We start from the raw sequence: 72,089 nt of genomic DNA, 5'->3' as shown, positions 1-72,089 counted from the left end.
AATCTACCTCTTTCTATAATTGGAAGAATTACCTTGCTAAAAATTATGGTACTTTTGTCATTCATCTTTATCTTTTCAAATTCTCATTAAAATACCATAAAACTATTTTCAAGAATTAGATTAAATGCTATGAAAGTTCATCTAGTCAGGGAAGAAACCATGCACTAAACTAAAAACACTACAGTTGAGTCCGGAAAAAGGTGGGCTAGGGCTCCCCCATATCCAAAAATATTTTCAAGCCGCCTTCTTTGGTTGGTGTGGATGAGCAGCTTCGCTATACGATTGTGAGTTTCATTTCTACCTTCAGAAAATATTACTAGAAAAAAACATACAGTTAAGATCCTTTATTAAAATCCTCAGGCTACCCATACGCTGCAGATATAAGACCCTGCACATAATTTTAGACAGATTTACTCAATTGAAGAAAGAACTCCAATTTACACCAATCCACCCTGAAACTAAATTAGGACACTGCAGAGATCTAGGATGGTTGGTGGATTTGCAAACACTAAAAATTTGGGAAAGGTTAGGAGTTTATCAAATAAAACATCTGGTAATACAGGGAGCGATGAAGTCATGGGAACAAGGCTATTATCCATGAATTATATGTTAAGGAAAGTTCGGAAATAGGGAATTGGTATTGCATTCTGTAGCGTAAAGTCTACGAGCAAATAGTTCAAAGTGCCCTTTTAAAAATACAGGAGTCTACGGGATGTCGGATAGATGCAGTGTTATGGAAGAACTACAATAGATGGTTGTTAGACCTGGCATCTTTGGCGTGGTTTCCCCTATCTTTTTGCCTCTACCTCCTGTATTTTTGATGCTGTGCTGGATTTCGTTTTTGCTGGTTTAGATGCTTTGGACACTCTGCCACTGCTGATCAGTGCCAGAGTGTAAGTGCTCCCTCTGTAAATTGTTATTCTGAATGAATATACATGTTTGGCATATTTGTATCACCATGAAGTCCCTAGTAAAGTGCACTGGCTGTGCCAGGGCTGGTGATGACAAATGCTACTAGTGGGCCTGCAGCACTGATTGTGCCACCCACAGGAGTAGCCCTAAAATGATGTCTCAGGCCTGACACTGCAGTGCCTGTGTGCAGTTTAGAACTGCCATGTCCTCCTGGTCAGTGTCCCCACTGACCAGGCCTAACACTTCCCTTTTCATGCACATCAGTCACCCCTATGGAAGGCCCAAGGTACCCCCCTGGGTAGGGTGCAGTGTATGTAAAAGGTAGAGCATGTACTAGTGCAGGTGACATGCTCTGGTAGTGAATGACAGCCATTTTAGTTTTTCACTACTGTAAGGCTATCTTGCTCCATAGGTTAACATGGGGGATGCTGGCTACAGTGGTTAACAGCATTTCTTCCCATAGGAACAAGATAGGACATAAGTATCTAGTATCCCTGAACTCAGAATTTATTAACACATCTTTTGGGAAAGGTTGTTTTTAAATCCTGTGTTTGAGAACAGCACTTTTAGAAAGTTGCTGTTCTCTTGTCTGACCCTTCTGTGTGCCTGGGCCTGTTTGTGTATTGACTGTCTGGTTTGAGAGTGACAGGGGCTGGGGGATTCCCCCGGAGGCTGGATGAGTCAGCACTAGGCTGAATGACTGCATTTGCAACTGGAGTGGTGGGAGGAGTTAGCACCTGGGCTGAATAGGGCTGTGCCTGCCTTCCACAATGCTGGCTCCACCCCCCTGCTGGGCGGCTGAGGACCCTGCCCCTCACTCTGAAAGGAAAGATGCAGCCAGCAAAACAAAGTGCTCAGGGTCCACCCGGAACTGGTTCAGACCGGGCTCAGGGCCCACATGCACCAAGAGAACAAAGACTTTAGGGGTATGAGTACAGGACCCCTGACAACAGAAAATTAGATCATCCTGGAAATCAAGAAGGCACCTCTGCCAAGGAGAAAGCTGAAACTGAAGAAGGAAGACTGTCCTGCTGTTGCTCTGCTGGACTGACCTGTTGCTTTGCTGCCAAGGAGAGGGGAATGACTTTGCTGTTGAGCTGTGTCCCCTGTCTTGAAGGAATCTCCAAGGGCCTGAGAAGAGCTGGCTTCCTGTTTTGAAGTCCCAGGAACAAAAGGACTTCACCCCCAGCTTCCCTGAACTCTTCTGAGAGAGTTCTGTCCTTCCTAGAGTGCTTGACCCAGTTGTGGGGCCTCTGGAAGTTGTACCTGAGCTGGGAAGCTTGAAACAAAGCTTGAGTGACTTTTGAAACTGAAAAGTGTCGCATCACTCGCTTGCGGAGCGCATCCCTGACAGTGCGAGAAGTTTCCCGCCGCTACGGAGGTCGAGATCGTCGCAGCGCCTGACGCCGCTGCCAGAGACGTCGCATCCTTCGTTGGTGGGACGCACCAGACCGGTGCGGGAGAATCGAACATCGCTGCAAGTATCGTCGCAGAGCCTGTCGTCGCTGGGTGAGATCGTCGCACCGCTTGCTTGCGGACCGCATCACGTCGCTGCGAGCATCGTCGCAGAACCATCGCATCGAGGAGCTGCGAGAGAGAGGGTCACCGCTGGACCGCGCATCGTCGCCCCGGAGATCGTCGCAGCCCCTACAAGATCGTCGCATCGTGCCTTTGCGAGAACAGACTTCCTACGGAACCTACGCACCGGAATCCATACAAGTGGCCTTCCTCCCCATACAGAGCGAATTCGTTGCAACATGCCCGCTGCTGCAGCGGGGCTGTCGCATCGCCTCCCCAGGGTCTCAGGAGCAATGCATCGCTTGTTTTCCACTGCACCAGCTTCTGCTTTTGGAACTTTGTTGCAACTAAAAGGTACTGTGAGTAAACGTGATGCAACTGTGAACTTTTCACGCAACATAGAGAATTCTATCGCAACCTAAGAATTTTAACGCAACCTTAAGAACTCTTTCGAAACCATATTCTTGAACTGTGTATGTTGGATTTTTGTCGTTTTGGTCTTGTGTAGTTTAGATTAAAATACCTTTATTTCTCTAAACTGTTGTGGAGTCAGTTTGTGGTGTTTTCACTGTGTTACTGTGAGTGTTGGTACAAATACTTTACGCATTGCCTCTGGTTAGCCTAGACTGCTCGTGCCAAGCTACCTAGAGGGTGAGCAGGGGTTATCTCAGAGGGTTATCTCCTTGCCCTGACTAGAAGCAAGGGTCCCTATTTGGACAGTGGTACCTACCTCTGCCAACTAGAGACCCCCAGATATAACATTGGTGGTCAGGCGGTGGGATTTGAACTTGTATTTGTACTTGACCCACAGTAATTGGTGTACATCACTAGTGAGTGCAGACCACTACGCCACCGCATACTACTGGTTTTTGATTTTTGATTCTATTTTTGAGTAACTCTTCAAAGCATCATGTCTGCGAAAGGAAAGGCACTCAGTGAGGGGGCAGAAGTAGAGATGGAGTTTGCCATTGGAGATTTGTATTCATACAAAGTTGAGCAACTTAGGAAATTCTGCCTTGAGTTTGAGTGCCCCATAAAGAGCGCCTATAGAAAGGAGGAGCTGCAGAAAATCTTGAAGGCCCATTGGGAGGCACAAGAGGGAGATGATGATGTGGATGTAGAAAACAGTTTTCAAGTCACAGATTTGCCAGTGGGCAAAGTAGGTGCAGGAGTTGGCAGCAACCATTCCAGCAGGGGCCTCTCCCCAGAAGAGTTACAAGAAAATCAGAGAGTAAGAGAATATGAGTTGGAAGTTCTGAAAATGAAAATGAAGCAATTGGAAATAGATAAAGAGAGAGAAAAGGCGGCGGAGGAGAGCAAATGTGCCCGCGCCTTGGAGGAAAAGAAATTGCTTTTGGCTCATGAGTTGAGCATGAGAGTACTGGATCTTAAAGCCAAGGAGGTGGATGCCAGTTCTAATGGTGGCAGCGCGCAGCCAGTGCATGGGGGAAAGTATATATTCCTAAAGACCTGGTACAGAATTACCATAGGAGTGAGGATATTTATGCCTGGTTCACTTCGTATGAAATTGCATTGAAGATGAATGGTGTGCCTGAGCAGCATTGGGGGGCGGGCCTGTGGAAACATTTTGAGGCTTCTGGGAGGAGTGCTCTAGAGCCGTTAGAATTAGCAGGTGCCATGACCTACCCCAATATGAAGGAGGCCTTGTGTCTCAGGTATGGCCTTACTCCAGAGCAGTACAGACTGCAGTTTAGGAACTCCAAGAAGAGAGAGTCTGAGACTTGGATGGAGTGTGTGAATTTGTACTCGCGTGCACTGGAAGGTTGGATGAAGGGCAGTAAAGTAACTGATTTTAAGGGGTTGTTGCATTTAATCAGTTGGGAGCACTTGAGTAGTCTTTGTGTTCCAGAGCTGCGCCAGCATCTTTTAGACAGCAAGCTGACAGACCCCATTGAGCTTGCGAAGGAGGCGGACCGCTGGACCAGTACCAGCGTCCACAGAGGAATTGTGGGTACCACAGCCAAAGGTGGGCAGGGTCCCCAGCAGAAGAGTGGGGGGGACAAGGGTAATCAAAAGGAGTTCTCAGAAGGGCCCCAAAATAGTTCCCAGGGAAAGGAATACCAACCCCCCAAAGCTAAACAGCCATGGCCCTCTAAGGGCAGGCGGGATAATAGAGATAGAAGGAATAACCAGGGTCCCCCTACCAGCTATCACTGCAATGAGGTGGGCCACATTGCTCCAAAATGTCCCAAGAAGAAGCAAGCACCCACTGGTGCCCCCACCCCAGCGTTAGCTAGTGTAGCTTTGGGAGGGGATTTGGTTTCTAGTGACTGAGGGGAGCTAGCAGTTATGACCCTTGTCTCTCTAGGAGACCAAGAGGTGGTCCAGGAAACCTTACTGCCCTCTAACACTAAGAAATATGGGCAGAAGGTGACCATCAATGGGAGGGAGATTGAGGCTCTGAGAGACACAGGAGCCAGCGTGACATCCGTGAGGTGTCAGTGGGTGTCTGAAGAGCAAATCATCCCTGGTGCACTCCGCCCTGTAGTGGGCGCTGACAGCTCAGTGCGCCTCTGCAAGCTGGCGCGTGTTCCCTTTGCATGGGGGGGAGTCACTGGTCTCTTGGATGTAGTTGTCAGTGATGCCTTGCCTGTAGACTGTCTGTTAGGTAACGACCTGGAGAGTTCTCCATGGAAGGATGTGGAGCACAGAACTCATTTGGAAATGTTGGGTCTGCCTGCGTGGATCTGCGTGACCACGCGCGCTATGGCAGCCAGTAAGAGTGATTCAGCAGAACTGGAGCCTGAAACAGTGGCCCAGAGACCTGCCAGGAGAGGAAGAGGCAGAGGGCGCGGGAAACCAGCCCCAGCCGTTCCCACGGTCCAGGAGGAAGCAGAACCTGAGAGGGATGCCCTGGAACCTACAGGGGAACAGGTGGCCGAACTGGGAGACCTACCTGAGCTGACCCATTGGCAGCAGGAAGGTGGTCCCTCCAGGGAGGAATTCTGCCAGGCGCAGAAAGAATGCCCTTCCCTCGATGGTCTGCGGCAACAGGCTGTAGATCAGGCAGCAGGTGGAGCAGCCAGAGATCACTTTATCTACTGGGAAGATGACCCACTCTATAGCGAGCCTACGTTTGCTGAGCCCGGTGCAGCCCATGTGCTGGTGGTACCCGAGCGCTTCAGAAACTTCCTAATGGGTCTGGCTCATGACGTGCCTCTTGCAGGACATCTGGGGCAAGACAAGACCCTGAACCGGCTTGTCACCCACTCTTGCTGGCCCCAGATGAGAAAGCACGTTGGTTCCTTTTGCAGATCTTGCCAAACCTGTCAAGCCAGTGGCAAGACTGGAATGAAGTTGAAGGCCCCCCTTCAACCCTTCCCAGTAGTGAGCACCCCTTTCGAGCGGGTTGGCATAGACATTGTAGGGCCCCTGGACCCCAAAACAGCCTTAGGCAACAGGTTCATCCTGGTCTTGGTGGACCATGCTACCCGGTACCCGGAAGCAGTCCCTCTCAGGACAATCACAGCACCCGTGGTGGGCTGTGCATTGATGGGGATCTTTTCCCCTGTGGGGTTCCCCAGAGAGGTGGTCTCTGACCGGGGTACCAACTTCATCTCTAAGTACATGAAGTCTCTGTGGGAGGAGTGTGGGGTAACTTATAAGTTCACCACTCGTTACCATCCTCAAGGAAATGGGTTGGTTGAAAGGTTCAACCGGACCCTGAAAGGTAGGATTATGGGCCTAGCGGAGCCCATGAGATGAAAGTGGGACGTCTTGTTACCATGCCTGTTGTTTGCCTACAGGGAGGTGCCTCAGAAGTCCTTAGGGTTCAGTCCCATTGAACTCCTGTATGGCCACCCTGTTAGAGGACCTCTCTCACTGGTGAAGGAGGGTTGGGAAAAGTCCGTGGGAAAACCCCCCAGGATGTGTTCAGCTATGTGCTGGCCATTCGCAACCAGACACAACGCTTCAGGAAGCTCGCTCAGGCGAACCTGGAAGCAAGCCAGGAAGAAATGAAAATATGGTACGACCAGAATACCACTCTGGTCGAATTTCAACCTGGGCAGAAAGTGTGGATGATGGATGACGCGGATGTATGACATTACAACGCATGCATTTACATCGCATGCCTTTACAACGCAAGTATTACAACGCAGTCCATTACAACGCATAGTGCTTTGGGGCGCTGGATAGTGAATAGTTTAATTTACTATTCCAACTCCAGTCCCCGTGGACACTAGGGAAGGTTATTGGATGGTAAATTAACCTATTCCCTATCCTAGAGCGCCCCCCCAGAGCAATGCGTTGTAATAGTTTGCATTGTAATGGTTGCGTTGTAAAGGCTCTGCGATGTAAACGTTTCGTTGTAAGTGTTGTTCACCGGATGACGCTCCAAGACAAGTGGACTGGGCCATATGAGGTGGTGGAAAGGAAGAGTGAGGTAACCTACCTGGTTAACCTGAGGACTCCCAGGCAGCCCCTGAGAGTCTTGCATGTGAACCGCCTCAAACCCCACTTTGAGAGGTCTGAAGTAACCATGCTCATGGCTACAGATGCAGGAATGGTAGAGGATAGTGATCCTCTCCCTGACCTCCTGGCAGTTAAGGAGCAAGATGGGTTAGTGGATGGTGTGGTCCTCTCGCCCACCCTGACCCCAGAACAGCAGAGTGACTGTCGCCAAGTGTTGGGTCAGTTCTCCTCCCTGTTCTCCCTGACCCCAGGAGTCACCAACTGGTGCGTCCATGATGTGGACACTGGAGACAGTCTGCCTGTGAAACAAAAAATTTACAGGTTAGCTGACAAGGTCAGGGCCAGCATCAAGGAAGAGGTTTCCAAGATGTTGGCGCTAGGGGTGATTGAGACCTCCAGCAGTCCCTGGGCTAGCCCAGTGGTCTTGGTGCCCAAGAAAGCTGCTATGCCCGGTGGCCCTCCAGAACTTCGGTTTTGCGTGGACTACCGTGGGCTCAATGCGGTCACGAAGACTGACGCATACCCCATTCCCAGAGCTGATGAGCTCGTGGATCGGTTGGGAGCTGCCCAGTACCTCAGTACATTTGATTTGACTTCTGGGTACTGGCAGATTGCCTTAACTGATGGGGCCAAAGAGAGGTCAGCATTTTCAACGACAGAGGGGCACTTCCAGTTCCGAGTCATGCCCTTTGGGTTGAAAAATGCCCCTGCCACATTCCAGAGACTGGTTAACCAGGTACTGACCGGGCTGGAGGAATTCAGCGCCGCATACCTGGATGACATTGCTGTGTTCAGCTCCACGTGGGAGGAACACTTGCAACACCTCTGTGAAGTGTTGAAGGCTCTGCAAAGGGCAGGCCTTACTATCAAGGCCAGCAAGTGCCAGATAGGGCAGGGTTCTGTGGTGTATTTGGGACACCAGATGGGGAGCGGCCAGGTGGCGCCCCTACAGGCAAAGATTGATACCATTCTGGCTTGGGAGCCCCCCAAGACCCAGACAGAGGTGAGGGCCTTTTTAGGACTCACCGGGTATTACCGACGGTTTGTCAAGGGATATGGCACCATTGTCGCCCCCTTGACAGAACTCACTTCCAAGAAGTTGTCCAAAAGAGTTGACTGGACTGACGCCTGCCAAACTGCTTTTGAAACACTGAAAACTGCCATGTGCACAGCACCGGTGCTCAAGGCACCTGACTTTTCCAGGGAGTTCATAGTGCAGACAGACGCTTCAGAGCATGGTGTGGGACCAGTACTCTCACAAATCACTGAGGAGGGAGGAGAGCAGCCGGTAGCCTTCATTAGCAGGAGACTACTCCCCAGGGAACAGAGGTGGAGTGCGATTGAGAGAGAGGCATTTGCTGTGGTCTGGGCTCTGAAGAAGTTGAGGCCCTACCTGTTTGGGACTCACTTCCGTGTTCAGACCGACCACAGGCCCCTCAGATGGTTAATGCAAATGAGGGGTGAGAACCCAAAACTGTTGAGGTGGTCCATCTCCCTACAGGGAATGGACTTCACGGTGGAACACCGCCCTGGCACAGAACACGCCAATGCTGATGGTCTGTCCAGGTTTTTCTGCCTTAGTGAAGAGAACTCCCAAGAGGGTGGGCAGTTCTCCCCACTTTCAGCTGGAGGGGACACGTGTTAGACCTAGCATCTTTGGCGTGGTTTCCCCTATCTTTTTGCCTCTAGCTCCTGTATTTTTGATGCTGTGCTGGATTTCGTTTTTGCTGGTTTAAATGCTCTGGACACTCTGCCACTGCTGATCAGTGCCAGAGTGTAAGTGCTCCCTGTGTAAATTGTTATTCTGATTGAATATACATGTTTGGCATATTTGTATCACCATGAAGGCCCTAGTAAAGTGCACTGGGTGTGCCAGGGCTGGTGATGACAAATGCTACTAGTGGGCCTGCAGCACTGATTGTGCCACCCACAGGAGTAGCCCTAAAATGATGTCTCAGGCCTGACACTGCAGTGCCTGTGTGCAGTTTAGAACTGCCATGTCCTCCTGGTCAGTGTCCCCACTGACCAGGCCTAACACTTCCCTTTTCATGCACATCAGTCACCCCTATGGAAGGCCCAAGGTACCCCCCTGGGCAGGGTGCAATGTATGTAAAAGGTAGAGCATGTACTAGTGCAGGTGACATGCTCTGGTAGTGAATGGCAGCCATTTTCGTTTTTCACTACTGTAAGGCTTTCTTGCTCCATAGGTTAACATGGGGGATGCTGGCTACAGTGGTTAACAGCATTTCTTCCCATAGGAACAAGATAGGACATAAGTATCTAGTATCCCTGAACTCACAATTTAATAACACATCTTTTGGGAAAGGTTGTTTTTAAATCCTGTGTTTGAGAACAGCACTTTTAGAAAGTTGCTGTTCTCTTGTCTGACCCTTCTGTGTGCCTGGGCCTGTTTGTGTATTGACTGTCTGGTTTGAGAGTGACAGGGGCTGGGGGATTCCCCCGGAGGCTGGATGAGTCAGCACTAGGCTGTATGACTGCATTTGCAACTGGAGTGGTGGGAGGAGTTAGCACCTGGGCTGAATAGGGCTGTGCCTGCCTTCCACAATGCTGGCTCTACCCCCCTGCTGGGTGGCTAAGGACCCTGCCCCTCACTCTGAAAGGAAAGATGCAGCCAGCAAAACAAAGTGCTCAGGATCCACCCAGAACTGGTTCAGACCGGGCTCAGGGCCCACATGCACTAAGAGAACAAAGACTTTAGGGGTATAAGTACAGGACCCCTGACAATAGAAAATTAGATCATCCTGGAAATCAAGAAGGAACCTCTGCCAAGGAGAAAGGAGAAACTGAAGAAGGAAGACTGTCCTGCTGTTGCTCTGCTGGACTGACCTGTTGCTTTGCTGCCAAGGAGAGGGGAAGGACTTTGCTGTTGAGCTGTGTCCCCTGTCTTGAAGGAATCTCCAAGGGCCTGAGAAGAGCTGGCTCCCTGTTTTGAAGTCCCAGGAACAAAAGGACTTCACCCCCAGCTTCCCTGTACTCTGCTGAGAGAGTTCTGTCCTTTCTAGAGTGCTTGATCCAGTTGTGGGGCCTCTGGAAGTTGTACCTGAGCTGGGAAGCTTGAAACTAAGCTTGAGTGACTTTTGAAACTGAAAAGTGTTGCATCGCTCGCTTGCGGAGCGCATCCCGGACAGTGCGAGAAGTATCCCGCCGCTACGGAGGTCAAGATCGTCGCAGCGCCTCACGCCGCTGCCAGAGACGTCGCATCCTTCGTTTGCGGGACGCACCAGACAGGTGCGGGAGAATCGAACATCGCTGCGAGTATCGTCGCAGAGCCTGTCGTCGCTGGGTGAGATCGCCGCACCGCTTGCTTGCGGACCGCATCACGTCGCTGCGAGCATCGTCGCAGAACCATCGAGGAGCTGCGAGAGAGAGGGTCACCGCTGGACCGCGCATCGTCGCCCCGGAGATCGTCGCAGCCCCTACGAGATCGTTGCATCGTGCCTTTGCGAGAACAGACTTCCTACGGAACCTACGCACCGGAATCCATACCAGTGGCCTTCCTCTCCATACAGACCGGATTCGTCGCAACACGCCCGCTGCTGCAGCGGGGCTGTCGCATCGCCTCCCCAGGGTCTCAGGAGCAACGCATTGCTTGTTTTCCACCGCACCAGCTTCTGCTTTTGGAACTTTGTTGCAACTAAAAGGTACTGTGAGTAAACGTGACGCAACTGTGAACTTTTCACGCAACATAGAGAATTCTATCGCAACCTAAGAATTTTAACGCAACCTTAAGAACTCTTTTGAAACCATATTCTTGAACTGTGTATATTGGATTTTTGTCGTTTTGGTCTTGTGTAGTTTAGATTAAAATACCTTTATTTTTCTAAACTGTTGTGGAGTCAGTTTGTGGTGTTTTCACTGTGTTACTGTGAGTGTTGGTACAAATACTTTACGCATTGCCTCTGGTTAGCCTAGACTGCTCGTGCCAAGCTACCTAGAGGGTGAGCAGGGGTTATCTCAGAGGGTTATCTCCTTGCCCTGACTAGAAGCAAGGGTCGCTATTTGGACAGTGGTACCTACCTCTGCCAACTAGAGACCCCCAGATCTAACAATGGTCTAATAAGGCCATTCGCGGGGCAAATTGTAAACGTATGGGATATCTCTCTAAAAGGCAGCTATACTATGCTTGTGATAAACTCCAAAAAATATTCCCAGAAATGTCATCAGGTTTTTTTTAGATGTAACCATCCAATTGGGTCCTGGCTTCATATCTGCTTTCCCTGTCCCAAATTGTCAGACTACTGGATTAGGATCTCCAGTGGATCAGCAGGCAACTCAATCTAAGCCTAGATCCTCATCCCTTGGCTATTTTATTTGGGATTGCCAATCTAAATCTAACTGTGTGACAAAAACAGTTAGTTTTTTATTGCTTCCTTAGAAGCCAAGTCTCTGATTTTAAAAAACTGGAGATTGTCAGATCCACCAAGATTTCAAAAATGGGTAGCAAAAATGCGGCAAACTAAAGAAAGGGAAGAACTCTATTCCGTTAGAAAATGGGGGCTATCCAAAAATGTACATAAATTTGGGGAAAAGACAAAGGGGAACATATATCAATCATTTTTGCCTTTGCAAACGGGCCGATTTGCAGAATCGGCCCATTTGCGAATGCAAAAAATGCTTTTGCGATGCAGCAAACCCCAATTTGCGATGTTACTAAACCGCAAAATGGGTTTGAGATTCGGTATTTGGAAGGGGCGTGTTCAGGGCGTCCCTTCCAAAAACCAAATCCTAATGGTATGCATGAATGTTTTGTGACCATGAATGTGGTTGGAAAACATTCGCTTATTACCACCTACTTCAAGTAGGTGGTAACCCATTCGCAAATGGGAAGGGGAACCCATACAATCTGTGAATGGTTATAAAAGAATTTTTAAGAGCAGGCACTGCTCGCTTGGATCACTGCTTGGTCTTTAAAAAATTAAAAGAAAACATTTCATTATACGTTTTGTAAAGCATCTCGTTTTCCTTTAAGGCTGCTTTACAAAAAAATATATTGCTTTATGTAAAAGCTATCATGGACATGGTTGGTCTGCTGACCTCAGCAGGTCCCCATCCCTGTGATTTTTGCAATTCCTAGGGGGTCGCAAATTGCGATCTACCTCCTTAATAATAATGAGGCAGAGCGATTTGTGACCCCCTAGGAATCGCACTCTGAAACTCTGAGTTTCATGCATTGTAAATTGCAATTACCTAATTGCGTTTCTCAGAAATTCACAATTTACAATTTTGATGCATGTAGCCCTAACTGCTTTAAAGACTGTAGTGAGGTAGGGGGAGAAATTGACCCATACACGTTATTTTTAGTAATAAAGAGCCTTATCATAGGTTATTATAGTTTGCTTGTTTTATGTATCTTGTTAAGATAAAGATGTATTTTTATAATATCTATGAATTATTACTCCACGTTACTATTTATTGCTTCAGAATTATTGATTATCGAAATGTTGCTTCTTTTGTATTAAGAGTGTGTGATTAATTGAATAAATAAAGCTTTATAAAAGAGTATCGTAATTGAATTAGGCAAGCGTAATTTAAATTTCACCCGGCCTAACTATAACTTGAAAATCCAAATGCATAAAACATGGTGAGCTGCAGGTAGTACTCGCAATAGAGTTAAGTAATGTTAGCGACTGTAAGAGTTTGAACTTCACACCGCACTGGTTACGATGTGATACTGCCAAATCTAGACGAGAGAATTTCTAGCTGCACGTTTCTGTCATGCGGCTGTATCTGAAGATCGCATCTATGCAAAACTAAATAATGCAATTTCCTTTCCATAAAGATGTCTGCCACGTATTTCATTAGAAGTTAAATAGAAAAATGCATTGTTCCATATGTTATGCTTGAAGACCTATGGGAAATGCATATCATTAAATAGGATTGGAACGTGTGATAAATATTGCTGGATGAAAAACGATCATTAGATTTCTACAAGTGCTTTCATGACTTACTGGTAATTCATACCTTAAACAGTGAAAAAAGAGTTTTAGACACAAAAGTTAATTACGTTAGGACTGGAAACAGACAACATAAGTAAAAATGATTTTTCACTTTCAGTCACAAAATTGCATATTTTAACATATTCGTGGCGCAAGAAATAACTAAACAAAGGATTCACATTGATAAGGAATAGCACGAGTGATGTAGGACTGGACGATAAAGGAAAATCCTCTAATTGATGGAGGGAGCGCAATATGTAGACAATAAATCCAACAGGAGAAATCAGAAACACTTTCCACCGTGAAACAACACACACTCATCCGGTAGTACAGAGGAGACAGAGCATCCTACAGACAGAACAGATAAGCCATAACAGTCAGCTACCAAGTTTATCCTGCTATCAAAATATATCATGTGCAAACATCCAGCAGAAAATATCAGCGAGAACATCTGACATAAACTAACACACCTTGATGCACCACTGCAGCAACCTCAGACCTATGATAACTCTAAAAAATAGGCAAAGACAAGTTTATAGCTGAACAAAGTGCTAAGCAACTGATTCAGATTCAGAATTCTTAATTCGGTTTTTAAGAGTACAAAAACCATAAAATTTGATTTAAAAAGACAGTTAAACAGACAAACATGATTTTAGTTACATTCTCTAAATATAATAAATTAGTTAAAACACCATTAATATTTTATCTATAACAATACAAGCCAGCCGAGATTATGAAAAATACAAACTCCGAACAAGAAAAAATGAGGGCGAATCATAAATGTATAGGAGAGTTACAAGAAATAAAAATTCATTGCACTATATTTGCTTCAACAGTCCTGTTCTAAATTTGGCCTATGCTTTATACAAAATTTTAAAAATCTAGCTATATTCATTGCGAAGCACTCTACTTCTAAATATTGAATCACAAGGAAAGCTGGGCGACATTGTCGCAGACCCAGAATTTTTAATAACGGTTTCACCCAATATTTCCTTGGTTGATGATAAAATTGGCAAAACAGAACTACGTGCATCGTACACTGAATGGAAATTTTGTCACAAGGACAAAGTGATAACAAGTGTGACCAATCGTTAACTTTAAGAAAGGTTATCAGGCGATGGAATGTGTTCATTCTAAATCGAGTGAGCACAAACCTATCGTAACCGCTCAAGTTAAAAGTCAGATAGGGCTGAATGGTCAGGCTAGTTTGTACTTGGAGGCTATGTTGGACTGAACTTTTGGATGACTCAGGGGTCAGTCGCATTTCCTCCAAGTGTGACAAACATGGTCTTTTTAAAATTTTCCTGGAGATCTCTTGAATCAGTAGGGGCTTGTGATAGTACCTTGCCAAGCCCAAGTCAAACAAAACAATTTTGACATAGAAGAGCCAGCCTATCTTATCTGAATTTTCAAGGGAAAGGCTGACATTCAGAAGCTCTCTGTTAAAAACCAGATTGGGGGAGGACCAAATTCGGTGCCACAAAAGGATCGGTTGAAGTTTCACCAATCAATAACGTATGTCAGACCTAATTCCAGATGGCAACTAAATTTAGAGGTACCACGCGGCACCCCAAGGAGAAACCTCAAAAAACTATTCTCTGCCTTTTGCAGTGCATCCACCTTTCCATAGCCCCACACCTCAGCTCCATACATCACCCCCCTAACACATTTGGCTTGGTATATTTGAATCATCTCTACAGGTGACCTTTTACCCAGCCGGTGTGCAAAATTAACTAACGCATTGGTGGTCCTCATAAACAGTAATTTCCTAGCCTCTATTGCCTGCCTCCAGGATCACTTGTCATCACTTAAAATTCCAAGATATGGGTACGTAGTAGTTTTTCCAGCTTGGATTTATCTATAAAAACGCTCCTCATTTTCTTGCTGCTTGACCAGATGACATAACAACGTTTTTTTAATATTAATCCTTAAATCTAAGTTAGCCATGTAGTCATGATACCTGCTAAGAGCATGTTGGAGTTCAAGGGGGGTTTGAGCTATAATCACGGCATCTTCCACATAGAGTAGAGTGGGAATTGGATGATTTTTCACGCAGGGTAGGTCCTGGCACCCTTCCATCATGGCCTGTTCTAGACCGTTGGTGTAAAGCGAAAAAAGGAAGGGCGCCAGGACACTGCCCTGTCTTACCCCTTTCTCCACTCTAAGGGAGGCCATGAGTTCCCCTCCTGTTCCAAAATGAACCCTTGCCGTGGCATTTGAATACAACTCTCGCAGAAAATTTAGCACAGGAAGCTCTATTCCCAGCTCACTTAAAATAATACATAATTTGGCATGGTTTACGCAGTCAAAGGCTGCTGTTAAATCTACGTAAGCTATGTACAGGATCCCCCCCTTCGCATTCTTGTATTTCCCCATCAGTAAGGTCAAGTTTAGCGCTTGTTCCGTGGTGCCCAGGCCCTCCCTGAACCCAAATTGGAGATCGGACAGTATGTTGTTGTCCTCTGACCATTGATGTAAACGATCAAGAATGATACATCCCGCTATCTTCCCTAGATAATCTAACAAGGATATGGGTTGGTAGCAGGATGGGCTCTGATGGTCTACTTTTTAAAAAATCGGGACCAGGATTGATTCAGACCATGAATCAATGAGGCCCACTGCACAAGAGGCTTCCAAAACCCTCTTCAGAATAGGAGTCCAAAGGTCCATGTTAAATTTAAGCAAATCTACTAGTACCCCATCAGGGCTAGGTGCCTTACACCCTTTGCTGGCACGCTCAACTTCCAGCAGAGAGATGTCTAGGACAATAGGGAAAGCTGCGGGGTTTATATGGGGACTTGCCCTCTCTCCTGAACTTAGGGGGCTTGCTTTCTTGGCACATATTCCGAATATCTGCAAGAAGTGTTCAACCCATAGCGATTCATATATGGCTATTTCTATTTTTGGTACATCCCTAGCTTCACATAAAAATGGGGATTTGACAGCTTTCCAAAAAGCTGCACTGTCCTTTTATTTGTTTATTTATTTATTAATATTTGTGTATTTTATAGAGCGCACAGCTACCCCAACGGGGTGTCCCGGCGCTAGTAGACAGACAGCAATTGGCACATGACCTAATCCTGGCGGCAGAATAGCAAGGTCTTTTTAGAGACCTACGAAACTCAAGTTCCGACTGGATCAGGCGGAGGTGGAGCGGAAGTTTGTTCCAACGTTGTGTGGCGCACACTTTGAACGATTAACCTCCTGATCTATTTTTTTAAATCTAGGGGTGACAAGTAGAAGTTTGGTGTTAGAGCGCAAAGTTCTAGAATGATTGTAGGGGCGGAGTCTCTTTCTAAGGTAAGCGGTCCTAGACCTTTGGCTGCCCGAAAGGCCAATGTCAGTGCTTTAACCTTGATTCTTTTGGTTATGGGGAGCCAGTGCAGCTTCCGCAGTTAGGGGGATATGTGTTGTCTAAGCGAGACGCCACAGAGCAGGCGGGCTGCAGCATTTTGGACCATCTGGAGTCTGTGGCGTAGGCCTTCTGACAGACCCAGTCTAGATGTGATGTACTAAGTGCATGGACCACAGTTTTACGAGTGTTGCTAGGCAGGTAGTCGATGAATTTTGTAATCATTTTAATTTTATTAAAGCAGGCGGCAGAGACAGTCTGAACCTGGGTGGCAAAGGACAGACAGTTGTCCCACCTGACGCCCAAGTTCGACCTAATCTTTGGGAAGAGGGGCAACGCTCAATTTTTCCGGCCACCAGAGGTTGGAGGCAAGGGCGGATGGTTGGTTAAAGAACAAGACCTCGGTCTTATCCGCGGTGAGTTTTAGAAAATTGCGGTCCATCCAGTCCGCAATATTCCTAAGACATTTTTTGAGATGATCAAAAGTGGCTGTGGATACAACATTATAGGTGAATAAGAGCTGTGTATCATCAGCGTAGGATGTTATTTTAATTCCTGATTTTTAGATCATTTCAGCCAAGGGGGTGAGATATACATTAAAAAGAAGCGGACTTAATGATGAGCCCTGTGGGACGCCCCATTTAAGGGGTCTCACAGTGGAAGTGTAGGGATGGGTTCGCACCTGTTGTTTGCGGTCTGAGAGAAAGGAGGATAACCAATCCAGTACTGTACCCTTGACTCCTATGGACTTCAGAAGGTTCAGGAGGATGGGATGGGAGACGGTGTTGAATGCTGCAGACAAGTCTAACAGCACTAACACCGCTTTGGAGCCTCCATCTAGAGTCCATCGTATTGAGTCAGCCATTTCAATAAGGGCTGACTCCGTGCTATAACCGGAGCGAAACCCAGATTGGGAATCATGGAGGAGACCTCTGGACTCAATAAAACTGGCCAGTTGTTGGTGGGCCAGCTTCTCCAAAATCTTGGCCAGCTCAGGAAGAAGGGAAATGGGCCTATAGTTACCAGGGGCCTCTGGGTCGTTGTTGGCTTTTTTTAGGATGGGAACTAGAAATGCGTGTTTCCACGCTGCTGAGTAGATACCCGACCTCAGCGATGCGTTCCAATTAGAATTTAGATGGGGATTGAGGAGTCCTGACAGGGACTTATATTGTTTGGTGGCTAGGGGTCGCTAGGTGTGTAGTGTAGTTCCTATAGTCCCAATAGGCTCTGCGCATTGGAATAATATCTTCAGTAGTGTAGACGTAGGACTGAGGTTAACTAGGTCTCTACTGACTATATTAGACTTAAGTTTTTTGCCAGCTAGCTCAGAGTTCACTAGAAACGTTCTCGAATAGGTGAGGAGGAGTTTTAATCTCCCTGGATAGACAAGAAGGGATTTAGTTTCTGACAACCATAAAACATGACAACTTTGCTCTCCCTGAATAAGAGTATATCTCTAGAGTCGTGTGAAAACAAAAGACAGCTATTTCACTCAGTCAATAAGTGCGTACTTAGTTTCACCAGATTGCAGAGAAAAAGAGAGACGGGCGTTTTCAATAAAAGGTGGTATTTATTGAGCAGTCTCTTTCCTCATACAAGAGAAATGAATTGCTACAATTGCAATACTTATAGTTAAGTAAAGTGCATACACTAAAAGCAGGATTATGAAATAATACTGTAAAAGCATTGATATGGTTTCTTAGCCATATGATACTTTAAAATGGATAAAATAGATACATACATATATACATTGACTAATCGTACTCAACTGGTGCTTCTAACTACGCCTACCCCGGTGTACCTGACCTAAGCCTAATACGTGGGAAGGAGTAAGTAAGTAGCAGTTTAAGTTAAGTTTGTTTTGCCAAGAATCTGACTCAAGAATTCTCTGTAAGGGTTTAGTCAGTTCAGTACCTGGGTATTAGAAGGCAGGAGGTCTGGTATCTCTCTCTCAGGACTCGGTATCCCAGTCACCCGCAAGGGTAAACTGGAAACGCCGGAGGTTGGATTTCTCGGCAAGAGAAAAGACAGCGTCTTTCTCAGCGCGTCAAAAGGGAGGGGCAGCGTCCGTGGGCTCTCGCATCAGCTGGGCTCTCGGGCAAGTAGTAGCTGCTCCAGATTCATCACCACCGTGCGTTTGCTTAAAGCAACATTGGTATATTTATACCTGAAAGGTGCCGGGTTTGACGTAAGGCTGGACATAAGACGTCAATAAAGATGTCACTAAGAACTGGTCGTTCTTACAGTGCTTTACAGGAGTTCTCGGACGAAATCAAAACAAAGCAGCGGGGATTTCCCAGGTCGCTGGAGGCTTGGATTTGTTTAAGAACTCGGTGTGCTTTCTAGGGGGCTGGAGGAGTAGGCTTGCTTAATGTGACAGCATGCGCTATGACTGAATTATGAGAAGGGTTTCTATGCCGTTGTAGGGATATTATTGATTTATAACCGGACAAGGGCAAAGAATAGGAATATCGATTCAGGTACCTAGATAAACACACTACAGGTGAGCCGGACTTGCATTTTAGTAATTCCCGAAGTGAGGTTTCTTCAGAAATTTCAGTGAATTCTGCGAATACTGATAGAAGGATTTGTTCCACTATAGGTTCTTCACAGGTATGGGGGTTGTTATACAACTTGGGAAAGGATGTGTAAATTAGTGCAATTTTATCTTTGAAGAATTCGGAGAGTTTGTTACATAGAGTCTGTGACGTGGGATGAGAGCGGGTCAGGGCCTGGGGATCGGTAAAGGATTTGACAATTTTGAAGATCTCTCTGGAGGAGTTCCTTGCATTATTAATTCTATCAGATACAAAGGCTCTTTTGGTTTTTATGAGAAGTTTGCGATATTCTTGAGAGCTGAGAGTTGCACGATAGTCAGCCTTGCTTTCTACAGAGTATGTGAATCTCCAGCAAAGTCCAAGAACCTTGCAGGCGGACTTTTTTTGTCTAAGTTCCTCGGAATACCAAGGAGCTGAGGGGGAGGATCTGGGGGATTTAATCAATTTTTGAGGAGCTAGGGAGTCAAGAGCTGTGCCCACCCACTCATTTAAATTAGAGATGCTCGATTCAAGATCATGTGCTGGGGCCGGTTAGAATCCTTCAAGTAATTGGATAGTGATTCTGGGGAGATTTTGCTCCAGTTCCTTCCAAACTCCTTAGGTGTCATTTTCAATGCAGCTTTTATGTAAATGTTCCCATGCCTTATTTTTTAATTCAGCTTTCCTTAATTTTATAGCCTTATTGTGTTCCTTTCTAAGGAGAGCTATTTCTTTTTTCTCCCTAACTGCTTTGTGCAGAGAAGATTTTAAATCAGAGTATGCTTTAGTGCATGCTCTGTTAAACCATCCTTTAGGATTTCCCTTCTTTTTCTGTTGGGCAGTCAGGGCAACTTTTACAACTCTAGTTATAGCCTCAAAATTGTTTAGGATTTCCTTATTAGAAGAAATATCGTCTAAGCATACCTCTGTTGATTTACGGGAATTTTTTATCACCTCCGTTGTGATCTGGAATGGGTCAACTCTATCCCACTTAAGTGAATACCCATTCTGCCTATCTAGGGTCAAATTATTTTGTCCGAGTATTCTAGCCGAATCACTCCTTCTTAATTTGTTGGGATATAGTAGTTTTACACTGTTTGGGAAGTGATCGCTGGTAGCATTGTTATGTGTTTTAAAATTAAGGATACGGGACGCAGCATTTCTAGATACGAATATAAATTTATTAATAGTACTAGCTCCTCTGCCATTAAAGGTCTGAGTCAGTGGAACCGGTGGAACCACAAGTTTGTTAGCCAATCAGAGTTCCAGGATATATCATGTATTGTTTAGACTGTTCCCACTTATTGAATGTGGGAAGTGTGTTAGGTTATTCCCATCCTCATCTGTCAAACCACAGGTTAAGTTGTTATTATGCCCACACAGTGTTAAATTAAAATCTCCGCCCCAAATTACGAAAACATTTTTAGTAATCTTGTAGTTAATATCCATCAAGATGTAGCGGATCTCTTTTAGAACAGTGATTAACTGGGCCCTTTGGACGTTATTATAAAAATTTACCAGCTCGTAAATTTCGTGTTTGCTCAAGCCAAGGATGATTCTTTGAAAATTTGGTTCCAATTTAAGGGGAATTATTTATTTAAACTCTAGAAGATTAGAAATAAATGTTATCAATCCACCTTTGGCTCTCCCAGAGGTTGAAGGGATCACAGGGGAAAAGTAAGTCTTGTAACCCACCAGATGTATGACAGAAGTAACCCAAGTCTCCTGTAGGCAGAGGAAATTGAACTTACCAGTGAATGTGAGCCATTCATCGTTAACTAATTTAGAGCGCAGACCTGCTATGTTCCCGAAGACGATGTCTACCCCAATCCACACTTTTATGGTCTGGGGGAATATTACTATGCAGTAGTGGCGCTATACACTCTTCTAAGCAGTGATGCTGACTGGTCTGGGGTTCGGGTTCAGAACGAGTTATCACGATAGAGGGTCGTGATTTAGAGTTTAGTTGGGGTTCCGATGGGGAAAGACCAAGTTCCGTCTGATAATTCTGCCTCCCATGTTGTATAGATTTTGGATTGGCCAGTCAGAATGTTTCTTCCATACCGGATAACACATTATACCTGTTAAATGTTTGAACATTATTCCATTGTCTTTGTGTGGAATCTGGCTTATTAATGATATAATCATTTGCAGCCCTGGTACGAGGCGGGTAGAAAAAACCAAGCGGTAAAACATTAATCCCACCCTGTATTAGCGAACCATTGTTTTCCGCCCAAAGTATATTCTTCACAAGTGCTGGAGTTTTAAATGTTAAAACAATACAGTCTCCTGGAAGGAATTTCCCTCGAGTGCCAACCCACTGTGCCCTTCTTGCCATCTTGTACTCAATAAAAAGCTGTTGGGTTAGTCCAGACCTCCTTCCTAACCAATGAAGTGATTTGTTCCTCAGTGTCTTGAATGTTTCTTTTTCTAGTGGGCCCTTTTTGGGCACATTTGCCAAAATAACTACATAAGGAGTTACGTCGGGTGGTAAATCAAGATGTTGATCTATTGAATATTTATGCAGTGATTGACCTGGAACTGGGGGTTCTGAGGTTTGATAAGTCTGCAACACATTGGAGTGGGATTTGAACCTGTTAGCATTTCCTGTGGCCATAGAGTCCCTGTGCCCCTTCCCTAACTCAATAGTAGTTAAAGAATTATGCATTCTGGTATGCAAGTGAGGATCATTTCAAATATCATTTAAACTATCCAGCTATTTGGCCAAGTTCGAAGCGTTTGTTCCCCTAGGGGTTGTGTTAAATGTGCAGGGTTGTCTAGTTTGCATGTTGTTACCAGTGTTCATAGAACTTAACTCAGGAGGTAACAAATCCCTGCTATTGTCTCTGATGGTTTTATTAGACATGCATTTTTCAATAAGAGTCAGTCTAACACCCAATTGATCTAGTGTGGTTCTTACATAAAGGTACAGTCTCTGAACCAGGGATGTTAAAGTCTTCAGGTCAGCACTGTGGGTGTCATTTCTTTTATTGCTATCTTCCTTCCCCTTATGTGAGCCTTTTCTAATTCCTGCTCTTTTCTTCCTTTGTTGTTCCTGTCTCGTTGCAGTGAGCAAGATAGACTTAAGTAGTTTTTTACCGCCCTCACCCCTGGGCTGTTCACCAGTTTTCTTATCCCCTGTGACCGTATTTTCTTGCTTTTTCTGAGGAGGTTGTTACGAGGATTCAGAATCACTCGATAGAATCTCCTCGGGGACATTCTGGATGCAGCCATTTATAACTGGATTTGGTTTCAAGCTGCCACCCGGAAGGTCCAAGACCTTAAATTGATCGATTTTGGGTGCTGTGCACGATGTACCTGCCTCCAACGATTCTATAATTGAAGATATCTGCTTTTCCAGTGCCCCCATTGCCCCTGTGAGGTAACTTAATAAGGATTGTTGTGTATCGCTAGGTGCTCGAGTTGTTCCTCTAGGCTTGGGGCTTATCCAGCCGCGGTCGGTAGGGGAGTACCTGCCGGGGTGGTGACGTGGGGAGGGGGAGGGGCAGGGTGGGGGTTAGTAATGTATGGAGAATGGAGGTTTGCAGGTAAGTAAGCATTTAAATAAATCAAACGAATTTCGTTGCGCGCACTGCATCCCCAAATGCAATGCAGTGCGCGCAACAAAATTTGTTTGATTTATTTAAATGATTACTTACCTGCAAACCTCCATTATCCATACATTACTAACCCCCACCCGGCCCCTCCCCCTCCCCACGCCACCGCCCTGGCAGGTACTTCCCTACCGACCGCGGCTGGGCTTATCATCTTCCTTTTACCCATGGTTAATTTATGGCTAAAGATACTCAAATGCTTGGGGGAATAAGCAAAAGGACCACAATATTCCGTGAGGTCCTTCTGCTTGATGAAGCCCTTCAGCAATGATCCATTAAGCAAACTAGCAATACAATCAATGGAACAGTGCAAGTAACAAATAAAATATTAATGGAGGGATTCAACTCCAAACTCAAGGCCACCCCGATGGAATTCGAAGGGGAAAAACAAATGTGATTTGTCCAAATGTCTTTGAATGAGAAATTAGAATCTTACTGTCAATTTAGGCCAGATATTTCTCTTGCGAAACCAGGAGAATGGGCCGAGCCCAGCCTCATCCGGGCACAGACGGGCAAGGACGGGCCCGCGCACGTCCCGCGCTGTGGGAACTCCCGGCGTCTCTTTTAGTCAGTGGTCACGCCGCTTCTCTCGCAAGATCGCACTGCCCTCTGGATGGTGCAGTCCGGGCAGTCAGCGGTCCACGAGAAAGGGCTGGAGCAGGTAATGCGGAGTCCCGAATCCAATGGCTCCCGGGCAGCAGCGCTAGTGTAGGCTGATGGCAACAATTTTTTTAAGTTCCGGCAGCAGGAGAAGGAGCGTCCCGCGGTGCGGGAGCTCCCGGCATCTCTTCTAGTCCGTGGTCAATCCGCTCCTCTCGCAAGACCATTCTGCCCTCTGTATGGTGCAGTCCGGGCAGTCAGCGGTCCCCGAGGAGGGGCTGGAGCAGGTAATGTGGAGTCCCGAATCCAATGGCTCCCGGGCAGCAGCGCTAGTGTAGGGTGATGGCAACTGTTTTTTAAATTCCAGCAGCAGGAGAAGGAGCTAAGCAACTGGTAAAGCCCCATTGCAGACCATGTGGACATCAAAATCACACACTCAGAGCTCTTTGAACAGGATGATGCCACTGAATCCGAGACGGACCAGAATAAAGGCTGCAGTATATCAGGCAAGGACATCTCAGTCTCTGGTCTGAGAAAAATATCTAGGAACCACCTGCTGATTCACTCCACCCAATGGGTAACAGGAGTACGAGTTGCAGACAGAACTAGAAGGCCATACTAAGGATGGCAGTCTATGTACTATATAAATTCCAGTAACATAAGATAAGGTAACATAACATATGTTTGTATGCCACAAAGTACATCTAAACAGCTGCAATTCAGTTGCCCATCTTGGGATTTTCAATCCTTTGTTTACCCTCTCTGACTGTCTGTCATGCCAGTGTTTGCTGGAACCTCTAAATAGTTTCACTAAAATGCAGTCTATGGTTCAGGACTACCTTTAGAACTGGCAGTGCCAGTGAGAGTAAGCCAATCTCCTGTTATTTGGTTTCCTCAAATTAATTGTTCGTGTTCTATTATAGATGCTCAAAACAATAGGACCAGTACATTGCATACACATTTTTACTTTTTTCACTTTACACCACACACAACAGAATTTAAAGACTACAGAAATGGACTGCAATCATTCAATGACTTGCATACTTAAAACGTCGTGAAAACGCGGAAGATTTAACTCAAATACATGTGTACTTTACGATCTAACAGACAACATAAAGGGAAAACATTTTTGCTGACTTGTAAAGTAATATACCCATGTGGCAGATGCAGCGCAGGAGCCTTACTCCAAGTAAGAATCGTTGTCATAGTTTGCTGCTACTGTATTCCATAGCAAGAGCTTCCCTGGTGGATCCAGGAATGAAACCAATTTTTCCTCATAAAAAGTACTGAGCGAAGAAAGAGGGTTATAGATGGTCTCTCTGTGCAGAATTCAGCCTCCATCTAGAGAGAAGTTCCTAGTAATAATAAAAGCAAGTGCACTGATTGTGTATTTAAAGCATTTCTTGCTCTGATGTACGCAATCAATATTGTAAAATGTATATACATTCTGTTTTCAAACATTTAAAACATGTGAAAAATGCTAACACAAACGAGCTCCCGTCAGGCTTTAGTATCTGAACCTGGTTTACCCGACAGAAGACAGGTTTCCGCTGTAATTTTTATATTTTTTAATTTAAGGGGTCTTATGTAGCGCAAACTTGAAGCGAAGGTATCAGGACTGCAAATCTCTCTTTACTACACCTAGGCCGCTATAATAACCAAACGTTTTACCCTTTGTTAAAGTATAAATGGTCAGTTCCAAAAGCCTCAAGACACGTCTGCAAATATAGAGGCATAACCAGAAAAAAGGCTCTGTCGAATAGATCATGCTGTGCACAACACTGCATTTGGACAACAAGGATTATTCGGGTAATATCTAGTGGAAAAGGCCGGCAGTGGTGCGTATCTGTATATGTGTACGAGCATATTTACATGCATGTTTGCATATGGAATGTTTTTTGGTGCAAATAATTATAAGGTACTCTTTGTACCTACTTTATTGATAACAAGCCATGTGAAAACGTGTTCAGTGAATGAAATGCTCTCTATTTGTTTGCGGATGCGGGGGAAAAATGGTGCCAGGAAGGCTTGATATTTTTAAGACAAGAATGGAAAAAACAAAAGCCCCCTCCGCATGCGCCTTAGTGTGCATCCGTTCACTCAGAAGCATGCAGCAGGCTTTACAGGAAACATGCAAGAAAAAACACAGAGTTCGACTGGAGACATAGTTCTGCTCCCCCTCCCCCTCCATCTACACACAAGCTTTTCATTTTCAAGCAATTGCTTGGTGTGGTTTCAAGAGCAGGAGTGCCATTCTCACAAATGATGACTCCGCTGACATCAATGGCATTCATATCATGCTCAGTGTGACATCAGAAACCAGCCCTCCGAGGCTACTCTTGTTTAAAGTGCATGAGTTGGCGGTAATCTGCGGACTGGATTAACGCAGCAGAAGAAATGCTCATCCGACGGGTTTGCAGCACTGGTGAACATTCGGGGGCACCCAGGCCCGCCACGGCATCGTTCACGCGCCCGTAGACGATGCATACGTGTATACAGGAATAATTCAGTTGGAACATACCTAAATAAATCTCATAGTTTTATTGTCCGATAGTCAGGTAAACATAAATATGCTTTCCGTTTCTTGCCGTTGGCACTTCAGAGCCATGCATTACACAGTAGAATCCATTGAATTATCATGTTTTTAAAAGTATCACGGCCTCTGTCCTGAATAGATACTTTATCAGCAGCATAGCGTCAACACTACCACCACCCCAAGGCCACCACTGGCCAGGGCAGAAGTAATAAAGTAGCAGGTGCCCTTCTGGCCTTACCTTCTCAGCAGGTTTGCGCCCCTAAGTACCATCACATACATATTTATTTATCCAGATGCCAGGACAATGCAAAACAGAAACGACAAGAAATTAGGCTTTTTCTTTTTTTTTTTGGGGTTGAATCAATTCTTTATAAAGCACACCAATACATGTAAATAACTTGGATGTTTTTTTCAATCTAGTGTATACTCCGCCTGTGTTAATTATCAAAAGTCATAAACAGACATGCATCAAATAACCTAATATCCTGACTAAACAGTGAACCAAAAGCTCGCAAACACGTTTGGGAAGCATTATGCTATCAACATGGTGCATGAGTCCAGTTATTACAAACTACCCTATACCGACTGGCATAGGCCTCCACCAGGAGCATAAAGGAAACAAGCATTTGCAAGGCAATAGGTCTCGCATTCACGCGAGTTTAAGCTATTGACATTGTAAAAGGCAATTCCTATTTTTGTTTTTTAAAACATAAATAAAAGGCATTGACATTTACAATGCCAATAGCTTAAACTCGAATAAATGGGAGACCTATTGCATTGCGAATGCTTGTTTTTTTTGTTAGGCAGGGGGGCGATTAGGTGATTTGCCCAGAATCACAGGATGCTGCATGTTTTGCCGAAACTCGAACCCGGTTCTCCCGATTCAAGGTCGAGGGCCATGACCCTTGGGCCAACTCTTCTTCCATACCAACACACGCTTTATGTAGAAGGAGTCAAGGTCAGTTAACCCTCGAAATTTCAGGCTTGAGTGATCTAGGCATGATGTACTTCAAAAGCTCTGCAATAATTAAGAATACAGTCAAGCCTGAGATCAAAGAAAATAGTGTCGGGGGTGTCACAATTTATTCACTGTCATCCCTGAAGCTGATGCTTCTGACGTAAAGGTTAATTTACAGATCTGCTGAATTCTTCTCTGGGATCTTAGTGAGTCACATTTGCTTTGAATTCAGTGTGGTGTGACCTGCTTGGTGCATAATATCATAGGCCCACACCTGACTCCCACTCACAGGTCCGGACTGGCTGTAGTAGATAGCCGGAGTTTTCCCAGGAGGCTGGAAGGGTGGTGGCTGGTTTTCCAGCAGTGGGGGCGATTTATCATGACTGGCGGTCAGTTTTGCAGAGGTGCTACAATACCAGCCTTCAGTACCAAAAGCAGCAGTGCTTCACACTTGCACCGGCCCCCAGGGTGGGCTAGTTCTACAAGATTGCCAGGGCTGCTTTGGCTTCCCATTCCAGATTCCAGTTTCTCTTTTTCTCTCTCCCTCTAGCTAGCGCTCTCTCTCTCTCTCTCTCTCTCTCTCTCTCTCTCTCTCTCTCTCTCTCTCTCTCTCTCTCTCTCTCTCTCTCTCTCATTTAAATAATCCACTTTGCAGGCCCAGGGTTAACAGAACTATTCAATACATCCACATACAGAGTATGGGCTTTGGGAACTGTTGGACTTGGCCCTTTTCGCAGGGTCATCCCTGAACTTTTTACCTTCCTCCTGTATTGTGTCTGACCTGTTTTTGTTGATGTTATGACTCTGGGCACTTTACCACTGCTGATCAGTGCTAAAGTGCATATTCTCTCCCTATTGTAAATTGATGTATGGATTAGTGACTCCTTGATTGGCTGATTTGTTTCGCTTGTCAGACCCTAGTACAGTGCACTGCATGTGCCCAGGGCTTGTAAATCAAATGCTGCTGGTGGGCTTGCAGCACTGGTTGTGCCATCCACAGAAGCAGCCTGTAAACGTGTGTCTCAGGTCTGCCATTGCAGAGCCTGTGTGCAGTCTGGTACTGCCATGTTGACTGGGCTAGTGCACCCACTTGCTAGTCCCCAAACCTTCCCTTTTCTGCATATTAGTCACCCATATGGTAGGCCCAAGGGCAGGGTGCATTGTAGATAAAATGTAGGACATGCCCTGATGTGTGTGGCATGTCCTAATATTGAATTACAGCCATTTTCGTGTTTTCACTATTGCAAGTCTACCTGTTCCCTATGGACCAGAATGGGCAGTTTGGTTATAACATCTTATAATCCTAACTGACTCAGGGAACTAGGTTGAAATTCGAGTTTAGTATGCCTGAACTCAGAATGATAAAATACATATTGTAGTGAAGTTGGTTTTAACATTCTGTGTTTGAAAATACCACCTTTAGAAAGCAGGTATGTTCTTGCTGCCTCTGCTCAGTTGTGTATTCTTTGTCTGGAGTTTGAGTGACAGGGTCTGGGGGATTCCAGGAGACAGAGTGAGCCAGCACAGGGCTGAATAGAGCTTTGTACATGTGGATGGGTGGGAGGAGTTGCACCTGGGACCTGAATAGTGCTGTGCCTTCCATCCACAATGCTGGCTCCACCTCCTGTGGTGCGTCTGATGTCCCTGGCCTACACTGTGAAATGAAAAGAAGGAGTCATGTAAACAGAGTGCTCCAGGACTGACCAGAACTCGTTTTGGACTAGGCAAAGACCTCTCTGCCTTCAGAGGACAAAGGATTTGCTAGTATAATAAATATTGGGACCCAGACCCTAGAACTTTAGATCACTTTTGGGAAACAAGAAGAACCTTTGCCGAGGAGAGGAACCAGAGAAACTGAGGAGGAGACTATCCCTTAGCCGAGTGCTGTTTGGGGGATTGGCCTGCAGTGGTTGCCTTACTGCCAAAGAAAGGAGAAAGGACTTTGTGCTTCTTTCAAATCAACTTGTAAAGGATCTCCAAGGGCTTGAGATAGAACTTGCCTCCTGCTGAAGTCTCAGGGACAATAGACTTCACCAACCAGCTCCCCTGCCTTCCCTTGCTGCGAATTGAAGTGCCTGCTATTGAGCTGGGCCTTCTGAGAGACTGTGTGTCCCTGGGAGCTGAAAGCGCAACTCAAGACGAAGAAGCGTGTCACCGCTGCAGCCATTGTCATCACCCGAGAAGAGTGTCGCCATCGCAGCAGACGCCGTCGCTGCCGCCATCACATATTATGTTATGTTATGTTGGGGGATTTGCAAAGCGCATGGCTGCCCCAGCACCAGGGCATCCCACCGCTAGCGGACTGGTAGTGAAGGAGGCGAAGCTAGATGGAAGCAAACAGCCAGGTTTTGATCAGTTTCCTGGAGGCTAAGTGATCCGGGGTGCAACAGGCGGCCAGTGGGATGGAGTTCCATAGTGCTTGGGCCTGATATTTAAAAGAGCGACCCCCAGTTCTGTCTCGGTGAACCCATGGGATGCACAACAGATGTTGATCAGTGGAGCGTAAAGTGCACAGAGGCGTGTAAGGAGTACAGAGGCCCTGCAGGATCTGGGGGCCCAGGCCATGTATGCTCTTGTGCGTGGTGCAGAGAGCTTTGAACTGAACTCTTTGTTTAATTGGCAACCAGTGTAAACGACAAAGCAGATTTGAGGTATGGCGTTTCCTAGGGAGGGCAAACAAACTACAGGACTTTCTTGCCGCGCACGGCACCTTCGTGGAAACGCGTCAGAATGCGGGAGATTTAACTCCAAATTGAAATATTCCAGGAATCTATTTTGTTATATATCCATAATGATGTACACTAGAGAATCTAACAGAATGCCAAAAAGAAATTGAATTTAGCCTTGAGAAAGCCCTGGCGCAAATCGCCACAGAGGGCGAAACACATGTCGGCTGTCAATGTTCAACTCTGCATCAATAAAATTCTATATTTTCTAAAACTGGAGCGACCCTATTATTTGAGTGGAAATCTGAATCAATGATTACAGGATTCAACCGTAAAGCAATACGTATTTAAAACTGGAAAACATACTCTCTTTTTTCTAAAAACTGTTCAATTTTAAAACTCCAAAAGGTCCAGAGTTTTTGAGTATGTTTCCCTCGTCTACATAATAAAAAACTTTTGTGCAAACAGATATAGTTCTGGAATCCTTGGACCATCTTCAGCTGTTATGAAAACAAACTATGAGCAGCTGCGTTCTGTACCCGTTGGAGTCTTGCAGTTTTGTTTACGCCAAGCAGAAGACCGTTGCAATAGTCCAGGCATGACTGGACAATAGATTGGACTATCAGTTGGTGGGTGGCAGCGTCAAAGAATCCTAGAATGTGCTTTAAGCTCCGTAGAAGAACAAAGCAGGTGCCAGCCACTTTTTTTTGCGTGGGGCTCGAAAGAGAGGGTGGAATCGATTAGGATCCCTAGGTCTTTAATTGCGTTCTTCGGTGTGGGAGGGATGCCCAGGGTCGCAGGCCACCATTGGCAGTCCCATTTGTAGGTGTCTCCACTGATCAAGAGTAACTCCATTTTTGCTGAGTTAAGCTGTAGGTAGTTGTTTGCCATCCAGTCTGCGATGGTAAGAATATCAGCGCAGAAATTTACTTGGTCCAAAGCAGGGTTGCTCGAGAAGGTAAATACCAGCTGGGTATCGTCCGCATAGGATACCATTTTAATGTCTCGCTCTTTAGCCAGGAGGGCCAGTAGGCGGACTTACACGTTAAACAAGTGGGGTTCAAAGCAGAGCCCTGCGGGACACGACACAGATGAGAGGGTAGTTCCTAGACTGGTAGGGGGGGGCGTTAACCTGGAAGGTGCGATCTGATAGAAAGGAGGCAAACCAGGCCAGAGCCGCGTCCTTGACCGCGATCTACTCGAGACATTGGAGAAGAATTTTGTGGGAGACACTGAGGTCAAGTAAGAAGTGACTTGCATCACCGGAGAAGAGGATCGCCGTCGCAGCAGACTCCCTCGCATCACCGGCGAAGCATGTGTCGCAGAGCCTGTCATGGCTTAGAAGAATCGTTGAGTCGCCACACGCCCGTCGTGCGTGCACTCATCGTTGCTGCATCAAGAAGAAGACGCCATTTTGTTTCATTGCACCGGATTTTCAATGCATCAGGGCACTGCTGGCAGCATCGCAACGGAAGCGCCGTAAGAAACCAACGCTTAACCGCCCCAAACAGAGATCTGACTCATCACCATCCCCGACGCAGCAGTAGGGAACCAACGCATCACCGTTCTTGTGTGTAAGGACCGACACATCACCTTCCCTGCAACACTTTCGCTGTATAGCATTATACATCCAAAGGTACATTGAACTTAAAGTGTCACATTTACTATCTATAGAGAACTAAGCTATTTCTACCATTTTTAAAGTACAGTATTGTGGATTTTTGTCATTTGTGGTCTTGTGTTAAGTCTATATAAAAAATACTTATTTTTATACCACAACTTGTGTGTTGTCCATCTGTAGTGTTGTCACTGGGTTACTGTATGTGTTCACAAATGCTTTACACAGCGCCTCTGAGATAAGCCTGTCTGCTCGTGCCAAGCTACCAAGGGTGTGAGCAGGGGTTATTTTAGGAGTGTACCCCTTACCCTGACTGGACGAAAGGTCCCTATTTGGTGAAAGGTACCTACCTCTGCCAACTAGAGACCCCCAACTCTAACTGGAACCTTCTAAAAAAGGGTCCTACAAAGACATCCTCTCATTGTATTTTAGCATTCAAGATGTTCCTTCTTGATGGAACATGGGATGCTAGGCTGTAATGAATGGTTCGGTCCAAATTCTTACCATTCACCCACCAAATAAATGGGCATAGTTCCAGAACATAGGCTTTGCTAAAGTATTTGTAAGTGTGCCTGACGATTATCTTATACAGTACGGAAGACTCCCCCAACATTTCTTGTTACTATATTTTTGTTCTCAATATTGTTGGTGTCTCATCAGTGACAGCTTAAATGAATAATGGTGGGGCGCGAAGGCGCACAACTCGCCATAAATTTGCTTTCCATGAGAGGGAAAATTAAGGACTTCCTTCCTACTTGTGGAGCTCAACTCCAACCTATTCTGAAGCTGCTCTCATGCTGTGAAAGCAGCTCCAGGCTTGGTAGGAGCAGGCTTACCAAGCACTCGTTTTGAGGCTGGGGGGTCTGTGCCAGCAATCCACAGGCTGTTTTAGATCTTCTGGATTGCGGGGTCAATAGTATGCATGTCAGGCTGTTACAAACTGTTGGTAGCAGCATTTTTTCGACCTCGCCAATTAAATGGGCGAATATAAAAGAGAATTTATGAAATTTTTGAGTCTATGAAGAACTGGATATAAATTTGTGAACTAAGAAAGTCAACACAAATTTTCTACGGAATTTTTTCTCTATGAACTATTGCATACGACCTTCAATTTGAGATTGGTCTCCCTGTTTTTAGTCAGATTGTTATTGCTCAAGGAATTCTCCGTCCTGAGGATGACCGCGCAGTAATCAGCGGTCGAAACGCTGTCGACGACTATGTTGCCCAAACAAAGTTTATAAGGACACATTAATTTTTGTTTATGTTGTTCCTTTTTGTGCAATATGTATTATTGTGTGTAGCCACTTGTCTGGTTTTGAAATCTGTTGTTTTGTATACCAACACTTTGTCTTGAGCATCTCTGTTTGTATTTTTTATACTAAAAATAATACATTTCTTAAGGTTTCTTCTTCTCCCTTCTTCTCCCTTCTTTATTTCTTATTCATTTTTTCTTTTCTATCCCTTTTTATTTAGTAGACTCAGCAAGTTTTGTCTGCTGAGATTAATTTTACAGTTGTTTTCCTCCTGAACCAAATGTTAGTTGTATTGACAGATTGTCCATGGTTCAGGTGTACCGGACGCGGACTGCCCTTGTGGTGTTTAATGGCCATCACAAGATGGCCAGCCAATCCGACAAGTGTACTGTAGACCAGTTCTGTCATCCTGCATTTTCAGAATTCAGCCCCACCCTCCCTCTGTACTCAGCACAAGCCGGTGAAGTGGCAAATTAATTCATTGGCATTGACATGCCCGTTTATGTCTTTGCTGAATATTTGACGCTACAATGAAAACAATTACAACGCATGCTTTTACAATGCAGTTCTTACATTGCAACTACCATTACATCGCATGGATTTACAACGCATGCAATTATAATGCACTTCTAAAAACTACCATTACAACGCATTCCATTACAGCACATACCATTACAACACATACCATTACAACGCATAATACTTTTAGGGAAACAGTAGGGTAAGTGTTGATAGTGTGGGGTTAAAAATGACTATTCTCACTCCAGTGAGTGAAACAGTAGGGAAAGTGTTGGATAGGATAGGGGTAACAATTACTATTCCAATCTACCCCAAAACCCATAACCACCCTAAAACAAAAATCTCCATTACTTATAATGTGTTGTAATGGCATGCGTTGTAATGGTATGCATTGTAACAGTTGCTTTGTAAAAGCAATGCAATGTAATGACTGTGTTGTAATGGATGTTCCCCGTTTCTGCCTGCTGCGCTTGCAGCAAGTGGGGCGAAGGGTCCTCCACTCCTGAGGAGAAGGTGTCCCTGCGTCTCATTATCTTTTATACTTTTATCTCCTCCTTCTTGGTTTGTTATCATGTCTGAATACTAGTATTCCGAGGATGTTCCATGCTCATCCATAGGAATGTCAGTATGCCTAGGTGTCTACTGCAGGGTGAACATTTCGGCACCTTCATAATGATGGTGGCAGAGAAGCTGGTTTTTGAGGTCTGCAAAGTGAAATTCACCCAACAACATAGAATTTTTATAGATTGTGCACGTTTATTACTTCACTTACAGAGTTAAATTCATAGCACAAAAGAAGTGGTATAATATCAGTCCAGTGATTTCAATCTTTAAGGTGAATATTTCTTGGCCCACTGTGTCAGGTTCAATACCGGCCTTACTGAAGGGAAATTCTGTGAAATGCTTGCATTATCAAGGCATTTCTTTATTTTATCAGTGTTCTTTTCATTAGGAGTGCTGCCTGACATAACAAAGTGATACCATAGGGGATGATGAACGGAGCGTTTGATCAAATCAAACACTCACCCCCAGTCAACTGATCTGGGTTTAATACTTCATCACTCTTTAACTCACTCCACCACCCCAGTTCAGACATGGCCATTGCAAATCAGTCTGAACCTGTGCCTCATGGGAACAGTCCAGCCCGACCTGCCAAGCCATGTCTTCCCTGGAACGGAAACAAGCATCCTGGGACCGGTATCGGGTTCATAACCCTCATCAGCCAGGCTATCTTGAGCCCAGTGGCAAGGTGAGCATGGGACCCAAGTCTGGACATATCTTGCCAACTTAGGGCGAACAAAGCGATACCAAAGGGGATGATGGATGGAGCGTTTGAGCAAATCAAACACTCACCCCCAGTCAACTGATCTGGGTTTAATACATCATCATTCTTTAGCTCACTCCAGCACCCCAGTTCAGACATGGCCATATGCAAATCAGTCTGACCCTGTGCCTCATGGAAACAGTCCAACCCGAACAGCCAAGCCATGTCTTTCCTGGAACGGAAACAAGCATCCTGGTACTGGTTTCGGGTTCATAACCCTCATCAGCCAGGCTATCTTGAATCCAGTGGCAAAGTGAGCAAGAGACCCACGTCTGGGCATACCCTGCCATCTTAGGGCGAACATAGAGATACCAAAGGGGAAAACGCTCCATCCATCATCCCCTTTGATATCGCCTGACATAACAGGCTTCTCCACTTTAGTGGTTGAATCTCAAACCTTTTAGTTTTCTTCAGTTAGTGGCTTAAATTCAGAAGGGGACATCTCCATAGGGGCAGCATGGACATTAATGTGTAGAAGCAGAGTATTACATGTTTTGGGTGTGATGTGGGAGATGGCTAGGCCTCCAGTTCTGCTTTTGCAAATACTGGGGGTGTGTGCAAGAGAGAATGATGCAGAGCGCAGGAGTCTGCTAGGTTGCTATAAGTGCAGGCGGCTGTGGAGGTGTGCAGGTCCTATGTTGTGTAGTGCCTTTATGTGTATGTGCAGAGCTTGAACTACGTGTGGGTGATATGGGTGCAGCCGGGGACAGGTAGGACAAGTCTTGCTGTGGCATTCTGGATGGTCTGAAGTTAGTGAACTAGGTGCTGCTGTACTGCAGCAAGTTTATTCCATCCCTACACTTTAGATCCTCTGTCACCAAAAAGGATGTTCTTCAAAGTAAAAAAAAAATACCAGCCTAGATGATAAAGCTGTTCTGAAAGCATCTTAACAAGGAGGGCACCCAATGAGGACAGCAGCTCTTTTCGACCGCCCCCTGAAACCAAGTTTATGGAATTTTTGAGTGCAGGTTTCCCTTGTTGAGTCATAGTCCGATGCTGTTGTCAAAGTCATTGTAAATTACTGTTGCTTATTGTTCCCAGTAGCCAACTCATACACAAAGGGCATAACCTATGTGTAATAGAAAAAAGAAAATTGAAACCACCTTTTAGCTATATATTTGGCTGAATCAGTAGTCCTTTCATTTTTACTGTCCTCCCCGCCCCCCAATACAAAGGCTAACTGGAAACATTTAGAAATATTGATTTCCTTGGCCAAAGCATAGAGCCCCTGAATCAGTTGCACCCAGGTGATCTAGTGTGCTAATGCTCCGAAGGGGTGCTTAGGGGGTTCTAGAAAGACTAACATTTGAATTTAGAGTTTCATTGACTGAAAATCTATAAGGCTGGTGATAAAAGTTTACACCTAGAACGTATCACTCAGAAGGTGTACCTCAGTAGTTGAATAACCATACTACACTTTTCCAACTCTAGTTTTCTTTTTAACACCAATATTATCAGTTTTTGCTAGCTAGCTATCTCATTGCTCTTTTAGTTGATGCAGTGATGTAAAATGTTGGCATGGGTCTCTTTGGTTGTGAATGTTTCCAGCCCTCTCTCAATCTCAATTTTCTGTTCTCATGTTGGCTCTGCCAGCCTTGTGGTAGTACTTTTTCACTTCCTCCTCCATTTTCACTGATTTTGTTTTTTCTAACCTTAGGACTCTGAGCACTTTACCACTGTTACACAGTGATAAAGTGCATATGCTCACTCCTTACAACATTGTAATAGTCGTTCATCCCCCAATTGACTTATTTAATTTCCTCATACATCCCTAGTAATGTGGCACAACATGTAACACAGGACTGTACATTAAATGCTACTAGTGGGCCTGATGCAGGGATTGTGCCCACCACATAAATAGCCCCTGAAATATGTCTCAGACCTGCCATTGCAGAGGCTGTGAGATAGGTTAGGATGAGGATTTATAAAGCGCACTAAAAACTGAAGGTGCCAAGGCACTGAGCGGAAGAGAAGAAGAGAGGAAAATGAGAGGCTGCTGGCTAAACTGAGAAAAGCTAAGTCTTCAACAGTTTTTTGAATATAGGAAGGGATTCCACGTGGGAAATCGAGGAGTATTCCAAAGTTTTGCCACTGAGAAGGAACGGCCGCCCCATCTGGCTTTGCGAACTCTAGGGATGATCAGTTTTCTCTGGGAGGAAGATCTCAAAGTCCTCCCAGCATATCATATACCATTTAAACATGGTTTTCGGCTGCTGAAAACCTATATTATGCAGGGCCTTGTGAACCGTACACAAGGCTTTGAAGGAGATTCACTTCCTAATAGGAAGCCAGTGCAGGGTGCAAAGTCCCTCCTTTAATGAATGCCTTTTCGGGATATTAAGGATCAACCTGGCAGCTGCATTTTTTACTACCTGAAGCCTGTTCAGGGAGGCCGTACTAGTATTCAAATACAAGGCATTACAGTAGTCAAGCCGGGAGGTAACCAGTGCAATGACCATGGGCCGATGAAGTGCCGATGGAATTTACAGGAGCACCTTTCTGAGAGTCTTCAGAATTAAGGAGCAAGCGCCCACAGTGCAACTGACCTAAGCCTCAAAGGTCAGGCCCACGTCAAAAATAACTCTCAGGTTATTCACTGTCTTGGCGGGAACAGGAAGGGGACTGCAATCTCTCGGCCACCAGGCATTCAACAAGGTTGAAGTCTGAGGACCAAACACTAGGACCTCAGCTTTTTCTGCATTGATCTTAAGGGAGTTATTTTGCATCCTTCTGATAATACAGGCCATGCACTGGTTAAATTTCGCGGCGACCGACTGCAGATCATGAGAGATGGACAAAATGATCTGCATGTCGTCAGCGTAGGAGATCACCTGAAATTCAAAAGATCTGACCACCTTGGCCAGCACGGCCACATATACATTAAAAAGGGTGGGCTCAGGGATGAGCCCTGGGGAACTCCACAGGGTAGGCTAAAATTATTAGATCCTAAACCCCCACAACTAACATCATTAGTTCTCTCTGTCAGGAAGGAGTGGAGGACCTGCAGGGCCTTACCTCTAGATTCCCACCTCTTTCAGACGTTGAACCATCTGAGTGGGAGCGACGGTGTCAAAAGCCACCTACAGATCGAGCATAATCAGCACTACCAAACCACCCTGGTCGACCTGCATGCGGATGTGATCAGTGGCAGCAATAAGGGCGGATTCGGTGCTGTAGTTGGCGCAGAAACCGTTTTGGGACTGATCCAAGAGCTCATGGGAATCTAAGTAATTCATCCACTCAATGATGATGAACTTCTCTAGGATTTTAGTGGGAGAAGAAGAAAAGAAATAGGGCAACGATTTTTCAGTTCAGAGGGTTCTGCATTGGGTTTCTTAAGCAGGGGTGAAACAATTGCCTCTTTCCAAGCATCTGGATAGCAGCTGGAACAAAGGATGTTGCTAAACACTTTCTAAAGAAAGTCAGCAATCGGTTGGGGACCATCTTGAGAGTGAGGGGTGTGCAAGGGTCAAAGGCGGACCGGACTTGAGGCCCATAAGAAAACCCAAAGTTTGTTGAACAGTTATCTGGGGAAAAGTTGTCAGAGTAGGAGGAGGACTCCCCATCCCTTGGTCCTGCATGACCTCGACACCCTCTAATTCTGCCATTGGCATATGGTTAAGCTCCCTAAAGATTTTAAGGACCTTTTCCGCGAAGTAGGTAGCTATTCTATCAGAGAGATCTTGAGTGGGGGGGAAAAGCCTGTGTCCCAGAGGGTTCGGAGCTCCCCTTAATCACCTTGAAGAGCATGCTAGAGGAGTTGTCTGCAGCAAGGATATTAATAATGAGGAAGTGAGCTTTAGCTGAATTCTGTTGTGTGACTGATTAAAAGTGGACCCCTCCTGAGGCGGAAGCCGGGAGGTAGACTGCTGTGTTTTGTGTACTCTGCTGACTAATAGCATATGATGCACATATTTTAATTGAGGCTATTTTAATAATTTGACTTGCACTTCCCTGAGCACTCACCATTATTTTGGCTGCACTACTCCCTTCCTTCGCACTTTGGGTGGTCCCAGCCGATCTTGGGGCTGAGTACCGAGACCCGGGCGAAGATTTCCGATAGCAGACATCTTGGGTGGGTGGCGGCTGCAATTGGTAGCGCTCTAGTCATCCCTATATAAGGAAGCACGGCATGCCTCCGCGCAGCGGACGTGATCAGCGGACGTGCCGTATCAGCGCCGGAGTCATGCCAGAGTCCAGCCCGTCTGCGCCCGTCCGCGCCGAGGCCGGACCCAGGCCCAGGGCCCATCCACTATCCACTAAACTGTGAATTCACTAAGCTACCCTGTTCCAACTGTGAAGCGGCTGTATTCAAACTTGCTCTCACCCCCAACTATACACTAACTGGAGTACTCATCTATCTCCCACCAGGAACGGAGACAAATTGGGTGACAGCCCTTCCAGAACTCATTGGTCCTTTAGTCATGAAGGCATCAAATTTCTCCCTTATCGGTGATATGAACCTGCACCTAGAAAATCCTAATTGCTCAAAAGCAGTAGATTTCATTGCTGATCTAGCATCCCTTAATTTAAACCTTATGAACACTGGACCCACACATAGTGCTGGACATTTACTCTACCCGGTTTTCTCCAATATCAAGGAAATTACCACCCTCCCTGCTTTGCCAATTTGTTGGTCAGACCACTACCTAGTGAAATGTTCACTCCAAGTTGCCATTTCAATGACAGGGGACACACCTGAGCAACCACAGTTTATCAGAAACTGGAGGAAACTAGATATTGATGCCTTGAACACTTTCCTAAACTCATACACGCCTTGTTCTAAATCATCGGTCCACACTTTATCTACAGCCGTACAGAAATGGCTTATGACAGCCATAGATACCTGCTTACCAAAAACTAAATTAAAATGTAAAGAACATCGACCCCCTGCCCCCTGGTTCACAGAAGCACTGAAGCTAGAAAAATCTAAGTGTGAAAATTCTGAGCGCACATGGAGGAAAACCTACTCATTTGAAACTAAAAGGGAGTACAAGACTGAACTAAACAAATATCATGCACTCTGTAGTAAGGCCAGAGCTGATTTTGTGTGCTCTACAATTATGGAGGCACTAAATCGGTCAAAAGCACTTTTTAAAATGGTGAAAGAGTTGGCAGGTTCTAAAACATTACAATCTCCACTAGACTTAAGTAAACAGCAATGTGACTTATTAGCCACGTTTTTTGTTAGTAAAGTGGATAAAATATATCAGGAGATAGGACAAGCTCAGAATAATAGCTATCGAACAGACACCTCCTCACATAGCGCCCTGATCACTAAGGGCCCAATGTAGGTAGCCAAATACCGGTCGGTAACGGACGAAAATCGGTAAATTCGGCCATTACCGACCGGTATAAGTGCATCGAGATGTATGACACCAAAAACGTACCGAATCGGTAAATACCAGTCGGTAAAACACCGAATCGGTATTACACGAATCGGAATTTACCGAATACATATTCTCCGAATCGGTAAATAGGAAATGGTAAGTTACCGAATCGGTAAAAACCGGATTCATATTTACCGAGTCGGTAAATAAGAAGTGGTAAAAAAGGCCATTTGAGATGTAGCAAAGTCAGGAAATACCGAATTTCGTGAAATTCGGTATTTAAGAGTCGGTATTTAACATGGAATGGAAGCAGGTGGAAACCAGGAACAGGATATATAAGAAGCTCCCAAAATGCAACTGTACACCCACAATGGAGGCTTTCTACGTTATTCCACGGCGGCTACGGATACAGGCAGCAGGAGAGAGGGTCTGGCTAAGGGAGGAGCAGGTATATAGGCAGAGGATCACCCTCTTCCAACTCACTGAAGCAGAGATTCTGCAAAGGTACCGACTCCACCCCAGAACCATCCTGGACTTGATCAGGGACCTCCACCCATATCTGGAACACCCAACCCCATGAGCACACGCCATCCCACCCCATGTACAGGTGCTGTGCTGCCTACACCTTCTTGCCTCTGGGAGCTACCAGCACGTGATAGCCTCTGTAGGTGGAGTGTCCCAGAGCTGCCTGTCACGCTTCTTCAGAAAATTGCTAAACGCCATGATGCAGAGGATGGAGCACTACATTGAGTTCCCTGAGACACCTGCAGAACTAGCAAGGACAAAAACCGAGTCTATCAACTTGCACAGTTCCCGCACATCATCGGCTGTATCGATGGGACGCACATCCCACTATGCCCACCTGCAGCAACTGAGCACATATACAGAAACCGGAAGTCCACACATTCAATCAATGTGGAGGTGATCTGCAACGCTAGCAACATGATAACGGAGATTGTAGCCAAATATCTTGGGAGTACCCACGACTCCTACATATTCACCAACAGTGGGATATACAGACGCCTTGTGGCTGGTGATTTTGGTGATGGATACCTGCTGGGTAAGTATGTGTGAGACACACTGACTGTTCATGCAGAAGATGCACACCTGAGTACGTGACTAATCAAATTATCCTTTCCCACCCAGGTGACAGTGCATATGCCCTGCGGTCATTTGTGCTCACCCCCTACCTGAACCCATCCACCAGGAGTGAAAGACGTTATAACGTGGCACACAGAACAACACGTTGCGTGGTGGAACGTACATTTGTGCTGCTGAAAAGTAAATTTAGGTGCCTCCATAAGAGTGGAGGTGCACGTCAGTACACGCCAATATTCTGTTGCAAGATTATTGCGACCTGCGCCATGCTGCACAATCTTGCCACCAAGGATGGCACAGAGATAGAACTGACATATCATGAGGACATTGATGATGGGACAGTACAAGCAGATCACAATGCAGCAGGAGCAGCACCAGCAACAGATGGTCGACTGCGACGCGCTGAAATCACCAACAGATACTTCTAATTGAGCGATGACACACAGCCATGTCCAGTGTTTGGAACACTCACTTTAATGTACACAACTGCACCTTCCAAAAAAACATATATCAAATTAAATGCACTTAGCACAATGGTTGGCCAAAGTTCACTTCACATTGACCTGTCATGTGTTCAATATGTCTCTCAATGTTTGCGCTTACGCATGATGTTTTGCGAGCCACGGGGCTGGGGGTCTACATGCGCAGTGGTGCCGGTGTCATCAGCATGGAGTCTGCTGCTCCTACGAATGTCCTGAACAGGCGTGCTGGACCCACTCTTGCTCGTTGCTCCTCAGTGTCCCCAACAACCATGTTGCCACCTGTGGCTGTCAGCTGTGTCAGCATTGCCTCCATTGCAGAGGTCACCCTCCCCATCCCCCGGGACAAGTCACTGCAGCAGTGTACAATGTCAGTCTGCAGATTAACAGAGCGGCGACACTGCAGGGTGGTAGAAGTTGCCAACCGGTTAATCGACTGATTGAGCAGCCTGACCTCGCGCCTATACCTGCGCCTCTCTTCGTGGTCACTTTCAAGCCTGTCACAGAGGGTGCCCATGCGCACCCCCATGTACCTCAACCCCTCCGCCATGGACTCCATCCCTTTGCCCATTGCCTCCATCCCTTTGCCCATGGCCTCCATTCCCTTTGCCATGGCACCTATCCCCCGATCGATGTCCGACATCCAGGTATTCAGGATGCGCACCTGCCAGTGCACTGCCATGATGCCTTTGGCCTGCATACGCTGGACTTTCACCATTGTGGCTTCCAGCCCAGCGAAGACCCCCTGCACATCCTGCCCCTCATCCTGCTCTCGTGCCCTACGGACACGGTCACCTGCACGGCCAGATCCCAGTGACCCAGGTTGTCCAGCGTGGCCAGCCATTGTTGGTGTACTAGGTCTGGGAGCCTCTACCACTTCCTCCTCGGAGCTCTCCAGGATCCTTAAAGGTGGTACGTCCTGCCTCCTTGGCCTCACATGCACAGGGGACCCTGAGCTGGGTGTTGTGGCTACTGCAGGTGCTGGCTGAGTCTGTGTCTCGAACAGTAGGGGTGACAGTGGCTGAGCAGTGGTGTCGTGCTCCATTGCTGTGGGTGCCTGGGGTGTGGTTGTATCCTCAGGGACAGTGCTAGGTCCAGCTGTGTCTTTGGCCTTCTCCCTCGCAGATGTTGTTGTGGCACTACACTCCCCTCCCAGCGCTGCTCTGCGCGATGACTCTCCTGTGAACAGACATGGACAATGATCAGCTGCGTGTTTTCTCAACACAGATTCCTAACACACAATTTCATTTGCCTAGACTGTTTGTGTATGGGGAGTGTGGCATGGCATGCAGGGTTCGGTGTTGGCAGCTTTGATGTATGTACCTATGACTACAACTACCATGATGCTTTGCTGGGGACTACAGTCATGTGTGCTGGATTGTGAGTGATTCACCCACATTGGGGAAGGGGCCTGGGAATGGGTGGGGTACATGTCCATGCATCTTACCTTTCTTACTTGCAGCTCTGGCTGAGCTATCAGCATCCCCGATCCCATGTATGCTCTCAGGCTCTATGGTGGATTCCACGAGCTGCTCTAGGTCGGTGAGGCTTGGGGCACGGCTCTTCCCCCCACCGGTTGCTGCTGATTCCTTCCTCTGGGTGGCTAGTTTTTTTTTGGTGGTGATCGTCAGATCATACCACCTCTTCTTCATGTCGTCAATTTCGCGATGGGTCACTCCTAGGGCATTGACCTTGCTCTCTATTGCCAGCCAGGTGTTCCTCTTAACAGACTCAGCTACTTGCAGAGACTGTCTCCGGAACAGCTGGCTGTAGTGCTGCACAACCTCCTCCACCAGCAGCTGGAGCTCTGTTGGGCTGAATTTAACCTTCCTCTTTCTGTCCCCTCCATCCTTTTGTGCCACCTGGGACTCCATGCTGTTTCTCTGCTGGTCTCAGTGCAGCCTGCTCCTCTGTCTCCCCTCCAGCTCTCTCTGCAGTTCTGTTGCTCTGCACCTGCATGGGTGTGGCCACCTCCAGGTACTGGGGTGTGGTACTTGCACCTGATTGGTTGATCTCTCAGATGCTTTGTTGTGGGGTGTGGTGGGTGTCCCTGATTGGTGCACAGGCTCACATGTCATGTATTCGAATTTTCGAGATCGGAATTTACCGATTCGGTATTTACCGAATTGGTAAATACCGATTCGGTATTTACCGAGTTTGAATACCGATTGATACCAATTCGGCATTTTTTACCGGATTTTTACCTACATTTGGGTTTCCGGTTCATAAATACCGATTCGGTATGAGTCGGTATTTATGAACCGGTAAAAAAAAATTACCTACATCGGGCCCATGGTCTCCTAATAACACAGATCCGTTGCTCCTCCATGGCCCCAGCAACACTTTGGAGAACTGGCCTAAACTCAGCACGGACACATCTATTGAGCTACTTAGCACAATTAAATCTGGGTCACCAAATGATCCGTTACCGTGCTCAGTACTTAAGACACTTGACAAGAAGGCAATGGCTATTATTACAGACCTTTTAAACTTGTCCTTACAAGAGGAAACTGTACCAAAAGAATGGAAACATGCCATGATTCACCCACTGCTAAAGAAGGTTGGAGCCGACCCTAACCTGCCGTCAAATTTTAGACCCATTTCCCTACTACCCATATTCTCAAAGATTTTTAGAAAAACACGTGCACCATTCCCTAACTGAATTCACCATGGTACAAGATCTGCTGCCTCCCCATCAGTCAGGTTTCAGATCGAGGTTCTCTACGGAGACGACACTATTGGGAGTTACTAAAAATATCCGCTCCTTGATGGATAAAGGCGAAATGGTTGCACTGGTACTTTTAGACCTTAGTGCCGCATTTGATACAGTATCACACACTGTATTAATGAGGACACTATATTTATTAGATATTAGAGGCCCGGCTTTAAATTGGATTAAATCTTTGCTGGAGGAACGTACCTTTCAAGTTTTCTCTCGCTCTGCTTGCTCTGATGTCCAGGTCTTCAAGCACGGAGTACCACAGGGCTCTATATTAAGTCCACTACTATTCAATCTATATATGTGCCCATTAGCAAAGGTAGTGGAAGAAACTGGGCTACAAATGTACTCCTACGCTGATGATTCTCAGCTGTTCTTTTCACTCCCCTCTGGAAATAAGGATAATCCCTCTATACTCAAACAAGGGCTCGTGAAAATTGGAGGATGGATGCAACAACATTTTCTCAAGCTAAATGGTGAGAAAACCAAAGTGGTGATACTGGGCAAAGACAAAAAGCTATGGGGCCCCCAACATTGGCCACAAGAAATGGGCCTACTCCCAGTCCCAGTAATGCAAGCACGTAATCTGGGCATCATTATCGATGATTCTCTTAATAAGCATTAACAAGCAGTGATAACATCCGCTACCTGCTTTGCCATTTTAAAATGGCTAAAGAAGATTTGTTGGATGCTGCCAGAATCAACCAGGAAAACTGTAATCAACGCACTAATTACATCTAGGCTTGATTATGGAAATGTACTGTATCTAGGGGCAAAGAGAGCTACGATTCGTAGGCTGCAGACAGTTCAAAATGCTGCAGCCAGACTCATATGTAAAATCCCTAACACAACCCCCACCTCTAAATATATTCGGGATCTCCACTGGTTAAAAGTTGCGAACCGAATCAAATTCAAATCGCTTTGCTTTATGCATAAAATTTCCACAAAAAAAGCCCCAAAATACCTTCAAAATTTGGTACATCCATATTGCCCCTCTCGTGTTCTTCGCTCTTCTGCAGCAAAGAATTTTATAACCCACAAAATCAGACGGTCATGCATTGGCAGCAAATCCTTTTCATTTCTGGGACCCACGTTATGGAATTCCATGCCTATTACAGCCCGAAATGAGATAAATTACTTGAGCTTCAGGAAAGCCTTAAAGACCTGGCTGTTCAACATCTAAGCTGGTCTTTGTCCGTAGCAGAATTATTCATCTTCTAAATGCGCCGGGAAACCCTTTGTGGGTAGCTGTTGCCCTATACAAATAAAATTAATAATAATAATAATAATAGCTGGAAAGATCGATAGCTTATGTTTCTGAAGCAGAGCTTTCTACTTGGTGTTCTCCCTAATACAAGGGTCTAGCCGCCATATGTGTTCCTACCTGCGACATTCCCTTCTGAGTGATCTAAGTTCCTTCGAAAACCTGGGGTGACGTAGGTTTGGCTCTCTTAGAGGTGCACTCTTTAAAATGAGCGACAAAATCTGCCTCCCAATCAGCAGCAGAAAGCTTGCTCAGCCGCCAGTAGCAGATGTGCCTTGGCGTGATGCTGTCCTCCACAAAAGTGGGGGGATTCTGACAGACCTTAAACAAAATCAATGAGTGGTCGACCCATCTAAGTGGCTGTACCTCTTCAATCATTAAACTGCAATGATTGGTGAAAACGGGTCTAAAAGTTGCTCAAAGCCCAAAGATTACATAAATTCTAGGAGGTGCTGTGTGTCAGTGTCCTGCTCCTTCTCAAAGTGGTAGTTAAAATCTCTGAGAATGGTAGTATGAGAAGTAGTGACAAGTGGCTCTAAAATTTTACACCAAGACTTCAAAAACCTGGGTCTAGTGCCCGGGAGACGGTACACTAGTAGGCAGGTAAAGGTGTGGTTTTTGGACAATGAAATTCTGAAGAAGGTAGCTTCCACCGGAGAAGCAAAGTCCTTTTCCACCATGGTTAGTGTGCATTTCAAATAGTCACGGGCCACCAGGGTGAGACCATCCCCCCACACTCAGTGCGGTCACACCTGAGGTAGCCTGGGCGGTAAATTCTGTTCCGCTCGCAGAATTTGTGGAATTTGGGTAATTACGCGTTCCGCGGAATTTTTTGCTTGTTGCCTTCTCAAAATGCGTGTTCGCAAGATATTTCCCCCTGAGCTTGCAAACAGCGATCACGAACAGGAAAAAAGCAACACATACAAGCAATTCTGTGATTTTTTTCCTTTTGGTGGAACTTTGCGTAACGCGACTACGCAAATTCCTCCCACCCCTAAGTGAGGAAATGTGTACCCAGGGGGAACAGCATCCACCAGGTCTGGGCCAGAGATCTTATTGGCCCATGTCTCCGTAACAAAGAGACAGTCCAGTTTGTGAATCTGGATACTTAATGCAATTTCTGTTTTGTTTTTAATCATGGACCAGGCATTCAGCAGTGCCCCTTTAATAGTCCTAGATTTATGACCACAGGAAATGTTAGTCCTGATGCTAGACATGTCACTCCCCGTTGCTCTGGGTGCTCTGTAGGGGCTGGACCCAGACACCAGTTCATTGGTAAGTCTGAGGTTACAATGATGACAATGCACTTGGCCTCCCAGAGAGGGGTCCAGTATAACCGCGCAATTTCTAAGATGGCATTTGAGATGTAACTCTAGGAGCTCTGTCCTGGAGTAGGTTCTAACCTTGTTGCCCCTGTTACCTGGGGAGATTCGGCAGAGTGCCTGGCCCCTGGAGGCATTCAGGCACGGACGGGCACAGATGGGCATGCCTTAGGCAAGACTTTGGAGCACCAGTAGTGCACACGCTGTGCGCCCGAGTTGTACTGGCATTTAAATGCCCTGATCCGGAAGCGTATGCTAGGCTGGAGCAAGTTCGGTGCAGGGGTCTCTGTCTGTGCAATCAGTAAAACCCGTGGCGGACCGGAGAGCCCCTGAGGGAACTGAAGATTGAAGTGCCAGCTAGAATACCCCCGAAATCAGCTGAACCTGATGCCGATACACACCCACAGTAGGTGAAGAGAGAGGGTCCCTGAATGCCCCCGATACCTAAATAATGTGATATAACTAATAAGGAAACACAAGCTAGAACTGGTTACTGGTTAAAAAAGAGCGAGCACTCTAAGGTAAGATTTCAAAGTAGGATTTTAAAAGTAAGACAAATTATGGTCAGTTAACAACAAGCATCAGCCAGGATTCACATGACTCCTTCCCGCGTCCGCCCGTAGAAGGACTAGACCTGCATCTCTTGAACCCAAAGTGACTCCAAGGGCTAGTTGCCTGGCCTCCTGATCTGAAGTCTCAGGGTCATAACAGATTTCCAACAAACATACATCTTCACCTGGACTCTACCATATATGAGTCTACCCTGCCAAGTGGTTTCACCCCAGTCCTGGACACTTGGTAGTGGGCTTAAGGTGATTTGCCAGCCTCTGTGGATCTAGCGGAACCAATGTATCTCCTCTGCAATGCGGCGCAACCCCGAACAGAGCCAATGTATCTCCGTTGCTGCATGGATTGGGCCTGTCACGAAGGCCCGTATTGCTGCCGCAACCCATGGAACCACCACTGTGCAATGCCTCCTTGGCACAGACCCTCACATTCCGCATCGACGGCAACCTCGAAGACGACTCCGGATTCCACATCGCAGCCTCACAACTCTTTGGAGCCAACACATCACCCCGACTGCATGCAATCCCCATTAAAAGGATTTTAATACAAAACCCCTTTACATCATATTCTCATGGCTGGCATCTCAGAACTGATGTATTGCCTCTGCTGCACAACGCTTCGTCACCATGGATTCACGCAACACTCCACAAAACAGGATTCATGGTACTTTTGTTTAGCGGGGTTAACTGGGTCTCTATAGTCGGCCCACACTCCATCGCGGTCAGCCTGAACTAGTGACTTTGTACTGGTCCGGCGCAACTATCCACAGTTGGCGCTTTGTACCTCTTGGCACTACTTTCTCTAAAAATGTTAAAAATCAATATTTCTGGTTCTACAATTTGGATTTTTGTTATTATGGTTTTGTTTTATTTATTAAAAAACACTCTATATTTCTAACTCTATTGTAAGCTCCTTTATTGGTGTGTTCTCACTCTGTTACTGATTAAAGTTTTGCACAAATACTTTACACATTGCCTCTGAGTTAAGCCTGATTGCTCTATGCCAAGCTACCCGAGGACTGAGCACAAGTTAATTTAGGAATGGCTTGTGACTTCACCCTGAGAGGAATTGTGGTTGCTGCTTGAGAAAGGTGACCCCTCTCAATCAGTAGCCCAATTTCTTTCACCTCCCTACTTCTTTCCAATTTTCTTTCTTTGTAAGGAGTTAATGTCTGGCACCTCTGTGAGATTGCCCCCTCTTTTTCAGACATGGACCTTAGGTTTCTCTTTCCAACAGCTAGAAACTCTTTGTAGATGCCCTCTTCCCTAGTGCTGGAATTGGCATCCACATATCTAGGTTCACATCTTGGTATCAATGAGCTCCAAGGTCACCAAGACCCCATTCTAACTGCCATTTTCTGCTCAGTGTCCTTGCTTTCTTCTGGCATATACCTAATTATTAATTTTTTTGTTTAAAAGATAGTTGGAAATAAATCCAAATTCCTATTACTTTTCCTTTATTTTTCTGTTGTTATTCCAAACAATTAACATTGGTCACTGCTCTTCCATCTGTTGCCACTGTAATTCTTTAGTGGCTATTGATTAGACATTTGCTGCTTGCTTTTCTAAACAACCTGCGGCTCTGCCATTTAAACAGATTTTTTTTTCTTGACATGACAGGAACTAGAATAATGATATTAATATTTGTACCCAATAATCCTATCATCCTTTGAACCTTGCAGACAATTTAAAACATTTAGGAGAAGCTATGCAGAAGGTTTAAACTAGCTGTATCTACCTCCTATGAGGCAACCTACCTTGAATACGATGCCTTATTTGAGTGTGGGGGACAGGATACTGTTTTACAGATATGGCAGATGTCCTTTCCGCATAGTACAAGAAAAATATAGCCTAAATTATAGCCTACTGCACGTGTAATTATTGCTAATAGGACAGCCTCCCATTTTGATGGAATATCCGAACCAACAAACTGTTAATAAGTCCATAAATAAAACAAAAAATATCCGAACTAGTGGGTACAATGAGGGGAGACAGGGATTACTGATTCCCTGGAGGCAGAAGCCAGGCCAGGCATATGCAAGTATGTCAGTCATCTTTTAGACTTTCTTTCTGTAGCTGTTAGATTTTATTGCCCCTTTCAAAATTCATCAGTAGTATACTCTCCCTCAACAACACCAGTGTCAATGTGGTTCAGCAACTGGGACAGAGTGAGCAGTAGAATGACTTATGTATCAAGTTAGTAACACCCAGTTCAATCCCAAAGCTTTTTTCAGCAGTGGTTGTCTTTACCCATAATCCTTCCACATCATGTCAAGCGCTCTCTGGTGTCCTACTTTGCAGAGTTCCAAGTAATGGAAGCATGTGAAAAACAGCTCCAGGAAAAAGCTTGAGCATCAGACATAAGTATAAGACTAAATATGACACCAATACTTAGGAAGAACAGCTGAGTTTGTGCTGTTCTTGGTTGCCACCTGATATATTCACGCCCTATGTGAGACTAGTGGAGTTGCCTAAAGCAAAGTTTTTGTAAAAATCTTGTTGGACTGCTAAAGATGAAATCCTAGATAGGAAAGGTCCAGAGCCACAAGTCACAGTGTGCATGCTCCTGCAACAGTAATACATGAAAGTCTCTTATAAATGGCAGAATCTGCAGCTCTCTCACTCGCTAATACAAAATGAGACGTGAAAATGAGCAGATTGGGTATGGGAGCACAAATAATATGGTTTCTCATGAAAGAGGGTCTAATTGGAGTATTTATCCCCATCAAAACGTACTACTCCATTGAATGTAACTCGCACAATGTACAAGGGTGGTACAAAAAAGAAGAGGAAGAGCAAAAATGAGAGGGACTGGGAAGCACTACAGTGTTAAGACTAGAACCCTCACTCACCCCAGGGTGACATGCTTCATCATAGGGTACCCTCTTCAACACTGGGACCACAAGGTACCCAGTGTGGGCTACTACTCGCCCATAGCGGAGGAGCGGGGGTTGTTAACTGCACTACAAGTGCTATTTTTGTGGTGTGGGGAGGGAGGGGCAGAGTGCAAATAAAAAGTGTATGTGGGTTAAAACTATCTCTTGGTGGGTAAAGACAAATTTTATTCTGGTACCCCCAATGGATTGGATTAAAAAGAAGCTCTGTGAAATAGGGATATGGATTTTCCCCTATTCTATACTCTGGTCAACATGTTTCTGCCTTCATAGACCAACTGGTTCATGGCATTCCTCAGGACCAAGGATGTAAGTCACTCTGCTAATGTAGAAAAAAAAATTAAAAAACGAAAACCCAAGAAACCATACTTTCACTGGTATTGGTCATCCTCGTGGCACCAACATCTGATGGGGTCCAGAAAGATTCTGCAAAATAAAAATGCAAAACAAACACAACAATGACATACAGTCCTGTCTCTTTAAAAAACCAATGTCCATCACCAACACTGCAAACCAATTGTGACATAATTATGTGCCCATGAATTAACTACTTTCGTCCTTACCATCTATAGTATGTCAGATTAGCTCCACCTTCATCAGTCCCTTTGGGGCGGGTCAGAGCTATCCAAGTATACAAAAGTAAAACAAAATCTACCACTAAATTCATTTCACACACCTCCCTTCCATTAACCCTGAGGTGATATAGCTGGCATACTAAATTGTAAATCTGCTATAAGACATATAGGAACATGGTGAATTCCTAGATGAATTGTGTGCTGCTGTTAATGTGTTTGGCCCAATTTCTGAGTACGGCAAAATCTTAATATAGCATACTTTTACAGGTCCTGCAGTAAGTTGGAAAAAGATTTTTTTTAAACCATAACCACTGTGAATCGTCTGGAGCCAGAGTCCCGTCCTAGTGTTTATATCACAGTATCTATCTCCCTACAAGTCATAACCAACCATCACAACAGAATTAATATCCTGCGCTTGGCGGTTTCAACATGATCCAGCTGCTCTGGTATTCACATGTATATCTCAATAACTACGGACCAGCATGAGCCCGTTTAGGAGGGTCAGTGACATTCGTAACCCCTATCGCTGTACAGGTTGTAAAAAGGAGTAATTTAAATATACAAAACATAAGGCCACTGTTGTTATTACAAAACTAAGTTACATTGCCCGACATGAGGTATTTAAACTATGTGCTGCAATGGGAGCTTCTTACCTATGGAGTCTCTAGCACCGCGTCAAGTGAAGGGCCGGCAGGGGAGAGACACCATGGAGATGCACCCATTAGTACGTGGCATGTCAGAAATGAAAACAGGATCACTTGGTATAACACAGCAAAGTGACCACTGGATGTCTAGGAGTTGTAGTTTTTGTTTATAAAACGAGGGCTATGTCTGTGTCCAAAATGAAGTTCTCCGATATCGTAGGCCACATACAATGTTAAAAATTGCTAAAAAAATTGGTGTGGGGAGGCAGTTGGGATACACAGAATTATCAGCCAGAGATGTAAGAATGCTAATGGTGAATGATGAGTTTCAACCCAAAGTCGATAAACAGATCTTAAATACGGCAGAAAGGATTATCATTGTGTATTAACTAATGGTTTTATGTGGCCATACATGAACGGACTGTTCAATTAGGTCAGCCATGTCATGAATGTAAACCTGCCCAAAGGAAAAGGAGCTATTATTCCTCTGTAGCACATCCATAAGAGATGCATCTAAAAGTATATAGAAGAATGCATCTACGAAGAGAGCGATGTCTAGTAATACTGGTTATATAGTGATTTCAGTCATAGGGAATGCCAAGGGATATCATCATTTAGACCACTCTAATGGCTTCTCAGCCTAAACACCCAACGTTGTTCCCTCCAGAACAGGATTTTGTCCAACTGACCCATTTCTATACATAGTTGGGTTTATCAAGAACCACCCAGGTCATATCATCCTCAGTGTGTCCTGCTTCTAGATAGTGTTTAGTAAGTTTAGTGTTGGATTTCTTGCATCAGATGGTGCTCCTGTGTTCAACGACCCTGCTCCTCACCTTGCGGGTAGTCATACCCACATACACTAGGGCACGGGCACCAGCTCATGTAAATGACACCCCATGAGTTGCAATTGATATGATTTGTCAATCGCTTCAATGTCCTGAGCCCTAGATCTAGCTGTTTTGTCTGTTTTGTAAAACTACATATCGAACAAGACCCACAGGAAAAATGTCGCATAACTGGTGGTCTCCCCATAGTGACTGTTGAGGTGTCTGTCTTTTATTACTTCATGGACTTGTGTGGACCAAGATGTCCTTCAGATTGCTGCAACGTTTCAAAGTGAACACAGGTTTTTCAAGAATTGTGTCCCCTTTGTTGAGGATATGACCAGTTTTTATTTATAGTCTTCTTGACAGTATCTGTAAGGTGACTGAATGTGCTCACACAGATCAGTCTTACACTTTTGGCTCTGGGATAAATTTCTAAAAGGGCATCCCTATTGTTGTTACATGCCAGTTTAGATGCCCTGCGGATCAGATCTTTAGGGTATTGGCGCGTTACTAGTTACTCACTCAGAATGTCAGCATGTTGTTTATACTTCTGGATTTCCATACAATTCTTCCACAATCTGAGGAATTGACCTACAGGAAGATCGTTCAGCAAAGCCAGTGGATGAAAGCTTTTGTAACTCAATAATTAGTTTTGTGCCATCCGTCCAGATGACCTTGAAATTATGGAGGAGATATATTGATGATATTTTGGTCATCTGGGAGGGAGATCCTACTTCTCTAGGCTCTTTTTCGTCTTGGTTGAATACCCTTGATTCTAATCTGTGATTCCATTGTGAATCCAGTAAAAAACCATTCCCTTCCGAAACCTTCTCCTGTATCCAAAAAAAGGCAAAATCTGCACTGAACGGTACCAAAAACCGATGGCAAGAAACTCATTATTGAGTTACAAAAGCGTCCCCAGAATTCTTTAGATTGGAGTTGGAATAGCAAAACTAACTTCATTAGTTTCCAACTGCTTCTTAAAAGTTGTTTAGATTGGAGGGGGGTAATAAATGAGACCCCTTTAGTGTCCAACAACTTCCTCAAGGAGGCTTAGATTGGTGTGGGAATAGTAGAGTATATTTTTAGTGTGTGTTTTAAGTACATTGTGACTTGGTATGGCTCCACGCTTTATGTTCTGGCGTGGAACCATAGCATCTGTGTATTCTAGATTTGCCAGTTTGCCGAGCTTGACGATGGTTGGGGTTGTGGAATAAAGTATCTCCTAGACTTTACCAAATTGTCTCCTTTACGTTATTTCACTGGCGACGATCGTGAAGCTGAGACATAACAAACAACCCAACATCGATAGATTGCTTCACAGGAGCAGAAATAAAGCTGAAGACATAAGAAATCGGTAAGCAGAAGGAGAAGACAAGACATCCACCTACCTTGGCGAGTAACTGGTGTGAAGAGGTCAAGGAATGCAGCGTGGAGCAGCAGGCACGAGTTTAGGAGCCGGCAAGTTTTGGGGCATCAATTGCGGAGTTCCGTTGCTGTGTGAAACGCAAGTGCCGGTCTGTGGTTCATGCTGGTGACGTCATCGTGGGATGTGCTCTATTTCCTGTGGAAACAAGCCCGAAGGCTGTTTATATCTGTTTCAGTAAAACATGCTCTACCAGATGTAAAAACAAACCCAAATGTTGACGTATTGACGTCGGCGGCAATTTTGAGGATCCAAATTGGAAAATCTTTTGGTTTTTTTTCAGGCTTCTTTTAAATTTAGAAAGTCTGAGTTTTCATTTAGATTTGGAATTGGAGTTTGGTATCACGTTGACAGGCACACCTTTGATTTCGTTTCAGAATTTCTGCCTTGTCATCACGGTGACAAGCACACCTTTATTGGAAAATATTGAAGAAGACTTAAAAGGTTAAATTGAAGTACTGGGATAAAGACAGTGTATTAGGCTGTTTAAAAAAAAAAAAAAAACTGTAAATAGGGAAAAATATATAACAATGTTGCGGTAGGAAAAGTGGAAAAGTGTAGGGTGTTGTTTGTAATTGATATATATTTAATTTTTTTTAAAAAGGTAAATATGTTGAAAAAATTCACATGCATGTGTTTAATTGTTTTTTACGCTTTCTCTTTCAGTTGGTATTTGGAGACGTTTGGGAGTAGAAAATGCAAAATGTTATGCACCCCCTTTTTTTCTATCAAATCCTGGGGAACCCCAGTGAAATGGAAAAAATTAAGAAAAATATTTCAAAACTATGCAAGAGTTTGTGGGACTAATTAGAGTGCTGAGAGGAAACAAGCATTATTGGTTCACTGTCTAGGGGGTGAAGGGCAGGAGGTGCTAGAAAACTTGCCACAGTTGAGCCCAGTTGTCCAAAGGGGGTTGAATGAATATGAGATTTACATCAAACATTAAGATTTACATTATCTGCACAAAGTAAGCAGCATCATGGAGTGATAATATTTTGGTTTGATATGGAAAAACATTGATGAACATGATTGCAGTGTAAATAAGGTGCTAGAAAGATTACTTGAGGCAGGTCTGACTTTACTTCGTGACAAATGTAACTTTGGTGTAACTTAGGTTGATTATCTTGGACATCATATTTCTGGGAGTGGTGTGTTACCAAAAAAGGAGTTAGTGGACACCGTAGAGAGATTGAAGGAACCATGTTGGAAGGAAGAGCTGTCCTCCTTCTTAGGGATGGCTGAGTTTTATGGTAAATTCATTAAAATCTTTGCAGATAAAACGGTACATCTTAGGGGTTTTCTCCAAAAGAATGCAGAGTTTGTGTGGGGTGGGGTGTGCAAGGAAGACTTTATAGGTGTTAAGATGGATCTCAAGAATGCTCCTAATTTACAGACATTTGAACCAAGTGATGTGACACAAATCATAACTGATGCCAGCAAAAAAGGTATGGGTGCTCTTTTGTTGCAAGTGAGAGATGGGCAAGAGCAATTGGTTGCGTGTGATTCCAAGTGTCTGAAGGGTGCTGAGCTAAATTATTCAGTTATAGAAAAAGGAGGCTCTTGCCAATTTTTGGGCACTCAACAAATTAAAGAAATTTGTTTGAGGTACTTCTTTTATATTCAAAGAACAAATAGAATCCAAAGAACTAAAACAAAAAGGTATTACAACATATACCTCTTATGGACTATAACAACTTTCTATGTTGTTGAGTATACGATAGAAAGGAAAGCAAAGGTAACACAAGAGACAAAACTCAGGATTGCCTCAGGATAGCTGGTATCCCATCAATACACAATCGTGTGCCCAGTGTCATCATCTGGGGTCCCAAACAGTTTTCTTCTTGCCGCTCTTATCAATCAGAGAGAGCAGAGAAAAGTGCATGTGCATTACAATAAGTATAGGTGTGCTTCTATTATAAGAGAAAGCTTTGGTCCTACTCGCCTAAGTAAATGCTTATAAAGAAGTTCTCTTCAGTTGGAGGAAATAACTTGGGAAATAAGAGTGTATATTTTGAATATAAATACCCATAATGGAATTTCTGTACCTGATACAGCAATCTCTCTCTTTGAGATCCAGCCAGTTACTCAATCATTCATGATACTGGGTCTTTTACAGGCTGCTACATGTTTTTTGTTTTTTTGGTTACGGATATACTTGTAAACGTTGATGATTAAATAACATCAATGTTTTCCATACAAACTAGTGTTTTTGGAATTTCCTCTGTAGAGCGGGGCCTCATAGAACTTGACTTAAGCTGGTGTCGAGTGAGGTGAGGCTTACCTCTTGGGAAGTAATGGTAAGCCCCTATTTTTCAATAGTAACTCAATTTAAATGATTTGTTGTGTAATGATATGTGAAAGCGATTGGATACAAGGAGATGTTATGTTTATTCTCCCTAGATGCAGATCACTCATCATACTTTCACAAGGGATTGAATACGATGATCACAACAGTAAAACTGTATTTATGATCCTTTTTCTTTATTGTGAATGCAGTGACAATAGAAACGTTGGTCCTGAAGAAAGCCAGGGGTAGTTATCCCTAAAGGCTGAAACATGTCGACCGTCTAAGCCGTAATTAGTTTCAAACTGCTCCATATATATATAAAAGAAACATTTTTTCCTCAATTTCACATTGTTTTTAATAGGAGAACTTTGAGAGATTGACATGATTATCTGCAGAAAGAATAATATACTATCTCATTAGCTCATCCTTTTTTAATAACACCTTCTCTGCACAAAACGAACACTTGCACTGCACTTCAGAGATTACCTCTAATTACCCTTTCCAGATAAACACAATCGCATTTGTTTTTCCTTCTTGAAGCAAGCATTGCATAGAAGGGTACGGTTATTTTCTCTACTCTCTCTGATTGATAAGAGAGGCAGGAAGAAAACTGTTTGGGACCCCTGATGATGACACTGGGCATACGATTGTGTATTGATGGGATACCAGCTATCCTGAGGCGATCCTGAGTTTTGTCTATTGTGTTACCTTTGCTTTCCTTTCTATTGCATACTCAACAACATAGAAAGTTGTTATAGTCCATAAGAGGTAAATTTTCTAATACCTTTTTGTTTTAGTCCTTTGGATTCTATTTGTTCTTTGAATAGTATAGTAAGGGGGATTAAATCCAGTTAGGACTTTAAAATTCCCTCGGACTCTCGTGTTTGTATTTGTACTTCTTTTATAGTCAGGTCAGATCATAAGCCACTTAAGGAAATATTTGAGAAAAAAGCCTTGACTCAATCTCCTCTAGGATTAGGAGGGGGTTATATCATTGCAGGAGTATAATTTTGCTTTTGAATATATTTGAATTTATCTGCTGACTGTCTCTCGCATTTAGTGGACACTGTGGAGTCAACTGATCATTCTTGTGAGGAGGGAATGGAAGATGAGCATGATGTACGTGTGTGATGTCACTTTAAGTGTGATAAAAGAAAATGAGTGGAATGATGAACTAAAGAATGATCAGGGAATTTTAGGTGTAATGGATTTGCTGTCACAAAACAAAGAAAACAAACTTGAGAAGCCCTGGTCATTGGTGTCTAATGAACTAGCTATTGTTGATGGCATTTAACTAGAGGTACCAGGATTGTTCCACCAGAGAGTTTAAGGAACAACATTATCCTGATGGCCCACAAAGGACACATGGTTATTTTTAAAACCAAATAATGCATTAGACAAGATTTCTGGTGGCCTGGTTTAGATCTCATGGTGGAACGGGCGGTGCGTGATTGTGTTCCTTGCTCTTTGAGCGACAAAATTCTCAAGCCCAGACAACCAGCTATGGTTTGTAGGAAATTACCCAGGTGTCCTTGGGATGAAGTATCTATAGACATTGTTGGTCCTCTTCATGGTGAAATCAAACATCTTATTTGATTGTGCTGTTAGATTTGTATTCTCGCTGGGTTGAAGTGAGTGCTGTGAGGGGCATCACGACACAATGTATAATCAAGTTTTTGGATTCAATTTTAAGCGCAAAAGCTTTCCTTGTTCTTTGCTGTCAGACAATGGGCCACAATTTTGTTCACTTGAGATGGAAGATTATCTGGTTAAGTGTAGCATTGAACATAAGAAAATGTCACTCTATGATCCGCAATCTAATGGTGCCATTGAGAGGTTGAACAAAACATTGAAGGAAAGCATACAACTGGCAAGAGTTAACAGCTTGAACTGAATGGATGAATTTCAAAATCGCATTTCAGCGTACAGATTTACACCTCACTCCACAACTGGGAAGACACCGTTGGAATTATTCAAAGGAAGATCTGCAAATTTCATTTTGTGTACAGGGTGGATGTTTCTGGATAAAGGTCTCAAGGACAATGGTATTGGTGAATGAAGGGGCACGGAATTAGCGCTTCAAGGAAAAAGGAAGATTTAATTTGATGCTCGTAAATCTTGTAAAGCTGTTAGGTTCAATGTTGGTGATACAATAAAAGTTCCTGTTGGATGTCAAAATTGGTCAAAATTCACTTCTGTAAAAAGTGTGGTTAAACTGTTTAAAAATGCTGTTAAAACCAATGATGGTCGCATCTGGAACCATAGTCATGTGGCTCATGTTAGGCCTAATTATAACAACATTGATGTATCAGAGTCTCTTGACGGAGTCTCTCCTCGTTTGAAATGTGAGTCCACTCGCAAGAGTGTTGGAATCAGCAAAACCCCAAATTATTTTAATGATTTTGTGAGAAATTAATTCTGCATCTAAGGCTCTTTAGTTTTTTAATTATTTACTGTTTTCTCTTGTGTTGTGTATTTTAGAGTGAGGAAGGTATATGGGTTGTTTCTTGTTTTTATTTACTTTGAAAATGTATTTCAAATGTATGAAGGAAGAAGTGTGACATTGTCTCGCTCCACGCTCTATGTTCTAGCGTGGAACCATGACAGCTGTGTATTCTAGGTTTGCCAGTTTGTTCAGCTTGACAATGGTTGGGGTTGTGGAATGAAGTATCTCCTCAACTTTACCTTATTATCTCCTTTACGTTATTTCATACATGCTATATCTTCTCGTGTTTTTATTTATTTAAAACATTTATTTAGCGCATCTGTCACCTGGCAGGTATCCTGGCGCTGAGAGATTACTCCTGAGATGAGAAATGAACGGGGGTGCTAGAACAAATACCGGTGAGGGAGTTTTAGGGGAAGAGCCAGGTTTTAATCCACTTTCTAAAAGGAAGGAGTTGTGGGACTTGGCGGATGTCGGCCGGCAGACTGTTCCAGAGCTTAGCGGCCGCCACTCGGAAGGATCTTCCCCCCATCCTTACCTTATTGAATCTGGGTACCACAACAAGGCAGGCTGAGGCGGATCGGAGCGCTCTGGTGGGGGTGTACCAGGAGAACATTTTTTGTAGGGATCTAGGGCCAGTTCCGTGTAGCGCTTTAAAAACAAGACAAAGTGCTTTAAAAGCTATTCGCTGCTTCAGTGGGAGCCAGTGTAACTCGGCTAAGGCTGCTGTAGCCGAGGATCTTCTGGCCCATCCAAGAGCAAGTTTGGCTGCGGCCGACTGGACTCTTTGGAGTCTGTCCAGTAGAACGGCTGGGGACTCTAGCAGAAGTGCATTGCAGTAGTCAAGGCGACTAAGAATAGTACACCTGACTATTAATGCTCGTGCCTGTGAGGGAAGTAGTGGCATAATTTTGCGTAGAGAACGCAGTAGGGCCGAGCAGGTAGAAACTGTTTTGATTACTTGCGTTTCCATGCTGAGTTTGTCGTTTAGCATGACGCCCAAATTCCGGACACTAGTCACCGGCTGTGGTTTTTCTGAGGTTTCCAGGGGCCAGAATTCCGTGGGAAATAGACGAGGAATCCGGCTCCCGGCACAGAACAGTACCTCGGTCTTTGATGAGTTGAATTGCAAAGAATTTTTGTGCAGCCAGCTGGCTGTGTCTCTCAGGCCGTCGTGAAACGATTCCATGGGGATTGAGTCTTCCCCCTCCCAGGAAAGGATAAGCTGGGTATCGTCCGCGTAATTTACAGTTCTTAGACTGTGGGATTTAATCAAAATAACTAATGGTTTCAAATAAACATTAAAAAGGATCGGGCTGATGGACGAGCCCTGGGGCACCCCGTTAGGTACCGGGGAAAAAGCGGATTGAAAAGGGGGGAGGGACACCGCCTGTTTCCTATCTCGCAGGTATGAGTGGAACCAAAGCAACGCAGTGCCGTCAACCCCTGCCTCTTTGAGTCTTTTCAACAGAATCGCATGATTGACCGTATCGAATGCGGCAGACAGGTCCAATAGGATCAAGGCCACAGCGTGGCCCCTGTCTGCCCGCATACGAAGTTCTTCCATGGCTGTAAGCACCGCTGTCTCGGTGCCATGGGCTGGGCGAAATCCAAACTGGAAATCGTCCAGAATGTGATTCTGTTCCAAATGTATCGATAGACAGGAGCTAACCCAGCGTTCCACAACTTTCGCCGGAAAGGGTAGGAGCGATATGGGCCGAAAGTTGGATAGACACTCAGGGTTCAGTGAAGGTTTTTTCAACAATGGGGTGATAAGTGCTTGCTTCCAGGGGGTAGGGCCGAATCCGCAACACAAGGATTGGTTGCAGATCCTGCGGAGGGTGTGAAAGAGTTCAGTTTCGCACGCTTTCCAAGTTTTTGGAGGCAACAGGTCAAGGGGAGACCCGGAGGTGATTCCATGTGCCATTCTCTCAAAGTCTGCTTCTGAGATAGAGGGGAAGACTTGCAAACAGTCCCTAGGTAGGTGTACTGGACTCGGCGGACACCTGGAAGCATAGGAATTGTTTTGCGGGAGGGTAGTGTTTAGTTTGTTGATGATAGTCTCAATTTTTTCCTTAAAAAACCGTGCGAGATTATCACAGAGTGCCTGTGTAGGGGGGATGTTTTTTTTGGCACAATCGGGATGAATGAGGTTATCAAGGATCTGGAAGATGCTTTTTGGGCTATTTGCGGCATTAACTATAGTGGAGCAGTAGTAGGTGGCTTTGCTCTCAGTGATGGCAGATTTATATTCTAGAAGCTTATTTTTCCAGATAATTTTGTTTGTGTCGCAATAGCCATGTCTCCACTTCCTCTCCGCCTGTTAACATGCTAATTTGAGGGTTTTCAGGGAGTCATTAAACCATGGGGCAGATGCTCTGCCTTTAGGTTTGCATCTTTTTAATGGAGCAAGAGATTCCGTAGTGGATAATATCCTCGTGCAGAAGGTTTTGTAGTTGTCTTCGACCGAGTTGGTAGGAGAGAAGCTGTCTACCACGTTAAATACGGTGGTGGTAGAGCTCAATTTTTCCAGAGCTTTCCAGTCTCTATACATAAATTCTGATGGAGCAGTGTGATTCATTAATCTAGTTTTTGTGCTAGTAATGTAGAATTCAAGAAGAGAATGATCCGTCCAGCTCATGGGCAGAACGGCATTCAGATGTACTAGTTGAGTACTGGAAAATATGAGGTCAAGACGATGGCCTGCTGAGTGGGTGGGTTGCTTAACCAGTTGGTAGAGTCCCACACTTTCGCAAGAGAGCAGGAGGTTTTCTAGACCAGTGTCAAGATTACCGTTTGGCCAAAGGTTAAAGTCTCCTAAAATGATTAGTTTATTGTGGTAGGTTGCCATGTTCGTGAAGGTAGTGAATAGTGCTTGCTGTTGTTGGGAAGTGAAAGTCCCTGGAGGACGGTAGCAAACAATTGCCGTAAATATTCCTCCAGAGTGGCAATTTATAGAGAGGCCAAGGATCTCGGTGCCGGCGACTGTGTCCATGTCTATGGTGTTAACGTGCCAGGAGGCTCTGTAAATAATACCTACTCCACCACCACGGCCTTTGGGTCTGGGAAGGTGCAAAATTTTAAAATCCTGAGGGCATGCCCCTGCTAAATCAATATCACAATTTTAAGTGTATTTATTAACTTTTTGTTTTGTTTACTGGAATATATGAGTTCCATCTGTATATGTTTTTGGTAAATAACGTCTTACTTTTTTGTTCTGGTTAAAGTTGGTAGTGTTGAATTAAATATTTTGTAATAAATACATAAGTGTGATTTTATTTGTTAATATATGTTTTATTTATACAATTTTAAATATTTTTTGCATGTACTGTTGCATACTTTATTTTTAATATATATACATTTCACATACCACAACATTAGTTGCAAAATGTTAGATTTTTGCTTTTCTTATACATGTACATATATTTTCTTATAAATACAATTATTTTGTAGTGTATCTTTTATAAATACATTTTATGCCACATACATATCAATTTTTTTATGCATCTTACATATTTGTTTCTTCACATGCATGTTTTTTATATACATGTACATATATTTTCTAATAAATACAATTATTTTGTAGTGTAATTTTTATAAATACATTTTATTTATTCACAAGTATATAGTTTAATATTTTTTAAGTAGGTATATATTTTCTCATATATATTTAATAATTGTTTTGTTTTACAATATATATATATATATATATATATATATATATATATATATATATATATATATATATATATATATATATATATATATATATATATATACTTATAGAAATGAAATTTTTAATATATCTGTTATATATGCATTGGTATTGGTTTTAACATTTTTAAAATTCATACATATTTTATACAATGTTATAATCATATTTTGTATACACTTAGGGACTCATTACGATGTGGGCGTAAAGCTTCCAACCGACAGTAGAAAATCTTCCTGACCGCATCGGAGCCCTCCTGGCCGGCTCAGTCTGTTTACCATCCGACCGCCCGATTACGATGTTCGTGGTTGGAACGTGAACCGGCCGGTCATTCTGACTTGGTTCCAACTGACTCAGGGAGTACCTTTGTCGGTTGGACCTGGGCTGTAGCCCTTTACGGGCTACGTTTCCGGCGTCAGGATTACAATATCAGTTTCCAACAGCCTTTCAGCACCGACCTTTCTGACATGGAAAGGCTGTCGAAAAGTGACTTTTGGGGCCCCTGGAAGGGCACCCTAGCCTGTGGTGAACAAGTGAAGCACTCCTACACTTCTCTATTATTTTTCCAATTAAACCACTTATCTCAGCGTGCTCCTGTGGTGAGCATGCTGCCTAAACATGCCTTGCCTATAAACCACCTTATTTCAAGTCTTGAGACTTGACCACTGTGTACTATAACTGAATGCAACTGCAGTGTAATCATCAAACATAATCAATAGATACTTTTTCTTTCTTACTTGTTATAATATGCAACTTATATTTACATGCACCATCATTTCATTATACATATGACCAAAGAAACCTTAATTTACAACACCATTGTGTTTATTCAATGGCATAAACACGTATTTAACATTAGTATTTTGAGCATATCTGTTTTTTCATTCTTTCTTCCCTACCCAATGCATTACGGGCCATGGACCCTTCTTTGGGGGTGAAAGTCTATAAAGAGAACACAAAGAACAAATCTATTGTTATACAAAAGAATGTCCAAGGAAATTTCTTCAATCATAAGGCACTTTACACTTCATAAAACAAACTTTATGCCTGTATCTCACATTACTTATTAAGCCCCATGCAGGGAGACCATCGCATAAAAAAACAGAAGAGAAGAAAAAAACTTAAATTACAGAGAACAGGATAAGAAAACAGGATAAAAAAACAATAAAAACGCTTAGCATTTAAGTCTGGGTGCCCCTTGGTGATGTGAATGAAAAACGAAATGTGACCTTTTCCTCCACCATGTTAGACTAATCACATCCAAACCATGCGTGATACTCACTACTTGAGCTGTTCAAATCTGTAAACCACTGTAGAGAAATTCAAAAATGGCAATCAGCATACTACATTGACCTCATTATTTTTTCAAAGGTTTTATGTCTCCTGGACCTCCGATATGCTCTTAAACCTTCACAGGCTGTCCCTTGACGATATAAAACAGTGTTCACCCGCGTCCTCTGTTTCTAAAACAAAAACCACAGAAGGACCGCTAGCCCCACGGCATACAGTTGTTGGTGGACGGGGTACCTACAGTACCCCCTTGTAAAACCCTGAACTATGTGGCAGGCACCACAGAGGCCGGTTCTCTGGCGAAATATGAGCTCCCATAAGAAACAATGGGAATCCAACCGAACAGTGTTTGGTTGCATCGTAATCCGGCGGTTGCGAACCGCCGACTGCAAGTCAGTCGGTCCCTAATTCGAGATTGTGTCGGACGGAGGCTTTCTGCCCAACACTGTAATGAGTCCCTTAGTCTAATATCTGCAGTTATTTTCAGAACAAAATGTTCTTTTGAAAATATTTATTTTCGTTGCCATCTTTTTACTGCTATCTGTAATTTGTATTCAATATACATCATTGTACAGCAGCTTTGCTTCCTGTAGGTCCCAGCTCTATGTTGTTGCTCAACTAGTTAGGTAAGACTATGTTTACATACTTTGTTGGGGGTGTTGGGGTGGGAACGTGGGTAGGTTTAGTTATTGTAAAGCAATGCACTAGTGTGTAGTGTTTGTAACGTTTAGTGTTAATAAGCATATTGGTATTACATAGGAGAAGATTATCCTATTTTTGGATGCATTTTTATTGGTTATACTTTTTCCAAAATTCTTTTGACATTTTCCTTTAATTTCTCGGTTTTCCTGGAGCCCTTTCCTATGGTTATGAATTATTTCTTTGGATTTGTTTTAGGGTGTTTGTAACTCACATAATTCTGTGTACTGTAATTACCTAAGAATTCTGTGCCATTACGCTTGAATTAGGAAGAAGGATTCTGCATTTAGTGATAATTCTTAGTGAACCACAAATTTGAAATGGACTTGTATCAGCTAAATGTGCTCATGCAGAAGGATTTGTTTCTCCCCAAATTATGCATGCAGGTGTAGTCACATAATTAACTGTAAATTTGCATCTGAGATTAACGTGGAATTACCAAAATGACTTTGTTTACGGAGGCGCAATCCAAATTCTGCCCAGGCCTAATTCAGTTTTTTAATCTTCTGTGTTTGTATTTTTTGGAACTTATTGTGGCTATTCTGAGAAATCATAGACAACCGCTATAAATCCATAAGTTAAATAATTTTTGGGGTTGCAATTGTTATTGCTGTAATAATTATTTATTCATAAGTAAGTGAAAATGCTATGTTTTGTATTGTTTGTATGTGATATGATATTTTGAATAATTTTAAATTAATTAGATTTTCTTTTACTTAATTTTGAAATATATTTTTAAATATGTTTACATTAAAATTTTTTATTTATAAGTCCATTGCGAATTACTTTACTTTGTAGACTTATGAAAAAAGATGCTGTTTCATGTTAGTTTTTATTGTACGTGATATTTATTTGTTTGGTTTGAGTATTGTTTTAACTTTCCTTTCCAGGTAGTGTAGTCCTTTTTTATTTACAAGGAGTTGCACTGTAACATTTCACACATCTTTTGGCCTATTTAGATATTCTCTGTTTGATTTGGTTTAAAGATTGTTCTATTTTTAGCGCCTTATATGCAAATCTTTGACACACGGTACCCTGCGTCAAAAGAAAAGGACCGGCATGCGCCGTATCAACAAGTTACGGCACATTTCTGTTCTTTTCCCTAAGCACAAACAACAGTCATGCACCAACGCAGACACCCTTGCGCCATGTTGCAAGGGTGTCCGCATTGCGGGGATGATTGTTTTTGTGCAGGAAGGGACACCTTCCTGCACAAAAACAATAATTTATGTCATTTTGCTCTTTCTCTATGTGCTATGTGAGAAAAGTATTTCTTCTTAACGGTCACTCCTACGCCTCCCCTGGGGAGGCGTAGGAATCTGACTTATTGCCAGGTTAACAATCCCTTTTAAATCTGGGAATATTTCAGATTCCATGGGTGTTGCTTGGGAACACTCACAGCAGTGTTCTGCGTGAAAGGAGCACATATTTACATGGCCCTGAAAAGCAACGCATGTATCAGCCCTTTGCGCCACTGGAGCGTTTAAAAAGTGACGCCGTGTGGCACAAAAGTGCCACTAGGGCCTTGCAAATAAGTGCTCAGCTGTTGGTAATTTTGTTCTTTCTGTATGATTTTTAGGAATTTGTATAGGGTAGGATGTCCTTAGCCTAATATGATTTGAAAGGTGTGCTTTGTTAGTTTGGGATTCTTTATCCATGGCACTGTTGCATACATTCATCCATGGGATTTGAAACTTGGGTTGACATCTGTGGCCACAGCAATGCAGTTCTCAGATTAGTGTATGAGGGGACTTTGTTTTTGTACATTTCTTTAGAAGTATGGAAATTCTATTAGTATGCTGTAAGAGTTACCTACTTCTCAAACTGGTAAGTATGCTAGGGTTAATATTTTTTTTCTTTCAAAGGCAAACTCACAGTTTTGTGCATATTCTACATTAGTGTTGATTTTGGAGGTGTCTCCAAATTCATTGATTAGCAGCCTTGCCTTGCTGTGTGTGGTTAGATTTTGAGAATTGTTTGTATTACTGCCTGCTCAAAGCCCACAATATTTTTTTTTGGGGGGGGGTAGTTGGTATTTTTAATTTTAATCCTGTGTAGTGGTTTATAGTTTTTTAGGCACTTTGCTTGTTAGGGACATGTCCTTAGATTTAATCGCCAGGGAAAGTTGAATTCTTGACTGTATGCACTCCCTGTTAAACCAAGAGATGGGACTTCTTGGTTTGATCTAAGGTTAGACTTGAGCACAAACACAGTGCATTAGGACATCAACTGCTCAGAAAAGTGGGAATGGATGACTGGAACTGCATTCAACTCTCCTGACTCCGTGTTCAGAGCATCAATCTCTGACGTACACGCGTACAGCTCCTGATTGATAAGCTGGAGCTTTTCTTTGTGTGGGACCAACTGTTGCCACTTAAGGCGGTGCTTATCATTGGATGGTATCACATCCCGGTTTAATTGGTGTTATTGGGATGAACTGTGCAAACAACCCCATGGTGACAACTGGCTGAGGCAGAATGGGTTATGTTCGCTATCAGATCTTGCACTCACAACCATGTCATCAACAGTGTACCAGAGCCTCAAGGCGACCAGGATGTAATCAATAGGCCTCATACCATTTATTCTATTAAAGGTATTGGCTACTATTATGTCTGATTTAGTTCTACCGTTTGCAGCCTTCAAGCCAAACTCCAAATTTCGGGCCTTCTATTGAAGTGCAACTATGGACTATTTTTTAAAAAGGGATTATTCCAAACAGGGAATTGACTGTAATGCATCTTCCTTCACTACTTCACACACAGCGTCCCTGTCCAAAGATTCAAAGGTGATGTTAACGCCACCGGCATGGATCAGAAGAGAGTTATGATCTCTTTTGTCTAAAAGCTCCTCGAGTTTTTGCAAGGTATCTGATAGCAGTCCCGCCTGGTTCCTCGAGCGTAGACATTATAGATGTTGATAGTAAAGCCTGTGTGCAACTTAAGTCAAACTCTCAAGGTGTCCAGGCTGTCAGTATACAGCTGAGAGACTGAACATCTGAGAGAATCCTAACACAAATCAACAAGCCCCCAGTGGAACGTCCTGGTTTATTAGTAATGGCAGGAAGATGATAGCTTAAGTACCCGGACCTATGGACTGGTTTGGCATGCCAAGTTTCCTGTAGGATGCAGATTTCGAAGGTTTTTGTATGAATTCATTCCGGTGCAGCAGGGTCATTTCAGACTTCACCCCAGCCACGTTCAATTAAATTGTTGAAATCATGGGCGGAGCCTCGAAAGTAAGTGGAGATGAAGGTTTTGTGGCTGAATGGATCTCCACTACTAAGGCAGGGACATCAGTCAAGTGATCCATCGAATCCACAACAAACACAGCACCACAGGACCCAATGTGTCCTGTTTACCCAATCCAGTATGAGGCCTACCCCTGAAGTCCCTAGTAAGCTACATACAGCCATTAAATCTTCCATGGGGTATTGGGAACAAAGACAAATTGAACTAGCATAGAAGAGTCACCAACAATTGTAACCTTCAGGCTCTGGAGTCAATGATTCTTGCCAGTGACGGAGACATCACCTTGACAGACAATAAGGGGTGAGGAGTGAGTAGCGATGCACTTACTACCGGTTGCTACCTAAATTGAACATTGGACCCTGCGGGGGAGCTAGTCCTGGCAGTCAGAGCCACAAGGCTGTCAACCAGGCTCCTATCTGCCAGAAGTAGTTCAATGCAATTAGTGGAACTGTTAGGGGACACACATCTTCTGGCCCTCATAATGTCTTTCCTTATCACAGACCTACAGCCTCTGGATCACCAATGGATCGCTTTATTCCTAAGCGAATTGATTTTTGGCACATTGAGAATATAGATTTAGTGAAGGGCAGAGGAAGCAGAGTGTTCCTGTACCATGACCTGCCTCCTGGGGCAGTAATAGCCAATGGTACTCAGGATGGCTAATTCCTCTAAAAAATGAATGGCCCACACCACCTTGAATTAACTCATTGTGGATTCCCAAATGCCCCCTGCCAGAGACACCGGCGACAGGTCTTCTATCTGCACTATTGTGCAATGTTCTGGGGAAGCAAAGGGGATGCTTGCAGTCATGGTAATTGGATGTGGATTGAATGTTTTGGCAGTAGAGTTGCTTATCTGGGGGGGGGGGTGCTACATTAGTTAGCATACAGGACCCTTTCTTCCCCACTAACACCTGTTTCACCAGATCAGTGAGATCGCTAATCATGGACCTATGGGCATCGATTTCTGCCCTTAACTCGCTAATGTATACGTGTGTATCCAATTGAGGAGGATATTGCCTGGTTGCCAGTGCCAGGAATCCCACTTAACCACCTGCCCCTCAGTATTCTGAGAATGATAATCTATACTTTGAAGAGGTAAAAAGCAATTTCTACAATTGATGGCCATGTCATGGGGGCTAAGTTCCGACATGGCATGGCACCAGGACTGACTGACAGGTGAGTACCTGGTGGAAGAGCCTGAGTGAAAGATTGCTTGAACATCTTTGGAATACATTTTTGCTTAGTAGAGCCTGTGCTTGCTGTGGAGCCCCTGGTGCTAAAGAACGGATCAGCGACTGGTGGAACTAAAATCTCCTCACATTCGACCAAAAGGCTATCTATTCAATTGAGCACACAGTCCCCCCCCTGCTTGCTTCATAGCCTTTTTCACTTTTTTGGCTTTCTTTACCACCACCCCAGAACCTCCCTAAACAGCCTTTCTCTTGACCATCACTATACTAAGATGTCACAATGACTCTGAATGAGTCAACGCAGACCTGAAGCTTAAATACATAACACAGAGAGCAATGAATAAAATAATTAGGAAGCTAGACTAGAGGTACAAAATGTCCAGTGGACTTTTCCTTCACCGGCATGTTTGACAGATATAATAAGAAACACACACAATACCTTTGGGTGGCAAGAATCTAATCCTTAGGGGGTGGCCTAGCTCAGCCGCTTCCGGGCACTGATGGGTGTGAATGGGCCTACCCTTGCTCTGGCATCGCCAAGTGCAGCCTGCAAGCATCCCACGCCACTGAGGCAATTAGGGCCAGGAAAGCCAAAGCTGAAAGCCCCCATCATCAGACCACCCCACACCACGATGGGAGATGCAGCGCTATATGCGCAATGACCACGTATCCCCTGTGTCAGCTGTGGTGGATTTGGGACTGTTGCATCCTGGGACTAGGAGTCCCACCAGGGCGATGCAGGGCCATGAAAACCAATGCTGACAGCCTCAACCGCAGAGTGAAATACAAAACCCAACAGTGGTCTACTGTTAAATTCAGAGGGGATCCACTGCCGATCTACCCGCAAATGTTGGGTGAGGTGCCTCAACTTGGGGACCCTGGCGTGGGGCTCAGGGTGCAATCTTTCCTAGGAGGAGGTCGTCTAGTGTTGGCCGTCCAGCGCCAAGTTCATATTCACTATGGTTCTAAGAAGCACAGATCAACAAGCAAAGTTGCTGTGCAGCGTTGCATGAAACAAAAGAACGGATAGGCTCCAAATCTACTTAGATATAGCACTTTCTGCTCCCTTCTAGCACTGGAGCACTGTGTGCTACCTAGTGCCAATGCGAGTTCAGGAACTTGAGGCAGTATATATATTTTTAGCATTAGCATATTATTTGGTCAATTTTCAGTTTACATTGCCACTGCTCCTTGCTGAATGTTTATCCAATGTGACAGCAAATGTTGCCTTTATGCAAGGTAATATATGTGTCTTTTTGTGTTATTTTATCTGAAAATGATAGATGTATGGGTATTACTTTGTGATAATTATTTTAGATCTATAACTAACATAAAAATGCATTTACAATTTTTACATTTCATAATTACAACATTTCCAGTTCTTTTGACCTGGTGTTTCTTTTCTTTAGATTTTGTTTAGTTTAGTTGAGATTTGGGCCTTCTTTACCTGTTAGGTAGAAAGTATTTGTTCAGTGTTGAGTTTTAGATATACTTTAGTTTAGTTTGGAATTAGTTCATGGTAAGTTGTAATTTTATGTTTTTGGGGTTGATGTGTGCTGTACTTTTTATTAGTTGTACTTACTTTAAATGTGTCTTTGTTTAGGTTAACATTTATGAGGTTAGTGTTGCTGGGCTAGAGGTTTGTGTTTTTCTTTGAAATGTTGAAATGAGTGCTACATTTTAAAGCTGTAAATAAAAAAGTAGGTTTTGGTAATTTTTGAAAAAATAAGGTGAAATCAAAGTTACATTGAAGTGCGTTAGATTTTTTTACTTTATTTGTTCAGTGTTGCTTCTGACATCCAGCAGTTTCATTTTCTAGTATGTGTACTGTTTTTGTTGCACACAATTTTCAGTTTGTTTCTTCCTTGATGGATGATAATTAAGCTTTCTATGTAGTGATGTATATATATATATATATATATATATTGTTGTTTTTGCTTTAGAAATTGCAATAAATAACGCGACTTCAGCAAGAAGCTGTCCGTGTGCTTTCTGACTTAAAAGTAAGTCGGGACTTTGAATTTATAGATAGGTTCGCTACCTAACACGAACCGCCCTCGTAAAGAGGCTCGGGGAAAGCGAAGCCTGGCGGCTGCCAGGCAATCTGGAGTTAATATATATATATATATATATATATATATATATATATATATATATATATATTACCTACTGGCGGTCGCCAGTAGGTAGTTATAGTTAGGACCTAGTTTCCATAGGAAATCCTCAACATTCTATTTGGATTAACTTTGGCCCTGGTGGATGAATCTTTGCGAATTTCTCAAAGAAGATGGCTCGGTCCGCTGCGCTCCTTCCCTGAATATTTGGGGGGGATTGGTGAAGTCGGGGGCTGAGATAAAAGGGGGGTCCCAAAACGTGTTTTCTCCATGTTATTTTCCATAGGACGTTTAGACACGGCTACAGGTCGAACGGCTGAATGAATTTATAAGAAATTTGGCAAAACTGTAGAGTCCGGCTCGCAGATTACGCTTTTTTTGGAATGGTGTAAATCTGTTCAGTAGTTGCTGAGAAAATTAAAGTTAAAGTCAATTATATATCTATAAGCGTGTACGGGTGCGCGCACTCAAGCGGCTGCGCGCAAGCGGAATTTTTTTTTGCTGCGTGACGTCTGTTAACGTTCGATTCGAAGGAAATCAGGAAGTGTTGACCGCCATTTTGTCACTGCGAGTAAATATATTGTCATTTCAAAGCGTTGGAACATGGAAAGGGGAGAAGGTAGAGATTGTTTTGCTGCGTAGGTTCTCTCAGGGTGTGCAGTAAGGCCCTTAAACGCGAAAATATATATTATTATTTTTTTTTTTAAGTTGTGGGGTGCGCGCACTCGGGCGCGCACTCCTATTTACAAGAGTGTGAAAATGGAGATAAATCAGAAGTTTGAGTGCTTTGATATAAGGTGGCTCTGAAAAGAGCCCTTGTGTTAATTGAGTTTTTTCTGCATTTATAAGTAAGTACCGATGCAGAGTCTGATGTTGCAGAGGAAGATTCTGTTTCCCTCATCCGTGAAATGAACACCATCTGTCCTATAGATGTCTTGCATGTGGTAACGCAAGTTGGTGTGGTAAATAGAACCCATGCTATAATCTCTGAGGAAAGCAGAAACAGATTTATTTACATGTCTCCTTGCTTTCTCAATTTGTGCACAATGTTGATTGGACCAATTCCATTTCTGTCTTTGACATTTATTGGAATATACCAAGGCAGCTCGAGGAAAAAGTGTCATCAATTGTCGAAAGGTGTCTTTTAGAAGCATTTCCAGACCTACCCCAGTCAATGTGCCTAGGTCGTTCCCACCACAGTGCACAATTATAAGGTCTGGTTCTGGGAGATGCATAAAAGTTTTCACCAATGGTATTAATTGGTGACATCTTAATCCTCTTTGCCCAATCCACGTTATCTGCACATTTGGTAAATCAAGGTTGGAAATTCGTCTGCTTGCTGCATATTTTCCACTCCAGTGAATATAGCTGTCTCCTAAAAGCCAAACCTTCATTTTCAAGGCAGATGCACTCGTACTCCGATGGGTTCTGGAAGTGGAATGGCAGTTAGAAGCTGAAAGTCAGGATAAAAAAATGGATGAAGCTTGGTGTGGTTGAAAAACAAAAAATGATTGGTTGATTCTAATACGTGAAGATTGAAGACTACGTTGCATGTTAATGTTATGTAAAAGAAAAAGTAGTATTGGGTGTGAAAAAAATGACATGTAACAGAGCTGTGGATAGGCAGGTATTTCTGGAGGGAGAACAGTGTTGTTAGTTTGCTGTAGAACGTTGAGATATGAACTTTTTTGACCTGTGCCTTCAGCCAGGTGCAAAATGAGGTGTTACCATGGAAACAGCCAGAGATGGCAGTGGGTGATGGGTGACTTTTATGTGACATTGAAAATATTGTGAGGGACAACCAACTGAAATGTAAATTTGAATACAAAATTTTGCGGGAGGAAATATGATTGGCTGAAGAGACATATATGAGTCTGTATTGACTGGATATCTGTGCCATTGAATTTTGGTTGCAGTGATAGCAGCATAATTGAGACTTCCGTCAAACGAATATCTATTTTGTGACTGTCACTGTTGTACATCGTACAAAGCATTGGTAAAGGTAAGTCTGTAACTGTTTGCTTTGTCATGTACCCTAAAATATGGTTTACTCACAAACAATGATTGATTTTCCTCATAGTTTGAAACTAAACTCATTTTTGGCTGTCATAATGTGTTGTATTTCTAAAACTATTTTTAATTTAAATGTGAAATAT

Source organism: Lissotriton helveticus, chromosome 11, assembly GCF_964261635.1.
Source record: "Lissotriton helveticus chromosome 11, aLisHel1.1, whole genome shotgun sequence".
NCBI lineage: Eukaryota > Metazoa > Chordata > Amphibia > Caudata > Salamandridae > Lissotriton > Lissotriton helveticus.
The sequence above is the reverse complement of the archived record's forward strand: the minus strand, read 5'-3'. Positions refer to the sequence as shown.